This window comes from Lissotriton vulgaris, chromosome 4_1 (genome assembly GCF_964263255.1).
Source record: "Lissotriton vulgaris chromosome 4_1, aLisVul1.2, whole genome shotgun sequence".
Classification (NCBI taxonomy): domain Eukaryota; kingdom Metazoa; phylum Chordata; class Amphibia; order Caudata; family Salamandridae; genus Lissotriton; species Lissotriton vulgaris.
Window position 1 is genome coordinate 2,088,329,541 of NC_141691.1, and position 72,089 is coordinate 2,088,401,629.

Consider the following 72,089-nt stretch of genomic DNA (forward strand, 5'->3'; position numbering starts at 1 on the left):
CCCAATGTGCACGTGGTGGTTTTGCAGTGTCTGTGAGGGAGAACTTTGGCAAATAGGGCCTTTTAGTTTTCATGGAACCAACCTCGGCCAATAACTACACTGTCCAAGGTAACAGCACCCAGTAAAGTATGAAAGGCATTTTAAAACTTTACACTTGAGTATACACAAATTGTTTTGCTGCTCTGGAAATAGCGAGCACAAACCGCAACAATGAGATAAAATAGGCTTCTGTGTGGGTGTCCTGTTTGATTTTCAAGTGCCCTAATCACCTTTTTATGGATATTGATGACACAGGTTGCCTTCCTTTGGCCTGCTTAAGTAACACCTCATTGATTGCTCGCTAATGTGCCTTGCCAAAAATCCTTTGTTTTGCTAATGCCCTGCTCCCTTCTACCTGGGCTGGGATGTAGAGCCAAATTTTAGGATGAGCGGGGTGTTGATTCTCCCAGCATTACGCAGAGCGGAGATGCAAGGACGCTAAGATGGGGTGAGACAACACAACAAAGCCTTGTTAGCCAATAAATGGTCTTTGAAACACCTGTGAAGTACTCGGGTTCGGCTGTGTGTGTAACCAGGAATCTGTCCCAGCCGGATTGACACACACGGGGGTAAGCGGGGGTCGTGGGTCTGAAGCTCTCTGAGCCCAGTGGCGTTGCGCTCCCTTAACCTGCCCCCTGCTGAATTCAAAAGAAAGGTTGGGGCAGCAACATCACTCTTGCTAAAAATAGCACTTCACAGGCAGCGGACCGTCACAGATCACAGAGCATGTGCCATCCATAAATAATGCTTATGGAAGGACTTCATAACAGCTTACCTAAACGTCTCACTTTGGTTCTCCAGAACAAGTAGCGCGGAATGGAGTTACCTCAACACAGTCATCATTGATTTACAATATGTGAAACAAGAGCACAAATAGAGAGTAGAGGTATGCAAGTGGGACCTCATTATATTAAAATAAATATGAAGAAGGTTCAACACTATCCGCACAAACTGAAAACAGCAGTGTTATGTAAAAGGCTACCTGTCTGGTGAAAAGTATGGTTTCGGATATTGCCTAAAAACGACGCAGTATGGATGCTTCAGATGGGCTCCGGACAATATTATAATGAATTGACTGAAAACGTAATACCAATTACAAAACTGCACCAGAACTCACACTAATCAATTAAAAAACGACTATTTTTAATTTAGAAAAATTAGAAGGTGTCACGGACATAAATTGTATCCAAGTTTTACATTGTAGCAGAGGTGTCGGGCGGCGGCAGTAGGAAAGGGTAACAACATGGATCTAGGGAACACAGTACAAAAAACCCTATTGTGCAACTTTGCCCACAGAAATACAGATGTGAGGCTCCGTGAATTCTGAACCTGGGTCTTAAAGGTTATGGTTCCGTTACGATTTTGGTAACAATGAACCGTAAACAGTGAGCTCAGCAAGCATGAGTGTTTTCGTCATGTTACACCGATGGATTCACTGTGTATTTGATGATTTCGTTCTGAACCCTTGGGTTCCATTTTGTGCATGGCAGCCATTTTATGGTTGCCCTCACATAGGCCTATGACTGTGGCTGAACAAGTCTCTAGGACACGTGCACCTTAGCTTGAGTTTGTGCTGACTCCTGTTTGACCTGAGTGAACTGACCCTGTTGCCTGAAGCTGACCTTACCAAACCAGTTCTTACCCTTTAGCTGATAAAGATTAAGGATCAGAGCACAGGACATCGTAAAGATTTACTGCACACAAACATGCCTTATCCTACCTCTATCTGTTTCTGTTCCTTCTTTATGGTCTATTTATGATGTGGGTTGTGGTCCTTTTTATTATGGGTTTGTTCGGCCTTGTCTAAAGAAGAATGTTGGGTTTGTTTAATAATTTATTATGGGCTGGACAACTGAAATGTGGGTTTGTCATCATGCAATGATTTGGTCGTGTATACATGGGATTGGTCAACTGTAAATAAGGAATGTTTGCCTGAAGCACAATTTTTGGCATAAAAAGGGACGACCTGCTTTGTAAAGTTGAGCAGTCTCCTGAGAACATGCACCATGTTGTACTTCTAGGACCTCTGTTACTGGCTGCAGCTAATAAATGTGATCTTTGACGCCACCAAGAAGTATCCTGTGTCTCTGTATTCTAAGATAGGTGAACCCGAAGACTTTGGGCGTGCCCCTGGCGCCGCTGGGTTTAACTCCCGGTTCTTCAGTTGGCGCCCAATGTGGGGCGACTTCAGCGGTACCGGTCCAAGCCTGAAGATCGTGAGGAGCTTCATGTGAAAATTCTGGAGGAAGTCCTACCACTTCATCGACCCCTGTATGTCGTCGTGGTCCGAAAGTCTTTGCTGCGAGGTTCCCTGCTTTCCAACGGCTACGAAGGACTGCTGCCCTGACTGTCGCCCTGTCTTGGAGCCCTTTGATGATTTGTAGAGCGAGACGATAGACGGGTCTTCTGGTGGCGTCATCGATACTTCAGTTAAGTATGAGTGGAGCGTCTCTCAGTCCTTCGTTTTTGGGTGTCCCTTGGGATCTTTGATTTGGGACTTGCAAGCTCCAAAGCCGAGGGACTTGTGTATTCACGAGGCTATCGTGTTTGGTATTCTCTTGAAGTTTGAAGCTAGACTAGTGAGCGAAGATGCCTTGTCTTTGCAGACTTGGAAAGATATTTTGTTGTGGTTGTAATAGGGAGTCCCGATTGGAGGACTCGTGTCCGGTGCCTCCGATTGGAACTCCGACCTATGAGCTCTATTTGAAACATGGAATGGGCCCCATCACGTATAATGACGTGTGGATTCGCTACACTAGGAAGAAAATGGCCCCAATATGGTAGTTATGACACGGAGATTTTAGATAATTTAGAAGTTAAACTCTTCAAGAAGAAAGCCCGGCCGGCGATGTTCGACTCTTTCCGCCTCTGGCGAAAGGAAGCCAAACAGAAAAAAATTAAATTGGCGAAGAGAAATAAAAGAGAGAAGGGTATTTCGATAATGCAAGCTGCTATACAGTTTAGAGATAACGGAGAAGAACAAGCAAGTGAGCAGTTGCAAAGGCAACGTAAACTGGCGATTGATAAATGTTATCCAGCTCTGCCACCTCCTCAGCAGGATGCAGCGAAGGACCTTGAGAAAGATTCTTTGATGTCACATCTATTGAGTTCGCCACCCCCTTATGTGCAGAGTGCTACAGCACCTCCGCAAAATTTAGCTGCGCAACCTCCGGTTGCTTTGCCTCCTGTTATTGTCCCACCGCCAGCTCCTCCACAGTTGGCTCCTACTCCTTTGGTGCAGCCTTCTCCAGGCCCACCGATTTTTCTACCTGCTTCGTCTCCAACTCCTATGCCTGTATTGTCTCATTCTTCTGCTACTACTCCTATGCATACTTTGTCTCATCCTGTTTTTCCTCCTGTTCTTTCGTCACCTCCTCTTTCTGTTCGACAGAGAATGACCGATACTGTTACTGGTCTCTTTTCTCCTCTTTTTGGGTCATTGGGTATGACCCCTGTTGTAGAGCGTAAACAATTGCATAGCCAATTGCCTGGTCCTGATGAGCGGTCAGTATAGGATCATTTAGCGCGTAAATGGGTTACTTATCCTTTGAGGTATAATTTTGAGTCTGTTATGGATGTCTTCCGTCAATGGGAAGCACCGACACAGAGATATGTTTTCGGGACGATGTGTACTTTCCTTCGTGAAGAATGGGAAGATGGTGATTTGGGACAGGCTCCGCCTGAGTTGTTCCGTGTGCAGTCTGAGTTTGCGAAGGGAACTATAGTGGGTGTTGACGTTAAAAGAGCAGTTGTGACGTTGTTGTCGTTTAGGAGTGAGTCTCCTTCTCAGCCGTTGTTTGAGCCTGATCCTTCTGTTAGGAGAAAAGTGCGACAATATCCAATGAGAGAGGTTCCTCCGGTGTGGAAGGAAGCAGTTCAGGCTGACGCTGGGTTGGGTATTCAAGCTGCGCCGGCTCATTTTCAGCGTGTTTGGTACATGTTCCATGGAAGCGAGTTGAAGTTTTGGCCCTTAAGCAGACTTTGCCTGATCCACGTAAAAATCCTGCAGGGTACTATAAGGAATTATCACAGACTGCAGACTCATGTACTATGAATTTAGCCGATATAGACATGTTGTTTGGAAATGTAGTTCCACAGCCTTTATGGGGATTGATTTGTCATACGGATCATGCACAAGAATTAGGTGATACATGGGCCAATGTTGGTGCCTCAGATGGCAGACAGGTTGGTGGTGCCAAACCTGAGCCTTTAGTGGCAGAACTGCCTGGTAGGATTATTAATTATATGAAAACGTTAATGCCTGCTATGCGAGTAAACTGGGATAAATTGTCTGCATGTAAGCAGAAGAAAGATGAAAGTGTGTCTGATTTCTTCACTAGGTTTGAAGAAACGTTTATCGACCATAGTGGTCAGGACATGAGTACGGAAGGTGGTCAACGGTTGTTCGTAGACAAGTTTGTGCATAATTTGCTTCCCGAGTTGTGTATGAAGTTGAAGGATTCTGAGAGTTCATGGGCTGTTTCTTCGTCGGCACAGATATTGGCTACTGCCCAGTACTATGAGAATAGAGATAAGGATGAGAAAGATAGAGCCAACAAGAAGACTAAAGAATTAAAAACAAAGGTTGTTTTACAGCAAGCATATCCGCCTTGTAATAATCAGCGTGATTATCAGCAACCTCAGCAGTATCAGAGAAACTCGCAAAGGTACGAGTCTTCTCAACAGCGTTTTTCTGTAGGCCCTAATCAGTGTGCGTATTGTAAAGAAGAGGGTCACTTCAAGAATAGATGTCCGGTTCTGTTACAGCGCACGAATGGTGCTTCTGGTGTGAGAGGTTGAGGTGTTCAGCAAGCTCCGCGAGGTAGGGGACGTGGTATGTCTCAGAATGCGCGTCCCTTGCCTCCACAGAATTTTATGAATAGTTTTGATCAGCAGAATGGTGTGTTTGGTAGGACGGCTCAGTACTATGCGGACGATTATTACGTCGAAGGTGAGAATATGGATGGTAATGATTGCTAGGACAGCAATAGACAAAGAGAGGGAGTTGTTTCAGTTCCAGTAGATCAGAGTGGACCTTATGTTGAAGTGATTGCATCAGTTGTGTCAGAGCCTTTTCTGTTGGATACTGGTGCTGCGAAGAGTTCTATTATGCACTCCAAACTCCCTGGCACACCTTTGTCTGGCTTAACGAATGTTTCAGTAGGTTTTTCTGGCGCCCCGGTTAGTAATCCGATTTCTAGTCCTTTGTCTCTTTCTGTTGGACCTTGTGATTTTGAAGCACCCCTTATTTTGACGACAGGTTGTGGTGAGAACTTGTTGGGATTAGATTTGTTGAAAAGATTGTATTCAACGCTATATTGTTCTCCTTCAGGAGTACAGCTGACATTGGGAAAGAGAGTGATCTCTCCAATGTATTTGTCTAAAGATCGACTTCCAGCTGAATTGTCTTCTCTCCCTGATTCTCTTTGGGCTACTGGTCCTAATGATGTGGGTCTTTTGGAGATCCCGCAATATGTTGTGACGCTGAAAGCGAATGTTAGATTGCCTCGTACTCCCCAATATCGGATTTCCAGCAATGGTGAAAGAGCACTTTTGGCGATCATCTATGATCTGATTGAGAAAGGTTTGATTGAAGAAACCAGGGGTAATGTGTCCAATAGTCCGGTTTTGCCTGTTCTGAAACATACTGATTCTTCACAGCCGCCTGTATATAGGGTTGTGATTGATCTTTGCAAGGTGAATAAGATTGTAGTTCTGCAATTCCCTGTTGTACCGGATATCACTGCTTTACTGACTTTGATTCCAGCTTATGCTACTTGGTTTTCGGTGATTGACTTGAAGAATGCTTTCTTCAGCATCCCGATTGCCGAGGAGAGTAGGGATATTTTTGGCTTCTCTTTAGGAGGCCAAAGTTTCCGGTTTAAGTGCGCTGCTCAAGGCTATTGTGAGAGTCCATCCATCTATAGTCATGCTTTGAAAACACAGCTTGATACGATTGTCTTACCTGATGGTGCCGCCCTTATTCAGTATGTCGACGATTTGTTAGTTGCTGCTGACAATGAAGAGATTTGTAAAGAGGCTACTTTGCCGTTGTTGCATCATTTGTCTGATTTCCTTCATAAGGTGTCTCTTTCGAAGTTGCAATATTGTCAACAAGAAGTAACCTACTTAGGTCACCTCTTATCGATGGAGGGAAGAAGATTGACCCCAGAAAGAATTCAAGCTATTGCGAAAATGAGTGTGCCTACGACACAGAGAGAAGTACGTGCTTTCCTGGGTATTACGTCGTATTGTAGACAATGGATTCCGAATTTTTCACTTCTTGCGAAATTTTTGATAGCTCTTACTATTAAGGATACTCCGAATCCTATTCCTTGGACTGACGAATGTCAGAAGAGTTTTTTAGATTTGCGTGATGCGTTGTGTTCGGCTCCTGTGTTGGGTACTCCCGACTACAGTAAGCCTTTTACACTCTATATCCACGAGATAGAGGGATGTGCATTGTCAGTTTTGACCAACAGTTTGGCGATAAGCAACGTCCATGTGCGTATTTTTCATCGACTTTAGATCCGGTAGCTAGAGCGTTGCCGAGTTGTTTGAGAGCTAAAGCGGCAGCGGCTGTCTCTATTCGAAAGTCTGCTGGTTTAGTAATGGACAATACGTTGATTGTAATGGTTCCACATGCAGTGGATACCTTATTGAATTGAACAAAGACACAGCACTTAACTAGTGCTCGGTTGTCAGGTTACGAATTGACACTTTTAGCGAGTCATGTGCATATAAAGAGATGCAACACGTTGAATCCAGCTATGTTGTTGCCGATTTCAGTTGAGAGAGATGTTTCTGAACAGCATGATTGCTTCCTTAGGACAGAGGAAGAAACGAAAGGGAGGATAGACCTTAGGGACACTCCTCTTGCAGAATGTGATGGTACTTTATGGGTTGATGGCTCGTGCTTCAAGCTTCCGAATGGTGATACGACTGCGGCAAATGCTGTTACGACTTTGCATACGTTTGTTGAAGCTGCACGTATCCCACATAATTCAGCGCAAGCAGCAGAGTTGATTGCATTGACAAGAGCGTGTGTGTTGTTGAAAGGGAAACGAGTGACTCTGTATGCGTTTGGTGTGGCTCATAGTTTTGGACGATTGTGGAAAGAGCGTGGGTTCCTGACTTCGCATGGGACTAAGATTCAGCATGGTGAGTTGGTGAATGAGCTCCTTGAGTCACTTACTTTGCCGTTGCAAGTTGCGATTGTGAAATGCAGTGCGCATAAGAAAGTTACTGATGATGTTGGTCGTGGGAATGCGTTTGCAGATGAAGTCGTGAAAGAAACTGCGAGAGATGTGATGAGTCGAATTTATGTTGCGGGTCCGGCGAGATGGGTTCCGGATAGAAGTATGTGTGAAGATACGATAGAGAGTGTGAAGTCAATTCAAGCTGAAGCTACAGAGAAAGAGTTGAGTGAATGGAGAGAAAGTAAGGGTAAATTGGATTCGAATGGTTGTTGGGTTGAGTTGTCAGAGCATCAACGATGGTTATTACCTGATGTGTATGTGCTTCCAGTGGTTACGAGGGTGCATGGAATGGCTCATATCAGTGTGAAAGGGATTTGTAAGTTGTTGGCTCCAGTATGGCAAAATGCTGGAATTCCTAAGTGTGCAGAGAATTTGGATAAGAACGGTATGGTTTGTCTGATGTACAATCCTGGAAAGGGAACTCCAACTCCAGCTGGTCATTTTGCGCCTCCGACGTGTCCGTTTGAGGCTTTGCAGCTTGACTTCATACACATGGAGAGGTGCAACAACTTAAAGTATGTGCTCGTGGTTGTTTGTGCCTTTTCGAGATGGGTAGAAGCATATCCCCTGAAAGATAACACTGCCTTGTCCACAGCTAAAACCCTTGTTAAGGAATTTTTCCCTATGTTCGGTTTGCCGAGAATGGTGTGGAGTGACAATGGGAGTAAATTTGTGGGTCAAGTGATGAAGAGAGTGTGTGATGGTTTGGGAATTGGACAGAAGTTTCACGCTGCAAATCACCCCCAATCAGCTGGTCTGGTAGAATGCTACAATGGCACCCTTAAGTTAAAACTGGCCACGATTCAGGTGAGCTCTGGTCTACAATGGCCCGATGCTTTGCCATTAGCACTTTTGTCAACTAGGATGACTGTACATTCACGAGTGGGACTTAGTCCTTATGAGATTATTTTTGGTCGCCCGGCAAACATATGGGGAGTGCCGAGGCCGACCAAATTCAGTGAAATAGAGTATCCTGTAATGCTTGATTATCTGTACGAATTGACAGCTAAATTGCGTGTTTAACACCAACAGGTTCATGATACATTGCCTCAGGCTTCTGAAGATTCAGGACACGGCATTGAACCTGGTTCCTGGGTTCTGGTTAAGAATTTTCACCGGACAAAGAACGATCAGCCCCGCTGGACCGGACCCTACTTGGTGTTGCTATCGACGCTATCTGCAGTGCGAGTGCGCGGTAAAAAGAACTCGATCCACGACGTACATTGTAAGAGAGCCCCTTTGCCTCTGCCGTACGACCAGTGGGTCCAGAATGGTATTCCAGACTCTGAAAGTGAAACTGTGCCTCAGTTTCTGCCTTTTAGCGATGCACGCTTAATTGGGTCAAATTCTGAGCGTGAAAGCGTCGATCTTCTGCAAGGAGCTGTTCCTCCGTCAGTTCGTTTGGACACTTCTGAACCTGAACTTTTGTTTCATGATCAGACATTGCCTGATAAAGGCTGTTATAATTTGCGACCAAGAGTCGTGGGACTAATAAAGTAAAATTCTTTCCTTTGCTATTTTTTAAATTTAATTCTCTCCTCCGCGAAACTGTTTTGACAGATTTTTGTTTTTTCGAACCGCCATCCGGGTTCAGCTGTAGGGTCGTGGTATAAAGACTTAGAGCGTACTGCCGTGTAGACACAAGGTCGACAGTTCTGGTTTGTTCTAGGGCGTTCCCTAGGACCTTCAGAGGTACACTGAGCGAATCGAACCAACTGCCTCGAACAGCACGGTTAGAGGATGGAGTTTTTCGAGATGGAGAGATCTGTTGAAAGAATGAGCTTTAAGAGCAAAATGTGTAAAATTATGAGCAGAAAATGTTTCTTAATATTGTGTCTTTTTATGCTACTTAGTTTAATGATGTTTTTGATGGGATATATAATATTCTCTTTTCAAGTGACGTTTGCACCCACTATACAACCCATACCTTCTTCCACTGTTTCCTCACATTCTTTTCACCCTCTTCCTGAACATGAGTCCATTAGGAGATTGGAATTCGTTAATAACTCCTTTGTTCAGCTTCTGCACCAACACCAGCTAGTAGGGAACACAACTAATTGTTGGGTGTGCGGCCTTATGCCCCATACTACTGCTAAAGTTATTCCTTACCTGGTCCTGCCATTCAGCTACAATGGTTCTGTGTGGGCATACAAAACGATGTTCATCTATGCTCGTGAAGTCTACCCCCTACGTTCTGTGAAAGATAATCCACAAGAATAGTGCTCTAGTTAAGGGAATAGTATATATGATTAGAGGAATAGATTCCTATGAGACTATCCCGAGAGATGAGATGCTAGCTTATATTGGATGGAACGTTACTGGATATGGAGTTAGTCTGAGTGAGAACCGGCGAGCGAAAAGATACTCTCTGATTTGGATTGTACCCCATCAGGGTCATTACTGTCTGCAAGGTAATGGCAAGAATCCGAGAGCTCAGTTAGGGAAGAGTGTTTGCACTGAGACGTATGTTTTTGCGTCCCAGACTTCCCCATCGTTTCTAGCAGCTAAGGGTACCTATTTTGTCTGTTACGATAGAGCGTATACATGGTTGCCCCCTGATTTCTCAGGCACATGTTTTGTCTCGTTCCTGTTGCCTCCTATGTATACAGCTGCGGCAGATTACCACAAAACGAGAGTTGTTAGAGGTGTCTTCAGTAAGGAAGATACTGCAGGACAAGAATTGGGAGATTTTCTGAAGGGTTTTCTGCTGTTTTGGGGACCTATGGTTAACAGCAGGAACATACGGCAATTGACGAGAGTGGTTGAGTCCACCATAGTTGAAACTGCCGGTGCCCTTAGTAACTTGACTGCTGAGCTCCAGTCGGATCGCCTTATGACTCTTCAGAACAGAGTTGCGTTAGATGTCATACTTGCAGATAGAGAAGGGGTTTGTAAACTGATCCAATCGAGTTGCTGCATTTTCATTCCAGACAATGCTCCGACAGTATACCAGGCCATTTCTAAACTACATAAGATCTCTGAGTCTGTACATATGGGTGAAGGAGATTGGTCGTTGATGGGATGGTTTTGGGAATTGTTATCCACTTGGGGATGGAAGATTCTGATGATCATTGGGATGGTTCTAGCGATTCTTTTCCTGTTCTGTCTTTGTATACTGTGTGCTCCTGCTATATGTGGCCATTGTGCTACTACGTGTGTGAGGAGACCTGTATCGAGAGAGGTACTAAGTACTAGGATCATGCTCCAGCAACATCTTGATGACCTAATGAATATTGACATCGATTCAGATATAGACTGAGTGATTGCCTATGTAAGGGCAAAAGGAGGGTCTGAGGTTCCGTGAATTCTGAACCTGGGTCATAAAGGTTAAGGTTCCGTTACGATTTTGGTAACAACGAACCGTAAACAGTGAGCTCAGCAAGCATGAGTGTTTTCGTCATGTTACAACGATGGATTCACTGTGTATTTGACGATTTCGTTCTGAACCCTTGGGTTCCATTTTGTGCATGTCAGTCATTTTGTGGACATGTGCACCTTAGCTTGAGTTTGTGCTGACTCCTGTTTGACCTGAGTGAACTGACCCTGTTGCCTGAAGCTGACCTTACCAAACCAGTTCTTGCCCTTTAGCTGATCAAGATTAAGGATCAGAGCACAGGACATCGTAAAGTTTTACTGCACACAAACATGCCTTATCCTACTTCTATCTGTTTCTGTTCTGTTTATGGTCTATTTATGATATGGGTTGTGGTCCTTTTTATTATGGGTTTGTCCGGCCTTGTCTAAAGAAGAATGTTGGGTTTGTTTAATAATTTATTATGGGCTGGACAACTGAAATGTGGGTTTGTCATCATGCAATGCTTTGGTCGTGTATACATGGGATTGGTCAACTGTAAATAAGGAATGTTTGCCTGAAGCACAATTTTTGGCATAAAAAGGGACGACCTGCTTTGTAAAGTTGAGCAGTCTCCTGAGAACATACACCGTGTTGTACTTCTAGGACCTCTGTTAAAGTCTGCAGCTAATAAATTTGAACTTTGACGCCACCAAGAAGTATCCCGTGTCTCTGTATTCTAAGACAGGTGAACCCGAAGACTTTGGGCGTGCCCCTGGCGCCGCTGGGTTTAAATCCCGGTTCTTCAGATGCTGAATTCAAAAGAAGGGCTGGGGCAGCAACAAAAGGAACAGGGGCGTGGCAACTCTGGGCTAAAGCACGGCAGTCCGGCAACATTTACTAGTATTTTGCTGTTTTTACAAATAAATACAGACAACAGAAAAAAAATCTGTCTGTATTTATATGTAAAAATCTGTTTAAACGGAAAACCGGGAGCCCTAATTATAAATACCAATAAATATTATTTATTACAAATTAATTACCTATTGATAATTAATTAACAACCAAATAATTTTTAATAACAACAATGTAATAAGTAATAAAAAAAATGGACAATTAATAATTAATTAACAATACAATTAATTATCAATGCACAAAAATCATCTCTATAATTACTTAATTACAAATAAATTACTTCCCACCCTATTCCTCTATAAACCCACAACCCACTGCAAATAATATATTAATACAATTAACATAATTATCAATTAATAAAAAATAATTACCAATTATTAATTAATTAACAATACATTATAAATACCAATAAATAAAAATAAATATTTACTTAATTATAATTGAATTACTTTCCACCCTATTCCCCTATAAACCTACAACTCGCTACGGAATTAAATTACGCAAAAATTAAATAACATAAAATTAATTACTTTAAAAAACAAGGATTGGCATAGTCAATAGGTCTCGCTTTTGGGACCTTATAGTATTTAGTTAAGCAGCACAATATACTTGAGGCAACAACATTAACTGTTGCATGGCTAAACACTTATAGGGTCTCAAAGGCGGGACCTATTGGCCATGCCAATGCTTGTTGTTCTTGCTTTACATATTTTTTCTGTATGTACAAATCAAACGTTCCCTTTCACAAACTTCAAGTCAGTAAAAAAAAAAATGGAGGTTGCATTGTAATAGAAAAGTAACTAAGCACTAAATATAGCAGGGCCATACATAGTTCAATGCACGCAGCCATACACGTCTCTGTAAAATTGCACTGTATTCACCCTTTCCATGCTGTCCAAGATTCTCACTTAATGAGCTCTTCCACCCTACAGATACTGTAGAATGTACTGCTTAGCTCCGAAATCACACCCACACACTTAACCTCTCTTCATAGCAGTCCAAGATCCTCAAACCCTAGATCAAAACTGGCGTGGGTCTGTTTCCTGCAGCCTCTCACATGTCTCAAATGCACCCCATCCAAGCCCTGCCTAATTGGGCAAAGAGTTTAAAGGCTACTCTATGGGAACTACTTACACAGCCTAAGTGAGGTCCTCCATTTTTATCCTAACCGAGGCCATCATAGGATATGTGGGTGCCAGGGCAGGGTCGACCAACATCCTGAGGAGCATCCTGCCTCAAACACGGACATCTCTTCCCTCCGAAAAAGTCAGATAACCCAGGGAAATGAACGGGAGAGTAAATATTTGCTTCAGGTCTAACTCATATCAATCACTTCAGCTGGTGGGCTGCATAGGTTAAAGTATCAACACAGACACACACTATATGACCTTCGCAACATTAACATACCAATCCCACTAAAGGGGTTCCCGGATCAAAAAACACTCATTTGCCCTGCTAGTGATTTAAGGTGCAACAAGGATGTGATAGGCCAATGAACAGTTAGGGGAGGTCGACTGGGATGTGGTGAAGTTGCCACCTAGATTCAATGCACTTTAGCAGTTTAGATACCTAAACCTGGTACACTACACTCCAGAGACAATTGGTAAGATGAGAGATGGTCCAGGACTGAAGTGTCCCAGGTCTGCAAAGGTTTGGGCACTGTGATGCAGCATTGTGTTGGAGTGCCTGATCATAAAGAAATACTGGTGCAGTGTGCATACAATACAGAGGGAGTGTAGTCCAGAAGCCAGCTGAAATGTCTTTTAAGTTCACACTCTTGGGCCTGACGGATGATGAGGCAGGGTGAAGAACATCAAGAACCATGGGGAGGAAGGGCCTCATTCTTTCTTTATGTGAAAAAGAGATAGATGACCTCACTTGTTCCAGGGAACAGTGTACTTTAGACAAATTAAGCCTATAGGGAAATCCCTGGAAACCAACTGTGTGTGTCTTCACATCATCCTTTCATTCATTGTATCCAACCTCAATCCCAAGTATATTCACAGACTAAAATGTGGCGCTTACAGTGTTTTATTGGTATAAAGTCTGTTTTTGTCTCGACATTTAAAATTTCGGAAATATTCCCGAAAAGATACACATGAACAATAAATTAAAAACTTTAGCACAATTTATACATTCCACTTCATGTGGTTATTAAAATAATACATAAACAGTTAAAAGAAAAAACATGAAACATAATCATAAAACAACACTACAATCACCCCACTTAAAAAGCAGTTCTAATATTCTAATTGGATATTAAACTGATCCAAAAGCCCTACGTATTTTACAAGGGACGCTTAGTCGGTTTATGCATTATTTTCAAATCTCTGCGAAATGCAGAAATTCAGCAAACACGTGGAATTGCTTGTTCGCGTTGCTTTTTTCCTGTTTGGAATTGCTGCTTGCGTGCTCGGGGGGAAATATCTTGTGAACACGCATTTTGAGAATGCGAACAACCAAAAAATTACGCGAAGTCGCGGAATGCAGAATTTTGGGCAATTTTGCGTTCTCCGCAGAACGCAAAATTACCCAAATTCTGCGAGCGGAACAGAATTTACTGCCCATGCCTAGTCTTGTGTACAAGCGCAGGCAGCCCATTGTCATGCAGGATTTTTTAAATCTGGAGAAGAAAAGTTTGGAATGTGAACAACATACTGCAAATTACTGTGATTAAGTGTAAGATGCGGTCCGGTAGTAGTCCAATTACCTCCTTTAGTAACAATTTGTAATTACTTGTGCTCTGTCATCTGGCATATTTAAGCACAATCATTTATATTATAGAGATTATTTCATTTGACACATGTAAAGGTTGAAAATTAGTTTGGAAATTACAATGTCAGTACTTGTAAATGTCATTTTAAAGCCGTACTACTATCCCCAGTTTCCAATGTAATTTCTCTCGAGTAGTTTTAAACAGAAAAAGGTTTTCACGGACAAGTTATGATGAAAAAAACTTCAAAATTACCAAAGCTAACAGGGTAGCTTAATAATAGAGCACTTTGAGACACAAGTAGTTTTAATGAGGAAATATGAGCTCTCTCTACTGTGATTCCACGTGATTACGCAGTGCTAGTAACTGGAGAGAGTGTAGTAGCCAAGAAAGAAAAAGAAAAAGCAAGCTGACAAGGCTGGGGGCGGGGGGGGGCAATGTTCAACGAACTCATAGCTTGCAATAAAGACCAAATTTCTAGAGTGTGGGGTAGAGGAAGTTTACACGTCTGCCTATACAATGGACGCACTCACATCTACTGGCCTCCTCAAAATCAGATGCCTTTTCCCTTCCAGCGCTCAAACCCGTACAGGCTTATACGGGACTTCAAGTATCACACAATGCTATTTTAGTCACTTTTAAGGCGGCAGCAACAGTAATTCCTATCTGTCGCCTTCCTGCCTGATTTGACCGTCAAAGAGTCTTATTTTGTCACTAATGTCTACAGATAAAGCATCGGGCAGAGAGGTTTGGGAGACATCCGATACCCGTATTAAAACAGAAAGTCCATATTTAATTAAGGACTCAATAATGTAATAATGATTCTCTGCAGGAACATTATGCTTAACTAAATCTGCTTGGAAGGCTGCAGCACGATGTGTGTCATCTGCCAGTGCGATGAAGGGGAATGGGGGTCAAACCTGTAAGGTCGGAAGAGTCCGACTGGGGAAGGAGAGGCTATTAAACCAAGACCCCTGCACAGAATCCAACGCGGTCCCAGGGTCTCTCGTGTGCCTGGAACTGTCTTTAGAAGGGAGAGAGGAGCTTAAGGGCAGGTTTTGCAAAGCAATCAATGTTCTCACCCACTGGGTAGGAGCACACACAATGCTCACCCCATGGTGGTCTCAGAGTACCACATCCTCCCTTCCCTGAGACTGGGGAGGGTTTGACACCTTTAAGTGCAGATGGTTGAGGACCGTGCACTATGTGCTGTGGTGAGCGGTGCATGCAGACGAACAACATTCTGGGAGGCAGAGGTGCCCTGTGCCCTAGGCATGGGAGCACACAGTCCCGAGAGACAGCGGGGGCACCGGAAACTTGAGCGGTAAAAAGACGGCACCAACTAGGACGCGGCTGAAAGCTGCACCATGCTGAGCAAGAAAAGGAGAAGTAGAGAACTCTCATCAACATCTTTTTTTAATCATATATTATTAATAGGAGGACTAAAGTCTTGATGTTTGCACCCACTCAAAACAACCCCTCAAAACTCCCCCTCTCGTAATTCAATTCGAAAATTTAAACACAAGTAAATAGTAACTGGCAAAAGTAAAGATATAGATGTTTTTTTTCTATTTCTTTACTTTTGCTATAATCGCGGCACTTGCGCTTTACTTTTAATGTTAAAAGTAAAGTGTGGGTGCCGCGATTATAGCAAAAGTAAAGAAATATATGTTTTTTCCATTTCTTTATTTTTGCTATAATTGCGGCACCGGCGCTTTACTTTTAATGTTAAAAGTAAAGTGCCGGTGCCGCCATTATAGCAAAAGTAAAGAAATAGAAAAAAAAACACCTATTTCTTTACTTTTGCTATAATCGCGGCACCCGCACTTGTGCCGCAATTAAGCAAAAGTAAAGAAATAGATGTTTTTTTCTATTTGTTTACTTTGGCTATAATCGCGGCACTAGCGCTTTACTTTTAATGTTAAAAGTAAATCGCCGGTGCTGCGAATATAGCAAAAGTAAAGAAATAGAAAAAAACATCTATTTCTTTCATTTTGCTATAATCGTGGCACAAGCTTTTTGCGTGAAAGTGAAAGTAAACAAGGGATGCGCGCGCAGCTGTTAGAGGCGGAGTGTGGCGCGTGCATTATTGCGCGTGACCGCAAGCAGGTGGCCGCTTTAGTAGCACTTCCAAAAGTGGCTTACTAAATGTCTTGCCAGGGCGGCACTTGCGCTGGCTCAGGTGAGACCTAAAAACCATACATTACAAAAATAATATACAATTTTAACACATATACTAACAGACAAAACACACAAAAAAATCGATTTATTAAAAATTTGGTGTATTTTAATGCCTATATTATGTACTTCGATATTTTGACAGTCGATATTACTTACCTGCATTTCGATATTTTTAACCACTAGATTATGTCCATTCGATATTATGTCCATTCTATATTTTGAAGTCGATATTCTGCCCATTCTATATTTTGATTCAATAATATGTCTCGTTACCGTTTGGCTTATTTGTTATTACAAGTGATTAGAACTGTGTCTACATTGCATAACAAGGGGCCTCATTATGATGGCGGAGTACCACACCCTACACCATCGTATTTTGGTTGTCCGCCTGCCAGATTACAATGTCAGACAGAAATGTGGTGGTCGGAAAGACCAACCGCCACTGCTCCGACAGGGGGTCAGTTTCCAACCGCCTGTGTCAGCCACATTGCCCAGTGGCTTATGTTAATGATATCCCTTTCTGCCAGTCATTTTGCGGCAGTCAACCTGCCACATATTGGCAGGAACAAAGAGATTTGGGGGGCCAAAATGAGGCGGATGAAATTCTACTCAAGCAGCAAACACAATCCATGTCAGGTATGAAGTCACAAGCAAAACTAAAATTACCCTTTGCTTAACACCATCTGGTAGCTTGGTACAAAAGAGGTCTGGTTTAACTTAGAGGTAATGTGTAAAGTATTCAGGTAGCACTTCAAAAAGTGAAAAAGTGAAAACACAGCACACAAAGAATACCACGCCACTTTAGACAATTATAGTAACATTTTATAAATAATGTAAAACCAAAACTGCAATAATCCAATCAGAATCAGCGATAATCAACTAAAAGATTTAGAGAATGATTAAAATTGCACGCAGACTTTTGTCTGCCCGCCACCCTATGTGTACGCAACTGCCCAACACGCTGTTAGTGGTCCCGATAGGAGCATTGCAATGCGACCGCCACCACCGAAGTCGCAATACCTATATTTTGCATTGCGGTGGGTGCTGCTGGCAGGCCTCAATGCAAAAATGGGATACAAGACCTATCCCTGCATTACGTGGCAGGCACCATGCGGTAACTGCTACATGGTGCAAGGTGAGGTAGGGTGGCACCATAGATGCTCCCCATAACCCACAGCTTAGGGAAAGGGTGTGCCTGCTATGGGCCCCCAAAGTCCCCTTCCGTCTGCCTTTTTATGGCGGGTTACCCACCATGAAAAGGCAGGCAGAAAGGGACATCATAATCCCTATGGCAGTGCCTGGCAGGCACCACCACAAATGTAGGGATTGGATATCCCTCCGACACACCACTGGCTCAAGGTGCCTGTCAAATGTGTGGCAGTCAGTCTTTCCGACTGCCAACCATCCTCCCACCATATTAATATGGCGGGCGAATTACATGGTTCCGATGGGAGTGAGACTGCCACCGACAAGCTGTTGGTGGCGGTCCCACTATGATCAACATCAGCCCCTTAGTTACAAATCGACCCTAGAAGCACAATGCACCAACTGTGTTTATCTGGTCGAGCCGGCCTGGGACAAAGTCACAAATTCAGGCCAACAGTGATATAGCATGGAACCAGTTGAGGGACCCAGTTACATACAGAGACCCTGTTGAGTACGCTGGACAGTGCCTTAAGTCTTTGGTGTGAGGTCTGCTCTGAGTTGCTTTGCTAGGCTTTGTGTCATCGGGCTTCGGTTCTGAGAAGCTGCAAGGGCTGTGATGCAAATTCCTGCCTTGAGCTGCCTAGGTTCTGATTGTCTTAGATCTGATGAAGCTTGCAGCAAGGCGCAGAGGCTTTGCATTACTTGGCATTGGTTACGATAAAGTTTTTTGCTGTTCTGCGAGGTTTGCAGGGCTCAGTGACTATTTGCACCGGATTAGTCGAGTGCCTGGGGTGGCACCACTTGAGAGGTTGATGCAGAGTTCAAGGTGGTTGTAGACTTTTATGCACCTGATACTCTGATCAGGAGGCCAACCAACTAGTCCTAGGTGTCACTCCAGTGGACCTGGGTTCAAAATGCAGGTCCCGTTCTTCTCACTGAGACAGCAGGATAGCAAAGTAGCACAGCAGTCCTTTTGAGTCTTCCACAGGTACAGAGGTGTATTGAAGAGTTGGGTCTGATGGTCCAATATTGACACTTGGGGTCAGTTTTGCAGTCAGAGATATTTGTAGAGTTTTCTACCCTCATAGGTGTTTGAAGTTTTCCAGCTTGTCTGGGATCACAAAAGACTAGTGTCAAAACCCTTTGTGAGTGTGTTGGGCACAGGCTCTGTGATGTGTTAGTGTGGTAGGTGACAGCTCCTCACCCTCATTCTCACAGAGATGGCCCATCCTGACACAACTATGTGACCTTGGATACATACTACAGGCTCCACATGGTTGAAAAGATAATGCCACTTTTGAAAAGTTGAAGTAGACATATACTATTTTTTGGTAACCTTTATTTGTATATTTTTCGATTAAATCAATTTGTTGTGTGTGGGTCTACTGGAAATCTTCTTTGAATATCACAGTCCTGAAAATGGTCTCATGTACACAAGACATTGGAGGCACAAATGGCGATGCTACATCCACCACTTTGATAACATTGTTGTTGGATCACCGTCCTAATTACCATTGAATATGTAAAGGACTGATAATATGAACATTCAGAGAGGGTTTTAGATACATTGATCTATGGTTCTGTGTATTTAATCATGACCAGATATTTGCTTAATCAATGTATCCTGTGTTTTTAGGTCTGTGTGATGATGAACCTTTATTTCTTTGAAAATTAGACAAAAAAAGCAATACTATATGCTTGTCAGCCTTTGAATAAACATATATTAACATAATTTGATTTCATTAGTTTGTTTTTGATTTATTCATATTGCTCCATTTTAAGGGACATACGATTTAGATGTTTTTTTTTTATTCATATCCAAAAGGACACCCTTGTCAGCATATCACCTTCACTTAACTTTCTAAAAGTGGCATTTTTAGAATTGTGACTTAAAATCTAAGTTTACTAAAAGGGTTTTAAATTACAATCCTTTAGAAACCTCTGGGCAGTGTAGGAGCAACTCTAAGGGTGGCTCATATAAATCAAGAATGATTTAACCCCAACATTTTTAATTTTCTAGGATGAAATGGCAGTTTAAAACTACGCACACAGGCCACAATGAAAGGCCTGAGCCATGTAAACGTAATCAAGCTCAGACTCCTTTTTTAGGGAACCGCGGGGGGAACCGCGGCCGTCCTCGAGTGAGGTTCCAACCACAAAACAGAGGGGGTTACAAACCCCAACACCATTATCAGCAGGATCCCCAGAACCAATACCAACAGGAGGAACCTCAATTCATCCGAGAGACGAGAAGCAGACAATATTGGAAAGCAGGAATGTAATTCCAATATTTAATCTATCCACCTCTAGTCTGAAAGAATCTAGTATTAGCCTTCTCTCTAAAGGACTTTCATTCGTACCCCACTGTGGAACTAATGTTTTCGAACTTTACAGCGATATAATATCTTTCTTCCGTAAAGTTAGGCTTAAAAAATACTTTCAAATAGTGCCTACTGATTCACAAATATTAGATCCTGTTACTCTCAGATTACCATCTACTTTTAGCCCTTCTCTTGATCAGGTCGGTCCAGAGGTAGCAGCCTTTGAGTTAGTGGTTTTAAAGAAGCTAGAGAGAACTATTCGGTTTATCCCAAAGCCACTATATAACATTGACAAATCTGAATATGAAGCACTACATGAGCTTGCCTCCAACACTTCTATCACGATTAAAAACTGTGACAAGGGAGGAGGAATAGCTGTCTTAGACTCCTTGGCCTATGAGATGAACATGTTAAAAATGCTAGAAGATCAAGCTTTTTACCAACCTGAGAGACATAACCCAATAAATAAAGTGGTTAAAGATATATATGCAATTACTTCGGCAGCTTTAGAAAAAGGTGAGATTAACAAAAAAGAGTTTGATTTTCTAAACAGCAATGCAGGCAAAACTGCCTGTATTTACGGCCTACCAAAAATCCATAAGGATGAGAAAAACCCTCCTTATAGGCCGATTGTATCCACCATAGGTACAACAACTGAGGCCCTCTCTAAATATGTTGACTCCCTTCTTTCCCCTTTTATACCAAATGTCCCATCCTATATAAAAGACACTAGTGCCATGATAAATAAAGTGGAAAATATCACCTTTGACCCTTCAAGAGACATATTAGTAACCTTAGACGTTGAGTCTCTTTATAGTAACATCCCTTTAAATGAAGCAATAAAAGCAGTCGAATGGTTCATTGATCTTTATGATGTGCCATGCCCTAAAACTTTCCTGCTACAATGCCTCCAAATGGTACTCACAGAAAACATTTTTGAATTTGGACAGAAACTTTTTCGTCAAATTAAGGGCGTCAGCATGGGGGCTTCAGTGGCACCTTCGGTGGCGAACATCTATATGGCCGCCTTCGAAGCCCGCCACATTCACAATGAAATAGCTCCCTTCTATGAGTCTGTCTCCCATTGGTCCAGATACATTGATGACATTTTTTTTGTCTGGACCGATGGGAGGCAGACTTTGGAAGACTTTCTGGCGTGGCTCAATGCATGCAATTGCAATTTAAAATTTACTTCACATACCAGTTCCAACAAATTGGAATTCCTAGATATTTGGATTTTTCACGAAGAAGGTAAACTAAAGGTAGATCTTTATGTGAAACCAACAGCGAGAAACACGCTTCTCCATTTTCGTAGTTTCCATCCCAGGAACCAAAGACAGAGTATCCCGTTTTCTCAATTCTTACGGGTTAGAAGGAATTGCACAAATCTGCATGATTTTGATACACAAGAAGTCGAGATGAAGAAGAAATTTTTGGAAAGAGGCTACCCACACAGATTAGTGAGGGAATCGTACAAGAGAGCACGTTTCTATGATAGAGACGCTCTTTTAAGATGCAAACCTAAGGAAGATACCAACAAATTGGTTTGTATCACACGGCATTCGACGGTTGATGCAAAAGTAAAACAAGTGATCAACTCGTCCTGGCACATATTAAATAGCAACGGCAAAGAAAAATTAGATAAACCTCTTTTCGCGCACAGGCGCAACAAAAATATAAAAGATCACATTGTGCGTTCAAGAATGAAGGGTCCATCAGACCCTAAGACTTTCTTGCAAAAAACCCTGACTGGAGATCATCCACTTATAGGCACGTTCCCCTGCTCGAGTTGTAAATCTTGCGACAGTATTCACAAAGGAGCAACATTTACTCACAATGGCTATACCGCCACCGCCAAAGGTATGTTCAATTGTAAAACCACAAATGCTGTGTACCTCTTAAAATGCCCATGCCAGCTTGGGTACGTTGGTGAGACATCACGAGCCATTCAGACTAGATTGACTGAACATTGCTCAGCAATCAGAACAAAGAGAGTATCAGCTCCTCTGGTGAAACATTTTTTAGATCAAGGACATGGCCCAAATGATTTTACATGGCGCATACTGGAAAGAATTAATATGCCTGAAGAAAAAGGAGGCGAGGCGATTCGAAAGAAACGCGAAGTCTTTTGGATTTTTTCTTTAAATACCTTCCGTGAAGGGTTAAACAGTGAAATACCGTGGGAGAATGCAATTGTTTGAAAAAACAATTGCATATTTGGCATTTTCTATACAAAACAAACCCGTTTTCCTGAGAAAAAAAGAAAAAATAGTTTACTTAACTATTTTGCTTATTTTGTTTTGCTATCTGAACTGTTATCCTTATGGTCTTTCCTCGCGCTTTACTACCTTTTCATCCGGTACTGGCCTCTAATTGGCCGTACCGGCTACAAAAAGACGCGCGAACTCTCCGTGTTCAATTGCATCTTTGAAATCCGTTTGAAACTGATGACCGCCTCCACGCGTTAGGACCAAACAAACATCGGTATGTAAAAACGTTCGGCAAATAGAGATCGCTGGGTTAGAATGAATCTTCATTAGTCTAGTTTCTAGTTTCTAAAAAAACTATTTTTACTCATATTGGGTTATAGGTAGAATACAAAGATCCGTTCCCGCCGCACGTGTCAATATCGAGACTACGCCTCGGCAACATAAGCGACAACAACTTTGCTTGCGAGGTATGCCGATATTTGGTTCATAACTGTTTATAGATATGAGAAAGGTTCCATTCAACGTCAATGGATAATGTAGTTAAACTCTGTTTATTTTTAGTTTAGTGCTGGCTTGTTCGCATGATTGTGAGCCTAACAACTCGCCGCGTCAACTTAAACAGTTCTATCGACTATAGAAGTCCCCGTTTATTGCTGTCTTCAGAATAGGAATCAAATAACTAGGTAAGAAAGCATCGATGTCTGTTCACAATAAGACACAGTTTCTCTGTATCTAGAATACTAATTAGCACTCAACATAATCTTGTTACAGGAGCAACCGAAAGGCTATTTTACAATTCGTTACAACTCGTCGTTTTCCGTGGAGGCGGTGCAATTTTGTTTTTAAATATCAGGTAAATTAGATGCGATTTCGAGCCCATGACCATGAGTTAAAAGACAGTCATATAGCGTGTTACCCTGATAGTATTTCTTTTTTTATATACCATTTAAAGGTTCATCGAAATATCAAGCATTGAGCTAAAGCACTTAACCAAGGAATGGATTAAACATATAAGATATAAAACAAAGTTGATATTAGGTAGGTCATTAATTAATTTACCATGCACAGTGGTGCATTTGTTCAAATAATTATATAAATACAATTTAAAATGGATTTCACTTTTGTGTCTCCTTCACCAATCAATGCAGAGCTCCACCATCTATGTTGCGTGTTTGTATCAATTAATGATTTAAATAGAATAACAACTTATCGGCTCCTAGAGCTGCCCGCTGCTATAGGTAAGCAGAACTTATGATCTTTAAAATCAGATTTTGTGCATCGTGTCAGCGCATAGAGCATAAATAAATAATAATCTTAGAAGAAACCTCCCCATTGTCTGAATGATTATAAACCTGCCCCCTCAAATACAAATAATAGCCTTTAAAGAGACTAAAGGGCAAATAAGACGCTGTCATTAGGTTATAATGTTCAGATAGCCCTATCATAGTATTTTATCACAATCTGTCTTATCAAAATTGTCCCTTATTTGTCTATCAACTGTCTAACCTATCTATCTTGAACAACTTTTTCTGGTTGCTCAGATTTACCTTTCTGTCTTTTCAGACTATTATTTTTTACTATTTTCTGATAAAAGGGGTATGAAGCGGTTTATGTTTAACGAAAAGCATCTGCAAGTTTCTGTTATAAAATGTTTCCAATAGCTTCATCTATAAAGAGATTTAATTTTTATTGTATCATTGTATCCTTATACTGTGAAGGTTTTCTGCAAACAGCAAGAATTCGTCAATAATTGTATTTTTTGTATACATGAGAGAATGACCACCATGTATTGCACGGTGACGGTTCTTTACAATGATGAATTTAGACCAGCCACAGGATTAAATAGAATTATGTATGATATATATCATTCACTGTGTTTGTTCATTGTGTTTATCTTGGGTCAAGCATTGTCTCTTGCAAGTATGAGTTTTCAAGCTACATTAGAGGCTGGTATCAACTTTTGCCGTTATCTTTTGAGCGCAAATATTGCCTTTAACAACAGGACAAAAACCCTTTATTAAGCAGTTTCCTATGTTTTAACTGAAAATATATCTGTTATAATAGACTGATAAATGTGAATCTTTTAGATTAGGAAGGACTGTTATATATTTGTTTAAATGTTATACTAAAACATATTTTTTCATTTTTAGAGAGTTGTCTTCTGTCTTGATAAAGGCGCTGGCCGCCGAAACGCGTTGACATACAACCTGACACATGAGATACAACTTGACACATTATCCTTCCGTGTTACGTAGAAGAAAACATTTTATTGTGTTTTTTACTGTGACTTATTTCTCTGATTGTAATTTTATTTGTTGTTGAAATTTATGCATTTTTATCTTGTCTTGTTTAATAAAAAAAGTTTTTTAGTATATACAAAAATAGTATAATTTTCATTGGAAACTGCCTCTCCCTTGTTTTTGTCCTGTGACCACTGTGTAGGCAACTTCAAAACTTCCGCCTAGGTTGTTATTTCCCTTCTGAGCCATGTTTGACAATCAGCCTAAGTGGGTGGCACAATAAGTGTTGCACGCCCACTAGTATCATTTCATTTTTCTGCCTTGGGTACATATAGTACCAATACTCTGAAGCACAGAAAATAATCCAAGTTCAAGGTTCTGCGCACTCACACACTATGTGAGTTAGAGAGGAGTTGTGGGGAGTCAGAAATAATGTACAAATCAACAGAACAGCAAAATTAGTTTTGTGTGAACAAAGTGGTAGTTGAGGAGGTTAAACAAATAGTTTCAGATACCACATTAAATTCCACCAATATCTAAACATTATAGTTGGCACAAAGTACATAGTATGTACATACACTTTGAAATCATCCAGAAGCTAAAGTTGCGAACACGCGGTTATTTGACTAGTATCTGCTTCTTCAGGGCTAAAAAAGATATGCACAGAGATACCACTTGGTTATTGCTAGCAAGATTATAACTTCACATTCATTTGGACATTCAAAAATAGTCGTCTCATGACTCTAGAACTTAAATGTAACCTTCCTAAACATGGATCATTATGTTACATAGACATAAAGTGCCCGTTCTAGGGACAATACTCAGCGGCCCACAAAAATACGATATAGAAAGGAGAAAACATCGGATGGTAATGCATCAGAGAGCACGAAGAGTGAGCAAGGAGTCAAACTCAAGTCAAGGGAAAATAAGAAGGAGAAGAAAACAGAAGAAGGATAAAGTGAAATGGAGAAAAAGTTTAATAAACATAATAAAGAAAACACGTGTGCTGAATGCCTTGACTAAAGTAATAAAGATAGTGACTTGAAGGATTGTGTTACAAGATCCTGTGTCCTAGTGTAAGAAAAATAATAAGACGCTCAAAATAGCAATTTCTAGGGAAGATCATAAATTAAAATTTCTACTTCAAAACACAAATATCTTGTTCTCTCGAGTCTTGTCAGGTGTTGTGATTCAAACTTGCAAGGTAGTATCTTAAGTTTAATAACATGAATTCACTTTACACCTCAATGCTCATCAAAATAACCATTTCAACTCCAATCACTCCATAATATCAATCACTTACCAAACCTAGGTGATATCATAATGAAGAGTTCATGGTGAAGCATAATCATGTCTTATTCACAATGTCAACTTCTGGTGGAAACACCACTAGTATACCAAACGCACCACGAAATATAAAGTATGTCAATATAGAAACATTGAACTGTAACTAAATTGAGTCATCATTAATCAATCAAAATTACACTTTTTGAAAGAATGTTAATTCTATTTATGTGTTCATTTGCATTTTCAATAGTCACATAAAACCATTCATAAACAGAGTATTTACTTGTACCAAAACAAAATCATTGCGATGCTGCTGTTACACAGAGTTAAATAAACATAACTGTCAGTCAATTATATATACATTATAACATTGTCACAACTTAACACCTTTGCTGCTAGGGAGTTTTCCCCTGCTGTGCTGCAAAGTGGTATTTATTATTGTTGATGACAAGGTCAACTAGTCATAAGCACAGCTCAACCGTGCCTCATGACGAGCTGGCCTTGTCATGAGCATGGAAGGGGTTAAAGAAGGCCCAATGCATTTCGGGAAAATCCCTTCTTCAGGGGAACTGTGGAAATAATGAAAATAATGCACTTTATCAACGCTATGCATAAATAGCTGAATTCATGTAAGCATAATGTTACTGAATATATCAAATTAACTAAATGCGTCAAATTCACTGAATGGCAGTTCATGAAACATAAGGAAAGCATTGTTAATAAGTCGTAATACCTGCCTGATGAACTTATTTCTAGGTCAAGTCAAAACATGATTGCGAAGAAACGAAAAAAGAATGATGCATTTAAAGAGACCACCACCAAAGGTGTACAGATGTTTGATGAATGCTTATTCCTGAAACATGTTTTATTATGAGTGATATACTGATGCCACCACTGTGGAAATTAGAAACCCAGAAAAACCTAAGACAACACACCTTCTAAACATAGTGGCACTCACATCCAAGTAAAGTTGTGTAGAAGTTGGTAAATGTAGAACTTTGTTGGATATCTGGGACACTGCGTCTATATTATTCCGAAATAAAATCAAATGCCAATGTCGGCCATCAGTAAAGCGAAGTTCCAATTAATAGTTATTGTGAGGACCTAATCTCCCACTCGTTAACTTACAGCAATGGACGTGGCTCTAAACAAGACTCCCAGCTGGATATGTAGATCCGCAACTACGTGTTATTTTCTCACTCAAACGTCAACCTGAAATGTCAAGCAGCACTCACTTAATAATTTAAGCATAAGCTGGAAAACCAACCTAATGGCGATCGTATGGGCAATGAATTAAACTAAATCAAAACTCACCAAAAAAGACTAGCCGCATCCCTCTAAGGACAAATGTTACGATCCTGCTCGAAATAGTGTTGAAGCTAGTAATTGAACGTGATCTGTAATGAGTAAAATGAGCGCTGTGAGCATATAAACACACGCGCTGTGTTTTCAACAAAACATGCTTCTCATGGCAACAAGCTATGAATCTTAATTAGTGACTCACCAAGGAGCTGAAGAGTGGGTCCACTTGGGACACAATATATGCTTGCTTGGGAACATGCTCTGGAATAAAAACCCAAAGTCGCTGTAAGTGTGTATATACCGTAATGCATGATAACTGTTTTAACCCCCCGTAATTCAAGTTTAATCTTAATTGAATCCTGAACTCATCGGAGGGTGGAAACATACGTCCTCGTCAACCAAAACCAATCTGCCGGAGTCGCGATAACGAGCAGCGGCGAACGCCCGTATTAAATTGACACGCGCCTCCTTAGTACTCATAGAGAGCGGACTGGTTTAGTCCGCCATATTAGAGAAGTGAAGGGATTTCGCTTGGTGCTTATAAACGTTGGTGCTTGTAAGATTATGATGTCTGTGCGGAACGCTATCAAAAAAGCATAGAAACGGTATGCTTAGAGTGTAGCTGTTTTGTCATAGACTACCTGTAGAAATAAGTGATACACAAACAAGAAACCAGACTAAATAAGCCCGCCTTATTGTGATGGTGTCCAGCTTAGGGGTGCCGAGACTAGCGCTTAAGCCTGAGAATATCTAAATAATTGTAAGGTACGGATTGTCTAAAGTACGATCCTGGATGGACAGTCTGAAAGTGGTCTGAAAGAAAGGGGGAATTACTGAATGGAAAGTCCAAGAAGTAATGTGCCTATCATGTGAATGACCAGCATACGAAATAATAGTGAATTTAAAGAAAGGAACCCAGTGTCACGAAGAAGTCATGTGAAAAATAAAGTGAAAATTAAAAGAACATAGTCGAAATGCAGTCGACAAGAAATAGTGGGAGACTGAATATGAGAGATAAGGATATGGTTATGTTTTGGGTGCTCTGTGCAGAAGTTGACCTAAGAATAAACCCATTTACAATTGATGTTAAAGCGACTGAAAGTACAACACTGTCAACAGTACTGAAGGCGATCATAGAAAACATTGTAATTCAATTCTGTCGTTAAGCCCACCCGGTACTAAAGTTTGCAGATGTTTGATCCACCAGGCTTCTCTGTGTGCTAATAGTGTAGTGTGATTGTACTCAGATTTAACTGTAACTGTTTCAAAGACAGTGAATCGCAGCTGCGCATTGGTATGCTGATGTTCTAACCAATGTGATGCAAAATACGATTTGGTGGACTTTGTACAAAATGTGCTTTTGTGTTCAGTTATTCGTACTTTTATTTTTCATGAAGTTTTGCCAACGTATAATGATCCACATGGACATTTTATTGCATAAATTACATTAGAGCTATTGCAATCCCCGTTGTATTTCAAAGAGATTGCTTTCCCTGAATGTGGATGGTATATCGTGTTGCCAATCATTACAGTGTTGCAATGCACACAGTTGTAGCATTTGCGCATTCCTTGATATTGTTGTTCAACTGCGGCTTTGGAAGATAAAATTTCCTTGATGTTTTTGCTGTGTGTGTACACGAACAATGGTTCCTCTTCATATAGACCCTTGAAATCAGGTTCTTGTTTAACCTCTTAAGTGCTGCGTCGGGGCGTTGGCCGACGGCAGCACTACCTCCCCAGTGCTGCGCAGGACCATTGGACGTCCATTCAGCACTAGTTCCAATGGACAGCGCAGCACTGGGGAGGGATATTTGCGCCGCATTTAAGGTGATAAGTAATTCCCATCTTGATTTTATTATGCTTTTGATCACATGAGACCTAGATGAATATTTAGGGACAAAAACGTGTTGGTTAGATTTTTCCTTTGGCTTGGAGATCAACAAAATCTCACGATCTTTAGATTCAGTCTTACTGAATGCTTCAGACAGGATTTCAGGTGGATAGCCCCGCTCATTAAATTTTGCTTGCTGTTTCACTAGTGCCTCTTGTAAGTTGATTCTGTTGGAGGTAATTCGTTTAACCCTCAGCATCTGAGAATAGGGTAAATTTTTAATCAATGAAGGTGGATGAAAACTTGTGTACAATAACAAGTTGTGTCTGTCTGTTGCTTTTGTGTATACCGGCTTCTCCAGTTTGTTGTCTTGTTGGCTGATCAATACATCCAAACAATGAATACTATGTTGATTGATCTCATGTGTGAATTTTATTCTCTCATGTTTGTTGTTCAGATCACTGATTGCTTGTTCCAACATGTTTTTGGAATTTTTCCGCACAAGAAAAATGTCATCAATGAATCTTGTATAGAACACTAAGTTGTTAGACCACATCTCTTGACTGTAAATATGATTGTCTTCAAATTGCGCCATAAACATATTGGCGTAGGCCGGAGCTCCTGAAAAACCAATGGAGGTTCCACTCACCTGTAGGTAAAAGTTTTCCTGCAAATGTCAGTTAGCTGTGCTGGAGACAAAAAATCAACAATTCTAATAAGAATATCTTATTGACTGTTAATTCTGGCAGTTGTAGTAGAGCCCATTCGCAGGCTTCTACTCCTTCTTTCAGTGGAATGGACGTGTATAATGAGCTGACATCAATAGTACGCATCAGCCAATTGGGATTGTCGTCATTTTGTACTTGTTGCAATAGATTCAGGAAATGGGTGGTGTCCTTAACATAGCTTCGCCAAGATTGAACACATTTTTGAAGAAAATGATCAATAAGCTGCCCTGCTGGCGCGAAAATTGAATCACAGCCAGACACTTTCGGGCGAAAAGGTGGATTGTTCAAATTTGTATGCACCTTTGGGAGCATATACAGCCTGGGTAGCCTCCAGCTCTTTAATAGTTTTAGAAAGTTCTTCAACAAGAAGTGAAATTAAATCTAGTAAGTATTTATTTAATACCGCTTGCCATTTCTCCATAAATCTTTTGTTGTATTGAAATTTGTATAATAGAGGCTTAATAGGTAGACGTAATCCTCGTGGTATTCTTTGTACCTTGTGGTACTGTATTAGTGTTGAGGCATGCAGTCGGTGGCTCAACGCCCTCCTTGTTATAAATTCCAGTTGTATAAGTTGTTGTGAAATTGAACTGCCTTGTGCATTGAAAGAAGGTGCATCTTCAATTAACAAATAAATCCCTTGAAATTGTGTGTCAGTGTAAGTTCTAGTGTCTGCACGATTATCAGTTAAATTTGAGATACTGTCAAAAGACATTTTTGTGGCTTTGATACAGTGTGGGGGTGCTGCGGGTAAATAGAGGTGGTGAAAAGATCAGAACAAATGAGATAATTGCCTGCGCACACCCTTCCTAAATGCTAAGTACTCCGTGTATAAGACTGTTTCAACAAAGTATGTGTGCTGTTTGGTTGGAAGGCAGCCAGCCTAATTGAAAGAACAACTTCTGGTGGAAACACCACCAGTATATCAAACGCACACAACGAAATATAAAGTATGTCAATATAGAAACATTGAACTGTAACTAGTTTGAGTCACCGTTAATCAATCAAAATTACCCTTTTTGAAAGAATGTTAATTCTATTTATGTGTTCATTTGCATTTTCAATAGTCACATAAAACCATTCATAAACAGAGTATATACTTGTACCAAAACAAAATCATTGCGATGCTGCTGTTACACAGAGTTAAATAAACATAACTGTCAGTCAATTATATACACATTATAACATTGTCACAACTTAAAGAAGGCCCAATGCATTTCGGGAAAATCCCTTCTTCAGGGGCACTGTGGAAATAATGAAAGTAATACACTTTATCAACGCTATGCATAAATAGCAGAATTCATGTAAGCATAATGTTACTGAATACATCAAATTAACTGAATACGTCAAATTCACTGAATGGCAGTTCATGAAACATAATGAAAGCGTTGTTATTAAGTCATAATAATTGCCTGATGAACTTATTTTTAGGTCAAGTCAAAACATGAGTGCCAAGACACGAAAAAAGAATGATGCATTTAAAGAGACCACCACCAAAGGTGTACAGATCTTGGATGAATGCTTATTCCTGAAACATGTTTTATTATGAGTGAGGAACTGATGCCAACACTGTGGAAGTTAGAACCCCAGAAACACCTAAGACAACACGCCTTCTAAACATAGTGGAACTCACTTCCGAGTAAAGTTGTGTAGAAGTTGGTAAATGTAGAACTTTGTTGGATATCTGGGACACTGCGTCTTTATTATTCTGAAATAAAATCAAATGCCAATGTCGGCCGTCAGTAAAGCGAATTTCCAATTAATAGTTAATGTGAGGACTTAATCTCCCACTCGTTAACTTACAGCAATAGACGTGGATCTAAATAAGACTCCCAGCTGGATATGTAGATCCGCAACTACGTGTTATTTTCTCACTCAAACGTCAACCTGAAATGTCAAGCTGCACTTACTTAAAAATGTAAGCATAAGCTGGAAAAACCAACCTAATGGCGAACGTATGGGCAATGAATTAAAATAAATCAAAACTCACCAAAAATGACTAGCCGCATCCCGCAAATTTTACGATCCTGCTCGAAATAGTGTTGAAGCTAGTAATTGAACGTGATCTGTAATGAGTAAAATGAGCGCTGTGAGCATATAAACACACGCACTGTGTTTTCAACAAAACATGCTTCTCATGGCAACAAGCTATGAATCTTAATTAGTGACTCACCGAGGAGTTGAAGAATGGGTCCACTTGGGACACAATATATACTTGCTTGGGAACGTGCTCTGGAATAAAAACCCAAAAGCATAAAAAAATCAAGATGGGAATTACTTAAACAAGAACCTGATTTCAAAGGTCTATATGATGAGGAACCATTGTTCGTGTACACACACAGCAAAAACATCAAGGAAATATTATCTTCCAAAGCCGCTGTTGAACAACAATATCAAGGAATGCGCAAATGCTACAACTGTGTGCATTGCAACAATGTAATGATTGGCAACACGATACACCATCCACATCCACACATCCACATCCACTGTAACGCTATATACTTGGGAGCTCCTGAAGCTACCTTGAACTCACTGCAGAAAGTCCAAAATGCCGCAGCCCGCCTACTCACGGGCACACCTGGAAGATCCTCCGCCAGGCCAGCCCTCAACTCTCTCCACTGGCTCCCAGTCAGAGAAAGGGTCCTGTTCAAAGCCCTCTGTCTGGCCCACAAAACACTCAACAACAACGGTCCCCCTCTTCTGAGAGAACTTTTAATCCCATACAAAGCAGAGAGGGATCTCCGGTCCAATGCTGAAAATCTCATTGCAGTCCCTAGAGTGAGAAAAGCTAAGACCGGTGGCCGTCGCTTCTTGGTTCACACGGCGAAAAGATGGAACCAGCTACCCCGAAAACTTAGGACAGAACCGAACCATCTCCAGTTCAGAAAGACCTTAAAGACCTTCCTTTTCCCGCAAATATAACCCCATTAGTCGGCTAAAACCCCTGGAGAAGCAGATCAGCGCTGGGATGCTCTTCGGAGTTACTACGCGCTTTACAAAACCATTAAATTAAAATTAAATTAAAATTAAACATTCAGGGAAAGCAATCTCTTTGAAATACAACGGGCATTGCGTTAGCTCTAAGTATGGGCGGAAAATCCGTTCCGCTCGCGGATTTTGCGGATTTTCGGTAAATTCGCAATCCGCGAGATTCGCGAATTTCCCGCAAAATCCGCAAATCCGCGAGCAGCGGATTTTATGGCTTGCTCGCACTGTTCGCGTGAGTTCGCGGTTTCCCAGTTCAACTTCGCGCCCCGCGAATAAGCGCTAAATTGCAGAAATACGATCTTAGCAAAACTGAAACTACTTACCAGGTTCAAAAGTTCAAGCTCATCATTAGTAGCCATTTCCTGTAGTGCTTCCTGAGGGGCCCCTCCAGAGTTCAGTTGCCTACTTGCAACTATTATGTGACCCTGCTCTGACCCTCAGAATAGTTACACAAAGGTCCTGAATTACAGCTAAGGCAGACAAGCAGGAGCCAGGCTGGAAGTTCAAATCCAGTGACACATTAATCAGCCCCTAATTCATTATTGTCAGTTGGGGCAGGGCAGGTGTTGTAACTAATTTTGCATTAATGAAAGCACTTAGCAAGTGCAAAAGATCACTAATCAGGAAGCACTAAGGAAGCAGGTGCCAGCTAAAAAAATATTCTGTGACACATTAATCAGCCCCAAATTAATTCAGGTCACTTGAGGCAGGGAAGGTGTGCTTTGCTTTGCCACAATTATGTACACTGGACAACCAGAGGGTGCTGTGATGAAACAGAGGGTGGCATGGGTAGGCAAGAGGGTGGCATGAGTAGTCAGAGAGTGGCAGTGGTGACAGAGAGTGGCAGTGATGAAGAAGAGTGTTCCAAACAGGCTGGACACGTAGAAACAACAAGTTCGCAAAACTTGCGCCCCGACAGGTAAGTTCGCGTTTGCAAAATTGTACAAAACCCTCGCAAACTGGCAGAAACCCGGCGAACCCAAAAAAAAAATCTGCAAATTCGCGAGAATTCGCGGATTTTGCGGATTGCGAGTTCGCAAATCCGCAAAATTCGCGAACGCGAGATTCGCAAAATTCGCTCATGCTTAGTTAGCTCTAATGTAATTTATGCAATAAAATGTCCATGTGGATCATTATACGTTGGCAAAACTTCAAGAAAAATAAAAGTACGAATAACTGAACACAAAAGCACATTTCGTACAAAGTCCACTAAATCGTATTTTGCATCACATTGGTTAGAGCATCAGCATACCAATGCGCAGCTGCGATTCACTATCTTGGAAACAGTTACAGTTAAATCTGACTATAATCACACTACACTATTAGCATAAAGAGAAGCCTGGTGGATCAAACATCTGCAAACTTTAGTACTGGGTAGGCTTAACGACAGAATTGAATTACAATGTTTTCTATGATCGCCTTCAGTACTGTTGACAGTGTTGTACTTTCAGTCGCTTTAACATCAATTGTAAATGGGTTTATTCTTAGGTCAACTTCTGCACAGAGCACCCAAAACATAACCATATCTTTATCTCTCATATTCAGTCTCCCACTATTTCTTGTCAACTGCATTTCGACTATGTTCTTTTAATTTTCACTTTATTTTTCACATGACTTCTTCGTGACACTGGGTTCCTTTCTTTAAATTCACTATTATTTCGTATGCTGGTCATTCACATGATAGGCACATTCCTTTTTGGACTTTCCATTCAGTAATTTACTGGTTTCTTTCAGACCACTTTCAGACTGTCCATCCAGGATCGTACTTTAGACAATCCGTACCTTAGAATTATTTAGATATTCTCAGGCTTAAGCGCTAGTCTTGGAACCCCTAAGCTGGACACCAAAACAATAAGGCGGGCTTATTTAGTCCGGTTTCTTGTTTGTGTATCACTTATTTGTACAGGCAGTCTATGACAAAACATATGGCGGACTAAATCAGTCCTAAGGAGGCGCGTGTCCATTTAATACGGGTGTTCGCGGCTGCTCGTTATTGCGATTGGTTTTGGTTGACGAGGACGTATGTTTCCACCCTCCGGTGAGGCCTGGACAGATGCACCCCATCATTCAAATAATAATGATCCCCCCGAATACACCCATGAGGAATGCTTTGGAGATGAGCGGAGCGAAACAGTTTCTCAATCTTGTTGTTGACCCTCTTTACCGAGTGATTCAATGCTGACACAGACAAACCCCCCCGCCATATTCTTCTGGTAATCATATGGGACCAGGCGATCATACACCCAGGGAGCCTCTTGGCCAACCAACTGACTGCTGACAATATGTGCTCAACTAACACCCGTCTTCCCAGTCTCACCAAGTCATTGCCTCCCACATGCACTATGACTACAGATGGTGGTGACCTGTGCCGCCCTAAGAGTTCCTCCACAAAATTTTGCAATTGGTCAACACAAAGGCCTCCCTTCCCATAGAAGGTCACCCTGAACCCATATTCCTCAGATGCGTGAATCACGTCACCTGCCTTGAATATGTCCCCGGCACGTCTCACGTATGAGTGGCCCACGACCCAGACCACTTGATCTCCAGTCGGTGATTCCTTCCCGCTGGTCAGCTGGTGTTGGGTAGATCCCAATTTCCGCTCCGCGTTACAGGCTCGCGAAACTGTAATCCAAACAAAAGACAACAAGCGTGAGTACATTTCATCAGTCTTTTACAACATGTGCAGATGCACATACCTCTTGAAACAATTCGAGGACCAACGGCCTAACTGTTTCACCTCCTCTGCATGCAGACCCCGAGCCGTAGCCTCTGTAGCGGCCCCTATTCTGAATGGGTGGGTCCCAAAATCACACGGGTCCAAGCCCGCCGCTGCAATCGTAATTGCCAGCACCCTCCGAAATTGAAATCTTGTCAACGGGGTGCCGTCCTTGTGTCTAAACAGGGTCTCCCCCCATGTTGTCAACCTCTGCTCCATGTAGGCCTCTAAATACCGTACCGGACAACCGGGGTTCCCCCAGGCGCGCTGCAGCACCACACTACTTCCCAACGCCTCCTGGTCTGTTTTTGACCTGGCTATCGAGATCAGCAGAGAATCGCCCCTTACTTGGACCTGATCCCTGCACATCCTTCTTATTCTTTGCCACTAGCTCACTTACCCGCATGGCCCCATAGAATGCCAATGCGAAAGCCGCTCGAAACAGTATTACTTCACTGGGCGAGGAGCATGTCTCATCTAGCTTCGCTAGTAATGTGGACAATCTGTCTAACCCAATTGGGTGCCTTCTATCTGGTCTGCGACCCTCCAGGCGCTGCCAGCCGCGGAGAGCCTTCCTGACTAAATAGGAGTTCGTGGGGTCCCGTATCCCGTGGAGCTGTGCCATAAATGATATGGCAGCCCTATACCTGTTGGCGGTTGCCGCCAACCGGCCTTCCTTATGAAGTGCCACCAGAAATTGGAGCAAGGACTCTTCCCGCCCCCAGCTATGCTCCCCTACCGGCCCCAAAAAGGCGCAGTATGAACGGAACGCTCCTTCATAAGCTTTCCTCGTCCTTGGCGATAAACTGGCTGCCTCGAGGTCTTGTAGTCCGGGGCACCGATCTGCCATAGTGCTTCGGGGAAAGGTGCCGCCACCAATTCCGCTGTGGGTAAATAACCCCTGAAAGCCTGCATGTTTGAACGAGAGAGTGCATCAGCTGCATTATTCAGTACACCCGGCACATGCCTTGCCCTGAATTGTACATTCAATCTCAAGCATCGCAATACAATTTCTTTCAACAGTCTTAAGATCCATTTGCAGCGTGCAGCCTGGTGATTAACGCACTCGACCACTGTCATGTTATCTGACCAAAACACCACTGAGCGGTCCTTAAAGTCTTCTGGCCATGCCATCAGAGCAACCCAAATGGGGAATAGCTCCAAGAATCCTATGTTACCTGTTAGGCCGCTTGCGTGCCACCACGCCGGCCATGTTTGTGCCGACCACCGGTTTCCAAAGATTGCACCAAATCCCGCGCTCCCCGCCGAGTCAGTCGACAATCCTAGTTCGTCCGACGATGCCGGGGGTTTGTTCCACACCACTCGACCGTTGAAATCCGCCAGAAATGCCATCCAAATGAGCATGTCCTGGCAAACCTCTGCCGACAGTCTAGTGCGGTGGAGTCCTTCTTTAAGGCCCACCATAGCCTGTGCTATGGAACGCGAGAAAGGGCGAGCCATCGGCATCACTCTTAAGGCAAAATTAAGCTGACCCACTGTCTGTTGCAACTGGTGTACGGTCACCTTTTCTTTTCGGAGACATTGTACCAAGGAAGCCCTAAACTTGGCCACCTTCTCCACCGGCAGACGGAAACACCCCTCCTCCGAGTCTATTTCAATACCCAGAAACTCGAGTGAGGTAGATGGCCCCACCGTCTTACCTGCCGCCAATGGGACCCCAAAACCCCGCATAAGCGTGCAGAAGTCCTGCAACGCCTGCGCGCAGTCCTGAGAGCCCGCTGGGCCCAGGAAGAGGAAATCATCCAAATAATGCATCACCTGTCTATGCACTGTGGCCTCGGTGAACACCCATTCCAAAAAGGAGCTAAACATTTCAAAATAGGCACATGAAATCGAACAACCCATGGGCATGCATTTATCCATGTAGAATTCCCCCTGAAACTTGAATCGCAGCAGGCGCTGGTCTTGAGGGTGTACCGGGAGTAACCTGAATGCAGATTCAATGTCTGATTTAGCCAACAATGCACCGGGGCCCAGGCGATTTAACAGTACGACTGCGTCATCGAACGATGCATACCTCACTGAACATACCTCGGGGTCAATAGCTTCATTTACCGAGGCCCCCCTAGGGGCCGATAGATTGTGGATAAGTCTATACTCCCCCGGGTCTTTCTTCGGAACCACTCCTAAAGGAGAACACACAAATTCCGCAACTGGTGGGCCGCCAAATGGACCTGCCACTCGCCCCAAGCTAACTTCTTTCGCTATCTTTCTGGCGGCCACCGCAGGGTTGTGCTGAATAGACAGCTGGTTTTTACAGGAAGGGCTGCCCCGAAAATTGCCCGCCGGGATCCTGAAGCCATATAAAAAGCCATCCCTCAAAGTCCCGGCGGACGCATGATCAAGGTATCGGTTCAGCCAAGGGGTCAAAGCCAAGATATCAACGGGCGAAGATGTTTGCTTCAGAGGCACCGCATCAATCCTGCTTGGATCCCCCCTTTCCTCCCGCGCCATTGTCTTTAGATCGGCAACTGGTTTCTGGGTGTGAGGAATTCCCACAGCCCGAGCATGCGTGCCGGAACCTACACGTTCCCTGAGGCCTGGTACAGTTTCCTTTGTTAAATCCCCAACAAACCCCTCGCTTGCCTCCATTCCCGCCCAACCTGGGCTGGGAATCCCCCCGGCGCTTGCCCGAAAGGGCTGTGACGGCTTCTGATGGAATGCCCCAGAGCCACTCGTGCTTGGTACCGAAGTACCTGCCGGTCCCGGCAAGAGCTGAGCATGCCATGACACTGTATTCAAACAATCCCATGTCAAGGCCTGATTAAATTCTTTGGCTTTCCTAAAGGCAACATCGTAACCCTTCCATTCATTTCCCCCATACATCGCATGGAAATTCATGATCCTGTTCTGATAACATGCTAAGTCAGTCAACACTTCTGGTTTACGCTCCCCGATAATTGCCGTGAAAATAGAAAAGTCCCTGACCCAGTTCACCATGGTCTCATCGACCCTGAATTCCGCCATCTTGGCCCGCCATATGCTGGGGTGCCATAGATCTTTCTGGGTCTTTGCGTATTCTAACTCACGATGGTCAGTCAAAAGTGAAAACATGTTAATATACTTGTCTCCCCACACCATTTCTTTTGTAACCATGGGAATATGTTGCGACAAACTTTCCCGCCTTGAGGGTACTGGGCCCTCCCCCACCAATGGCAACGCTCTCTTACCAGCTTCGGCCGAACTCCCAGCTGTGTCCGTTGTCTTCACCCGACCATCAGCCGTGACCCCCATTGCAATCTGCGGAAAAATAGAAGGTACATTCGCTGTCCCGGCATCCCTTGACTGCCGCAACTGCTCAATAATAATGTGGCTTCTTCAGCCGGGTCTCCCGCAGCCGCTGACCCCCATGCTCCCTTCTTTAGCCATGGTAATACCGCTGCTAACGGAAGTGCTAACTCTGGGGGCATCTGGTCATCCCCCAGTGGCGTGATCACCACGGGAATTGGCAAACCCCCATCCGGTCCTGGTACCCGGCTGGCCGCCGGCGCGACGGGAATGTCCGCGCCGGGACTCAGTGGAGTTACTACAGGGACTGGGACCTCACTAGGACCTGCCCTCCCCTTCTTTTTCTTACCCTTAACCCCCGGGGCGACGTTTGGCAAGGCCGGTCCTATGACTCCTTTAGGCCACCCCGAGGGAGCATTCTGGGCCTCCATCTGTTTCCTGACGGCCGCTAAGCCATGACCGAGCTGGTCAACTTTACCCAACTTTCGGTCCATCACCGCCACTTGGTTCACCAATGTGCGCAGCATTCTTTCCATCACGGAGCTCTTTCCAGATTTCTTGCCCGGCATGACTTCGATCACTCCGTCCGGCTTGACTCGCAAAGGTGACTTGATCTTCCACATGCCTGATACTGAAAGAGAAAGACAAAGATTACAAGTTCTCAAAAAAGTGCAGCTTGTTTCCCAGAGGGCTCACGAGCGACGAGTGGTGCAGCCTTCAGAGTGTGGTAAATGAAATATTACCCTATCGGAATTTCTATACTTAAACAAAAAGGGCATGCATATAATGAGAGGCAGAGTCCGTGGTGTCCGATTTAAAAGGGCTTTATTTCAGTAACTCGAGTTAAGGGAGAATCGGGTTCCGTCACCACTAAGGTTCAGGAAGTGTCGTCATCTGAACTTTATTCACAGAGTACAATATTTATACTTTAAACATACATTACATTGCATAGAGAAGGCGGAGCAAGCGAAGGAGAGAGATAAGAGGACATGGGCGTGCAAAAGGCGTGTAGGAAGGCGTACACGTGGGCGTTCACTTGAGGAGTCATAGGTGTGTCATAGGTGGGTGGATACATGGAGGGGGTCTGCATGGTCAGCAGGAACCTTTACCCTACTTGTGTGCGCAACTTGGTCATGACGTGCAATTGACGTGTAACTGGGGGAAACTGGGGGGAGCTGACTTTCGTTCTAGTAGAGAAGCCTTGAGTGTCAGGACGACCTGCACGACTAGTAATATCTGATATCTTGAGTTTGGAGGATGTATTATCTGAAGTAAAGGTCGCTCGAGCAAAGGTTGCTCATCACTAAGAGCCAGTGTGTGCATATATTTCTTCGTAAATTGTGTGGGGGCCATGGGCCTTCTATGGATGCGAGCTCTGTAAATCACTTAAACGGAGACAGAAAGGCTAGGCCCTATCTTCTGCAGGCGGGTTATGTTTACCTTCTTCACTAAGCAGGAATGTGTTTCTGTGGAGCAAGCAGATAATGTGTGCAAAATACTGTCTTGGCAGGCCGGGCTGGGCCCCTCTCGGCTGAGCAGAAAGTATGCGAGAGGTCAGGGATACATAGCTGAGCTGCAGCTTTCAGAGTGTCTGGAGGCATAGAGCCTGAATTCGGGTCCTGGCTCGGCTGAGCCACAAAACGGGTTCATCTCGACTTTTAAACGTGCACCATGTAAATACATTGGCAACATAGGCCTCAGTGCAGAATTAACGTTTCTTTCATGGAAAGCTTGGTAACTGACATTCTAACATGGGACGGAAATGTAGAGGCATTATTATTACAGGCATGAGAGGGAAAATGCATGAGTGACATGAACATACACTAAACATGGGATACATGCAGGGGACACATTGGCCATGTAAAATTTCTATTTCCTCATTCCCTCCTTGTCCCCTACTGTGCCCTTCAGGACACATCTATATTCATGAGATCGTATATCTGATCATACAGCATCATTTGTTCGTCTTTTTTCTTTTGTATACGTGGATGGGGAATACATGCAGTGGCACACAGGCCGCAAATCGCCGGGCCACATTGCAGACAGAGACAGCAACCGAATATAATAAGCAGTATCATTCTTTCCATCCCCATGCTGATATTACACTCCAGAGCCAACCGGACCAGGTCCATGTGCCTGGGTTTTGATGTATCTCGTGACCTATCTTGTGGAGTCTTGTTATTGCTGCATACACAGATGGCGCGTTATTTGGAATAGACACACAACGACTGGAGCCGATCACTCTACAAGCCCGGCCCATTCTGCCAGGATGACGTCAAGAACAAGACGATTCTGAAGAACAACAAGTCGCATGGCAGACTGCTCCTCGGTCAAGTTCGCCAGGGCAGAGGCAGTCTCATTCACTACTGCTTCGAGAGTTCTTGTTAACCTGCGTATTAGTTTACTGTTTTGGACGGGACCTATGAAGAAAAAGAATCCTTTATTGAAATCTGTATATTGCTCCCAAGCTGTCTCAGTCTGATCAATCACTGGGGAATCGGTCTCCCTCCTGTGTCTAACATGCACTAGTCGTGAATCTCGATGATAATGGGATGGGGCTAGAAAGACAGGTGGCAGCAGGAACGCTATATAACATGTCCCACCCCAGTTTAAGGGCAGACGTACATAGGCTGTCTGACCGCAAATGAAATAGGAATGGCGGGAAGCTTTGAAAGTAGACTTTCCTTTATCATTGAACTCGACTACAGTATTACATTCGCTGTGTCCCAAATGTACCGATCCATTTTTTCTAACGTACAATTCACCTTTTACTGGTAGGACTGATATAAACAGTGGACCTGTATTTTGCTCAGACTGAACATTCAGAATCATAAAGTTAAGGGAAGCATTCCCTTGTTCGTACACTTCATTTTCTAGATCGGTCCCTTTCCTTTGGGGAAGACCGTCTTCGTCTGGAAAACATGCCTCATTCATTACTTCATTCAAATCTCCCCATATCCAATCGCCCTGGGAAACTGTGGACTTTCTGTCTAGTGATGACATTAAAGCAAACCATGCTCCACACGAACCATTGTGCGAGAACGGAAAAGGAAAAAGGGGCAGAACTCCCTTCGTTTTCTGATAGGGTGGGAGTCGGCCACATACCCAGCATTTGTTACATTGCTGGTCTGATGAGAATGGTGCAGCATTCGAATAAAGGTATTGTTGTGCAGGGCTAGTCGATATGACAGTTCATGGGGTGGCAGATCACTGAATGTGTGCTCTGTGGTGTCATTAAAGGAAGAGTGTATATGTGAGGCAATAGGAGGAAAGAAAACATGTAGTGCCAAGCTGATACATATTATGGTGATACTCAGAAGAAACATAAAAATCAGAGTTACTATACATCTACTGCGTAATATCTTGCAGTATTTCTCTCTCATCTTGCTCTTTTTGCTATTCTGGTCTATGATCTTATACATGTCAGGAACCTGTCTAACCGATTCACCACCTAGTGGACTTAAACAATTAAACGCTGTCTGACTTACTAGATCGTAACTTAGACCTATATTCCTGTTGCGGAGTCTTTTCTAGCAAAGGGGGCTTAGAGTCAGTACTATCGGGACAGTCTTTAGTTTTGATCAAAGTTCCGGAATCTCCAAAGAATTTCTTGCAGTGTTGGGCATGAAGCCATCCCCTGCATCCCTCGACCTTGACGGCAGTCCTCGTGGTGAGCAAAACTAATTTTGGTGCTTTCCAGCGCGGCTCAAGGGGGCTTGATCGATCAAAGTTCCGAATATAGACATGATCCCCCGGGACGATAGTGTGCTCCTTGACTTGGGTGTTGTCAGGGAAGGCGGCGGCAACCTGTGAACGACAAGAGAGTAGTGCAGACATCAAGGAAGCCAGGTAATCTGTCAGCATGTTACTGTCAACATCAGTTATTTTCTTAGGCATAGGCGTACCCCACATATTCGGTGGTCTACCAAAAACCACTTCGTACGGAGATAGGCCTGTTCTGGAATGAGCTACCATACGCATGTAAAAGAGGGCAACCGGCAAGGCTACCATCCAATCCACGCCTTTTTCTGCACAGACTTTCGCTAATTTCGTCTTAAGTGTCTGATTGTGGCGCTCAACAAGTCCAGCTGCTTCTGGGTGTCGTACACAATGAAACTTCCATTGATATCCTAACAGAAGGGACACTTGTTTCATTAATTCAGAGGAAAATGGCTGACCGTTGTCTGAGTACACGACACGTGGCAATCCGTATCTGGGAAAAAACTCACGTACCAATTGCCTGGCGGTGGTCACAGCAGTATAATCTGGGACTGGGTACGCTTCTGTCCATCTAGATAGTGCATTTACAACTACTAGGACATACTTGTAACCTCTACATCTGTCCATCTGGATATAATCCATCTGGAGAACTTCAAAAGGATGGTCAGGAGGATGAAATCCACCTTGTTCCACTGGAATGCCTTTACCTGGATTGAACTGGCAACAGATCATACAGGTACGTACTTTTTGTTTCGCTGCTGCACGTAGGTGCTTGTTAAACCAGATATTCTGTAGACTGTCTAGCATTGCCTTTTCTCCTAAGTGTGCTGGACTATGTGCTGTGTTTATGATGACTTGTACTTGGAGAAGTGTGGCTCACTGGTTAGAGGAGGCAGACCTGGAAGCAGAGATCAGCCCGGGACCAGGGTTCAATTCCCGGCTGGGCGGGGTCTTGAGTCCTAAAATGTCCATGTACTAGACAATTCTCGCTCCGGTGCCTACTCGATTCACGGGTTCACACTCTGCGACTCTGGGCAATAGCTTGCTTAATCTCCACAATGGCTCCTCGCGGCGGGATGCCTGGCTTTCACCTTGCAGATACCCTGCTGGGGTTATCTCACAGGGGAATACCAGGACGGGTTCCCTAAGCAAGCGCTTAGAAACCGCTCGGTGATTTGCGCTATATAAATTCCTGTACATTTACATTTACATTTACATAGAGTCTGGGAGAAACCATGTAGCTTTGCCTTTCGTCATCCAACCTTGGTCAGTCTGGACCCCTCCTTGTTCAGTCCATTTCTTTATTTCGTCTGGAGTGGCATGTGTCTGTATGTCGAGTACATCTTGTGAAGGATCCCTGACTGTCATGCTGTTTGTCAATAATGGTCCCTCTGTCTTTGTCGTGTCTGTTGGTGTCTGGGCTGTAAGTTTAGCTGTTTGGTCTGCCAGGTCGTTACCCTGGGAAATGGTGTCTGTAACTATGGTGTGTGCTTTGCATTTCAGGATGGCTATGGCTGCAGGTAAATGTATTGCTTCTAACAGAGCCTGAATGAGCGGACCGTGCTGAATTTTGGCCCCATGAGAGGTCAGGAAACCTCTCTCCCTCCATAACACTCCGAAGTCATGAACAACCCCGAATGCATACTGTGAGTCTGTATATATGTTCACTTTCAAGTTCTTGGCTCTTATGCAGGCTTGTGTCAGAGCGATGAGCTCTGCTGCTTGTGCTGACAGCGTGTCTATTCTTTGTGTCTCTATGACTTCAGTATCAGTGGTCACGGCATATGCGGCCACTAACTCTCCTGTGCTTGTTCTCATGCATGAACCATCTACATAAAGTGTCAGGTCAGGGTCTGGCAGTGCCATGTCTGTCAGGTCTTGTCTTGGTTTTGTCACTGTATTAATTACTTCCACACAGTCATGTGGTGCAGTGTCTACTGTGCTTGAGGGCAAGAGTGTAGCAGGGTTGAGAATGTTGCATCGTCTAATCTCTATGTGTGGCTGAAATAACGTCAGTTCATATCCTGTCAGTCTCGCTACAGTCAAGTGCTGTGTCTGTGTCCTATTCAAGAGAACCTCCACCGCGTGTGGTACCTGTACTGTCAGGGGGTGTCTTAACACTATGGAGTCACTCTGTCTTATAGCTAGGGCTGTTGCTGCAACTGATTTCAGGCACGCAGGCAGAGCCTGGGCCACTGGATCCAGTGTACTAGAAAAGTAAGCACAAGGCTTGTGTTTTCCTGCTTGATCTTGTGTAAGAACAGATAATGCTGTTCCATATCGTTCAGTGACAAAAAGCGTAAAAGGTTTGCTGTAACAAGGAGTCGCTAAAACTGGTGCTTGACATAAGGCTCTTTTCAATTCTTCAAATGCCAGGGTATGTTCTTGTGTCCAAGGGAGGACAGTCGAAGACGCTGCCTCCTGTGATGTCAACTGTATCAGTGGTTTGGCTAGATAGGCATACTGGGGAATCCATTGTCTGCAGTATGAAGTGAGGCCAATGAAGGCCCGTACTTCCTTTTGTGTCTTGGGCTGTGAAAGATTAGCAATTAACTGAATACGTTCTTGTGTCAGCTGTCTACCCCTCTTGGACAGCAAGTGTCCAAGGTACACCACTTGCTGTGCACAGAATTGCAACTTCGAAGGGGACACTTTGTGCCCCTTTTCTGCCAAGAAGTGTAAAACTGTCAGTGATGCATGTTCGCAGTCTGGTTCTGATCGTGCTGTGATTAGGATGTCGTCTACATACTGGAGCAGTGCAGTGTTGGTAGGCATCTGAATACTGTCCAGCTGTCTTTTTAATGCTTGGCTGTAAATGCTAGGACTCTCTGTAAAACCTTGGGGAGCTCTCGTAAATTTAAAACTGCGTCCATTTAAACTGAATCCGAAGAGGTACTGGCTATCTGGATGAATTGGGACACTGAAAAAGGCATTCTTCAGGTCAATTACAGTAAAGAATGTTGCCTCAGAATCAATAGCAGTCAGTAATGAAGAAATATCTGGGACCACTGGGTATTGAGGAACTACACACTTGATCAGTTCTCGAAGGTCAACAACTAGTCTGTAAACTGGTGGTGCATTAGGGTCTGTTAGTTTAAGAATAGGGATGACAGGTGAATTACATACATTCGAATAATTCTCTACTACCACCCCTTGTGCAATAAGTTCGTCAACAATTTTCAGTAAGGCTACTACGGCATCAGGTGGTAACTTGTATTGTCGGATTCGTGGAAGTACTACTCCTGTTTTGAGTGTGACACGGTGTGGTGTAATGTGCATGTAACCTACGTCAGTCGGACCTTGTGCCCATAGGTGCTGTGGTACATTCCGGAGTCTGTGGTCAAAATCTTTCAACACATAATGTCCCTTAAAATCACGTAAGAACAATCGTACTCCTTCCGGAGAACAACATATAACTGCTCCTAGTTCTTTCAATGTCTTTATACCAAGCAAATTTTCTGGACATGACTTAGTAAGTAACAAGTCTGTGGTACGTGACAATGGACCGACCCCTAGGGAAACTGGTTTCGACACTTCATTAACAATAGGCTTTCCTGAAAATCCCAGGGAAACATTCTGTGAGCCTGAGAGGGGTGCCCCTGGAACCTTGACATGGCTGATGGTAGTTCTGCTCGCCCCTGTGTCAATCAGAAATTTTCTGTCTTTTCCCAATACACGACTATGTACATAGGGACCCTCTTGATCTACAGGAACCTCAATAAGGGGCAAGCCAACTTCCCTCTCTAGGCTGTTTCATGAGAACTGTTGGTATTCTGGATAGTCAGACTGTGTGTACTGGTACATTTGTTGTGTGGCATGTTGTGTGGCAGGTGGTGGTGGGGGTGGAAAATTCGCTACTGTCTGTTGCGTGTTCTGTGGGGTGCTATTCTGTCTAGGAGGATGTGGTCGCTCTTTTGTCTTGCCTGTAGCTATATTGTGTTTCAGGACGGCACAATCTTTTACAAAGTGACCTGGCTGTTTGCAATAATTACAGTTCCCATTAACAAGTGTCTTGCCCTTTTTGTTCGCATTAGCTGGTACCGTTTGGGCAACCAGCACTTTCATTTTCGTATCTTTCATGCGTCTCTTTTCATGATCCTGTTCCTCTCTAATTCTGTTCTGGTGATATTGTAACATTTGCAACATTTGGGACGGGCTATTTGCTTGCCAAGTACTCTCAACCTTCAGTACTCTATTCTTGATCGGGGGTAAGGAATTCTCTACTAATTTGCTCACGAAAAGATGTGGATATGACTCGCTACTGGGCTTAAGACCATTATTAATAGAAAAACATTTCTCAAATCTAGAATAAAAATCACTTGTGTCCTCGTCTTGTTTCTGTTTACAGGCTGAAATAGCATCCCAATCTTCCTTTTTAGTAATCAATAGTCTCGGCAAAACTTGTATCAAGAGTTCAGGTAGTGCTTTAGCTTTGTCCCCAAGACCAACACCAGGGTGTTGTCCTTTATCCTCTGCTTCCAATTCTGCCCAACTTAACTTTTTCTCTCCCACCTCCCAGTCCTTTTCCTTAAGCTTTTCATAAATACCAGCAGGCAACAGTACTTTCAATAATTTTATAATGTCAGCGTACGTGTAATCCCCTATGCGGAGAATGTCTTTTAATTCTCGGTGAAACCCCCCCGGGTCTTTTTTCATGGCAGGGCAACATCTTTTTCATTTCCAGTATTTCTAGTTTTGTCAAGGGTGTGTAAACATAAACACGTTGAAGCTCATCCGCTGTATTTTTGACGGGATGTACCTCTCGTAGGGGGTTCTGTCTGTCTATGTGTAAGTTCTTTCTGTCGTGTTGTGGGGTGGGAATCATACATGTGGTCAGAGAAGTCAAGTACTTATGTCGTTGGTCCAGAATGACATTAATTAATTCAGTACCTAGGTCTGTCCATCTTTCTAGAAGTATATAGTCCAGTAATTTATACAAGGGACCGGGATCAGAATATTGATTCTCGTACAACGTTATCAAATGTTGGACCATGTAAATACCAGCCAAACGCTGTTCGTTCGGTGGAAGGCTCAAGAAAGTTTGGGCCACTATATCACTGCTATATATGTTAGAATTAGACACCCATTGGACGGCTGACCGGACTAATTCCTGTTCGTGTGGGGTGTGGGGTCTCTCGATCTCTACTCATCGTTTCAGTGCTTTTTCAGTAGCTTGGAACAAATTTTCAAGGGAATATCTTTCTTTTATAGAATGCCCTTGTTTACGGTAGTCGAGACATTTGGGCCTGTCAAACTGTCGTGCTTTACCTACGTAATTTATTTTGTCCTTTTCCTCCGTTTCTGGCTCAACATCTTCCGATGATGACTCATACTTCCCGTCAGACTCTTCCTTGTGTATTTCTAAAATCTCCTTTCGTATTTTCCTGTACATACTTTCTGTCTGTCCCTGTTTGTCATGCCGACCGGCAGCTATGTTGTCACTCCAATCCGTCAGTCCTTTCTTTACCTCTTTATCTGGTTGGTCTTGTTCCCTGATCAGACAGTTAATCATAAAACGTAAAATCATGTTTTTAACCTCCACCTTTCTTTGTTCCATGGCTTCTTCTATACTCTCGGGTCCCTCCCCCGTTCTAATGAAATGGTATATTTTATCTAGGTGTTCCTTCATGCCTGGTAATGTGATCAAATAGTCGGCCACATGTCTTAATCTTAGTAAAAACATGAGCATTGCACCCTCTCCTGGTACTGGATCGTATATACAGCGTGGGATCGTTACACCTACATACTTTAATGGCGTTGATGTCATTTGTGGTGTTCGTGGTGGCCCTAACCCTAGCGGTGCTCGTGTCGTTGTCGGTGTTCGTGGCGTTGTCGGTGGCCCCCCTCCCACTGCCCCTTGTCCTACGTCGTCTTTCACGACCTGCGGAAGCTGCAACTGTAGAAGCTGACCCTGTGGTGGGGGCGGAGGGAATTCTGCGTTTACATAGTCCGGTGCGGGCTCTTCTAGATAGACGGAAATAAAAGCTTCAGAGGCTGTCGGCTTCTGCCTACGTACTCTAAAGGGTACAGGTGGTGGCGTATGCAACCTACTTTTCTTTTCTGCGGGGGTCACTTTAGCTAGTTCTTCTGAGAGGACGGGATAAATACCAGCAACGAGGGCATTTCTTTCTCTATCAGCTTGTTCTGCCTTGACCCGTTCCCCCTCCTCCCGCAGTTCTTTTTCTTTGGCTTTTTCCGCTGCTTGTTTACTTCTCTCTGCCTGATGGAATTCTTTCTCTGCTCTCCTATGCGCTTCTTTACGCCATAATTCAATGGCATCTTTCTGAGACGGTCTTACTTTCCTTTTCCACAGCGCTTCCTCTACTTTCATAATGCATTCAGAATACCATGTTCCTGAGGCAGGCCATCTATACTTCTCCTCTAGATCCTTCGTGTAATCTACCCATAAGTCTAAAAACAATATGGCATCTAGGCCATGTTTATTGTACATAAAATGTCCGGGTGTGTCTCTAGGCGGGACGGGAACTGACTCTTCGAGTATCCCTTTCCTGGTCCCTATCTGACGTAATTTCGAAAACAGTGGCATATTGGAACGAACTTAACGGAAACGCAATATACACAAAAATAGACTGAAACAACCATTCACACTACAACACTAAAACATCAAAAACAGATACATTCTAACTGATGCATGAGGAAAAACACGAACTTGAAAACTGTTAATCTTTATGCACTGGAATACAGTACAGCCATACCAGTCTCATAAAGAGACACGTCTTTACCGTGCCCACCGGAATGGACCCGTCTTTACCGTGCCTGTGTGACCAGACACGTCTTTACCGAGCTTAAATAAATGAACCCGTCTTAAAATGTTATTCTTTATGCATTCCCAATAACGGTACTCACCGGGAAGCAGAACTTGAAGGCCTCGGAAACTCGATACTGCGTGAACTCGATACTGCGGTACTGCGTTGCTGCGCATGCGCCTCGGAACAGGTGGGCCTCTGGATACCTCGGACCTTACTCTCTCACGGCTTGGGCTCTGGTTGGGATGATCCGCAATCCTCACCGCCTCGTGTGGATGCCTGGTCGCAGTCTGTCTCCTCCGTGGGCCTGAGGGAGTAAGCAGGAAGTCCCGCTGTCGTGTACACTTTGAAGTCCGTCACGGCTGTAGAAGGGGGCAAGGGCTGGACCTACATCACCGGCGCGTGGGGAAGGGGACTGGTCCCTAATCGGGCGCCAGATTATGTGGTAAATAAAATATTACCCTGTCGGAATTTCTATACTTAAACAAAAAGGGCATGCATATAATGAGAGGCAGAGTCCGTGGTGTCCGATTCAAAAGGGCTTTATTTCAGTAACTCAAGTTAAGGGAGAATCGGGTTCCATCACCACTAAGGTTCAGGAAGGGTCGTCATCTGAACTTTATTCACAGAGTACAATATTTATACTTTAAACATCCATTACATTGCATAGAGAAGGCGGAGCAAGCAAAGGAGAGAGATAAGAGCACATGGGCGTGCAAAAGGCGTGTAAGAAGGCGTACACGTGGGCGTTCACTTGAGTCATAGGTGTGTCATAGGTGGGTGGATACATGGAGGGTGTCTGCATGGTCAGCAGGAACCTTTACCCTACTTGTGTGCGCAACTTGGTCATGACGTGCAATTGACGTGTAACTGGGGGAAACTGGGGGGAGCTGACTTTCGTTCTAGTAGAGAAGCCTTGAGTGTCAGGACGACCTGCACGACTAGTATTATCTGATATCTTTAGTTTAGAGGATGTATTATCTGAAGTAAAGGTCGCTCGAGCAAAGGTTGTTCATCACTAAGAGCCAGTGTGTGCATATATTTCTTCGTAAATTGCGTGGGGGCCATGGGCCTTCTATGGATGCGAGCTCTGTAAATCACTTAAACGGAGACAGAAAGGCTAGGCCCTATCTTCTGCAGGCGGGTTATGTTTACCTTCTTCACTAAGCAGGAATGTGTTTCTGTGGAGCAAGCAGATAATGTGTGCAAAATACTGTCTTGGCAGGCCGGGCTGGGCCCCTCTCGGCTGAGCAGAAAGTATGCGAGAGGTCAGGGATACATAGCTGAGCTGCAGCTTTCAGAGTGTCTGGAGGCATAGAGCCTAAATTCGGGTCCTGGCTCGGCTGAGTCACAAAACAGGTTCATCTCGACTTTTAAACGTGCACCATGTAAATACATTGGCAACATAGGCCTCAGTGCAGAATTAACGTTTCTTTCATGGAAAGCTTGGTAACTGACATTCTAACATGGGACGGAAATGTAGAGGCATTATTATTACAGGCATGAGAGGGAAAATGCATGAGTGACATGAACATACACTAAACGTGGGGTACATGCAGGGGACACATTGGCCATGTAAAATTTCTATTTCCTCAAGAGCACAGGAACAAGAGGTAGCTTCGTTGGATTCCCGCGCTATTTATCCATCTGCGGGAGGGCGGGGGCCCGCCTCAGGTACGCCCATCCGTGCACGGACTTCCGGGCGGGTGTATAGGCCAACCTCTTCTGGGCGGGAGGGGCGTACTCCGGCTACGACGCTTCGGGCATACCAGCCGGGACACGCCCCCCGCCCAAAATGGTTTCCCGGGGGATCGGGGCACCCATCTATACGTTCATTGGGACCGAGTGGTCTCCCCTTTCCATTAGGTTGGTTTTCCAGCTTATGCTTAAATTATTAAGTAAGTGCTGATTGATATTTCAGGTTGACGTTTGAGTGAGAAAATAACACGTAGTTGCGGATCTACATATCCAGCTGGGAGTCTTATTTAGAGCCACGTCCATTGCTGTAAGTTAACGAGTGGGAGATTAGGTCCTCACATTAACTATTAATTGGAAATTCTCTTTACTGCCGGCTTACATTGGCATTTGATTTTATTTCGGAATATTATAGACGCAGTGTCCCAGATATCCAACAAAGTTCTACATTTACCAACTTCTACACAACTTTACTTGGAAGTGAGTTCCACTATGTTTAGAAGGTGTGTTGTCTTAGGTTTTTCTGGGTTTCTAATTTCCACAGTTGTGGCATCAGTATATCACTCATAATAAAACATGTTTCAGGAATAAGCATTCATCCAACATCTGTACACCTTTGGTGGTGGTCTCTTTAAATGCATCATTATTTTTTCGTTTCTTCGCAATCATGTTTTGACTTGACCTAGAAATAAGTTCATCAGGCAGTTATTACGACTTATTAACAACGCTTTCATTAAGTTTCATGAACTGCCATTCAGTGAATTTGACACATTCAGTTAATTTGATGTATTCAGTAACAATATGCTTACATGAATTCAGCTATTTATGCATAGCGTTGATAAAGTGTTTTTTTTTCATTATTTCCACAGTACCCCTGAAGAAGGGATTTTCCCGAAATGCATTGGGCCTTCTTCAAGTTGTGACAATGTTATAATGTGTGTATATAATTGACTGACAGTTATGTTTATTTAACTCTGTGTAACAGCAGCATCGCAATGATTTTGTTTTGGTACAAGTAAATACTCTGTTTATGAATGGTTTTATGTGACTATTGAAAATGCAAATGAACACATAAATAGAATTAACATTCTTTCAAAAAGTGTAATTTTGATTGATTAACGGTGACTCAAACTAGTTACAGTTCAATGTTTCTATATTTACATACTTTATATTTTGTTGTGCATTTGGTATACTAGTGGTGTTTCCACCAGAAGTTGTTCTTTCAATTAGGCTGGCTGCCTTCCAACCAAACAGCACACATACTTTGTTGAAACAGTCTTACACACGGAGTACTTCACCTTTAGGAAGGGAGTGCGCAGGCAATTACCTCATTTATTCACAATGTCATCACAATGTGACTGTAAATGAACCAGAAGACATAATCAAAATTGACAAAAATATTCCAAAATCAAAAATAATTGAAATCACCTGTGTCAACATACCGTAGCAGCACTGCAATACATATTAAACCTGGCATTGTTAGAGCTATCAGGTTCTTACTGCACAGTTTGAAAACAATTCAAAATATAACACAAACCTTACATCGGTTTCTAATCTGTTAGTCCCTCATACTGTTGTAAAACTGCACAGACAAGAGGTGTGTTTTATTTTAACACACATGCAAGGCGGTAGTCAATTAAAGTTCAATGCAAGGTAGCAAACAGAGCAAGCAAACTTGCTATCATGCTTTCACATGCCCTGTGGAAAACATATATGGACAGTGAGAAGAGAACTGAAAACGTGCGCAAAAAAAGTGCATTTCTATTATAGATGGGGAAAATATATATAACGTCACTTTTAAAGCCACACGATTTAGTCATTTGCTGGCAAGTGTCCCATACATGCATTTTTATGAGAAGGGTCTGAGCCAAATTAACTGATATTTCATTGAGAATTTTAGTGATTGGATAGGGACACAGCTATTGAGGCAACAATTTTTTAAAACCATTGAGGTGGAATTTCCTGGTGACTAACCATACCTTGTCCCCTACATCTAGCTTGGGTTCAGAGTGACTGTGTTTATCCACAACACTTTCCTTGGCTTTAGCTAGCTCGAAGAGTGCCTTTTCCATAATGTCTGGAGATTGACAAGGAATAATGTACTGCCTGTACCTCGGCAGTGCTTGGTGCTTCCCATGGAACCATTATTGGGTGACAGCACCACAAACAATACAAGCATTGGCATAGCCAATAGGTGTCGCCTTTGGTACCTTATAAGTATTTAGCCATGCAGAACACTATCCTGGGTCCAACAACATCTACTATTACTTTACATGCCACTGGTGAACGGCCATGCTGTGGCTAGGAGCAGTGCAGCCTGTGGGTCCTGAGCGTGACAACAATGCCATTAATTTGTCCCTAAACATTAAGTTCTATGAAAGCACTGGTCATGTTTCATAATTATTTTAAATCGAAGCCTCTGGTGAAAGGAAGTAAAATGGAAAAAGAGGATTAGGTAAGAAGAAAAACAAAAGGAGAAGAAAGAAGGAAGTTGAATTAAAAGTAAGCACAATAAAAGAATTAAAAAACAAAACGCCAGAAGGAGGCACTGGAAGAGAGATGCAGAAGAAAGAGAAGGAAATGAAACAACAAGGAAAGAAAATTCAAAATGGAAGATAAACAGAAAAGAAGAGTAAAAAGATAAACAAACAAATGAATAAAAAAAATCAGACTAATAAGAGGGAAAGGAAAGACTAGAACCGTTACAGGAAGGAAATAAAACATACTGACAGAAAGGGGAAACAAGTTAAACAAAACAAAGGAAGCAACAAAGAGAAACGGGAAATAAACTGAAGGAGGACAAACTGAATATAAGCTGTGAACAAAAGATTCATAAAATAAAAGAATGAAAAAGGAAACTAATAGAAATGTGACGAAAAGAAGCTAAGGAGAAAGAGAAGGAATGATAAAGGAAAAAAGAATAAAAACAGAAAAGAAGACAAGAAATCAACAAATATCATTTAAAAAAGGAGTAAAATCAAAATCTGCGGAAAAAAAGATTAAGAGGTTCAAATACACAAAAAATAAAGAAATGCATAAAGTGAAAATGAAAGATAAAATAGCATACACAGAAACATAACATACTAAAACAAAATAATTTCACAGGCACATGTTACTAAATACTAAGCATTAAGCATCTCGTAAGAGTTTACTGAGCACCATATGGGACAGTTTATAGTTTCAGAGAGGCAGGGTGGTAAAGTCTTAGAACACAACAACAGAGTTACAAAATAAGCAGACATCATGTACAAAACCCACCTTAAAAAAAATGTGATGCTTTTTATGAGACACCGCAAGGGTGGTGTGGGGTGAGGACTGGACTGAAGCGAATGGTTAGGCTGTCTAATGCAGGAATAAGATGGGTGCAGGTGTGCTGAGGTGCATTGACTGGGCTGTGCCTGGTCTCTAGAGGGAACAGTGTTACTGTTAGGACAGAGATGCAATGACTGAGCAGTACTGACTGCATAATATGGCAGTCCCAGTGATGGAAAGGGGTGTGGCTCGGATGGACTTGGGTGCATTGAGGGAGTTGGATAGCAAGGGGTGCAGCAGATGCAGTGGCACAACTGTGTCTGGATCACAGTGCTGGCCTGGGCCTTGGCAGTCATCACTGAGGTGTACTGCAGAGCTGCGCAGACCAAGTGCTGAGGTGGAAGAGGTTCAGACGATGGGGCACTGGCTGACTGAGGGCTTGGGGAGCTGCAGGTCGGGGCTGGAGTGCCCTGGCTTGGTTATCTGGAGGCTGCAGTAGTAAAACAGCAAGAGGAGTCACCTAGTAAGGTTCACCGGCAGCACTGCTTGTAGGCCCCTGAACTGTGATGTGTAATATAGTACGCATCTGTACTATGAGTGCCCTTTTGCTGTAATCGCAAGGTCACAAGCTAAAATGCTAGCAAGGCCAACTCATCCTTTCATCATTAAAAGGAGGTAATCCGAGAAACATTAAATTACGTTTTCAATTGTGTAATGATGAAACCTGTATTTATTTACAGCACTTTGTGGTGGGGAAGCTATATAAAAATCAGGTATTGTGTATTGTATGTTTACTACATACATCATTTGTGGTGGGACTGCTTTAAGCGTGATGTGCTTGCTTGAAGCAGGAGGCCGCACGCTTCCTGTCTGTGGTGAGTGTCATTAGCCCTGCCCCTTACATTTGAACCATTTAGTGAAAGGAAGCGGGGTGCACAACAATACAGCAAAAAAAATACTTTGAAAGCTGCCAGTAGACTGGCACGGCGACACCGAAAGCTAATGCGGTAAGATTGAGGAAACGTGTTTTTTTGTCGGAACCGAAGTCCTTTGAATAAAATAGGCACAGATTTGAGACATCAAGCATGCCCCATTTTCAAGTCGCGTAGCTGACACTATGATGTTTATTTTTTCTTACAAACACATTTGGAAAAATGGAAAAGCTAGATAGCTCCTTTTAATTATAGAATCATTATTACTGTGAGTTTCAGCACTCAACGTTGGCACTGTTCACTGTTCAACGTGTGTGTACGGGTTGATGTCGCATTTCCGACTTAGCTCTGATGTTTCATCGGATCTATCCGGCTTTAAGTTAAGAGGTGGAGAACAGCGAGCCAGATCCACTGCATTTAAAACACTTCCTTATCTAACAGAAATCAACCATAAACCACTGGCGTCTCTGGGAAGATTTGACATGCCTGAGGTCGGGCGCCTTAAAAATCAAGGGGGAATGAGATGGGGTCAGACGGCAGCTACAGCTTGAAAAACAGATGGCACGGCACTGAAAGAAGTGCAAGCAGAGTGCAATAACACAATAGTTAGGCGCCACTGTATTGGACTACACGGAAGTTAGGAAATCACCACCAGCCAACAGAAAAGGAGATACCAACAACACTTCCACAACTAAGCCAACAGGAAGCGGAAAGACAAATGAAATTAAATTTAACCCAAAATACATAATACTGTATGTCTCGCTGAGACAGCGCATGCGCTGCCAAGCCGAGACCTAAAAAGGGGGACATACCCATGGTTGCATGTTCCACATTATTGTAGACTAATTCCACAGCCCACAACTATTCAGACCAATCTCCTCTACAGTGAACAGTAAGCATTGCAAATTTCACTTCATGGTTTGGCTTGTAGTTTCTGCTTGACTTTCTGTTTTGATTCAAAAAAGGGGGTGGTGATGGACAGAGTATCTGAATTAAGCAGAACACTCCTACCCAGTCAACAGATCAGGGCTTGATCCATCACCGTTTTTTAGCTCACTGCACCATCCCAGCTCAGAACCTGGCTACATGCAAATTAGTCTGTCCCTGGCCCAGTGCATCATGGGAACAGGGCAGACCAAACTACCAAGCCAATTCTTTTACTGGAAAGGAAACAAGCTTCCGGGGGCCCGGCTTGCTTGAATCCTGATGGTGCAGTGAGCAAGGGACTCATGTCTGAGCGTACCCTTCCACGCTTATGGTGGACCAAACGATTCAGAAAAGGGGGTGGTGACTTTCTGTTTTAGCGTGGTAAGTAACTCATTCCAAAAGGGGGGTATGAATTGAGACCCCTGATCTGTTATCAAAATGGAAGGCAGACCGTGTAAATGTACCACATGAGTAATAAAAATGAGAGCCAATTCTGAAGCCGAATACAATCTCATTGAAGGAACAAAGTGGGCCATTTTGGACAAATTATCCACAATGATAGGAATGGTTGTGAACTCTGTTTTGGTTTTAGGGCGTTCTTATGCAGGAAAACTGTATGCCATGACTTGAGTGGCAAAGGTATGGGATGAAATGATCCACTTGAGGGTGTATGTGACGTCTCTCCTTGAGCACAGATTGATCAGGAAGATACATACTCCCGTGCATCATTAGACATAGATGGTCACCGAAGTGTCTTTGCAATTGGTATAAGTTTTTGTGATACCCTCAGTGGTTAGTCAAAAAATTGGCATGACATAAATACAGCACATGAACTTATTGTTCTTTGGTGGGTAGGTACTACTTATTGTCCTTAAAGAACAGATCATCATGGAACTGCAACTTGATGGGACTAGTTGCCGTTCATCTTGAGTTTTGACACTCAGACTTTTTCGTAGGGGAAATTCAAAGATTGATGTTAATACCAGGCCTTGAAAACAGTTAGCTGATAGGATTGGTTTAGGTTCTTCTGAGTTACTTGAACCATAATGTTCTCCAAATTCCAAATTTAGATAAGGCATCACCTTTTGCGGTCTTTTTCCTGGACGATAAGTGTTTATAAATGTATAATTAAAAAACAATGTCCATCTTAGCTGATGAGAGGTTAGCACTCAAACTGATCATAAAACTGTACATTTCAGTGATCAGTATGAATATTGGTAGAGCGCAAGTTCACCTGCCCATCTTACCATATTCACCTGGGCCCAAAACAAAAACTATATACACAATTGAACAGGTGAACCTACACTCATATCAAAATGTTTGTTTTACCATTTAGGACCTATACCATTTGACTTACCAATCCTAGTCACCGGTACCTAGAGACCTAAGGGATCAAGGGAGTTAGCAAGAAAACAGGTAGGAAAATACAATTTGCACTCATATAATAACCACAGACTCGGGAAAGGTTTAAATTATTTACCTAATGTAAATTATATAATCTCAGTGTCCATACCACAATAATTTAAACTTGATCAATCAACAAGAATATGATTAAGGTATGATGAAATGAGAAACTTTCATTAAGCATTGAAACACAGGGAGGGTAGAAAAAGGAAAACAGTACAATAACGAACCCACATTAATTATATTTACCTAGAATGGTGTGAAGACCAACCTTAGCCACAGGCTGGATCAAAGGACAGAATCCCAATGTGCAGGTGCCAGCAGGAAAGAATAGGTTCAAACCAGATTCAGGACAGGCAAAGACCAAATTGGATCGACAGGACAACCTCAGGCATAAACCGGCACCCACAGCAAAGGTGCTACGCCTCTGTTGCACCTTCTTTGCAGCCGACAGCCAAACCCCGATTGGGTCTTCGAATCTCGCTTCCCAGTAAACCCCATTTTGGGTTATCGATTCTTCTGACAGAGTGCTCCGCCTACACCTCTGTTCTCGGTCGCCTATCGAGTGTATTGGGTCAGTGGCAGGTCAGCTATTCGGACAAGTTGGACAAATTAATTAGCCAAGCCTACTCTAGTTGTACTATATTCCAGGGCAGTTTACCACCCCCCAATGTTGCAAGTGTAAGGATCCCCAATTTTGATTGGACAAACGGATGAGGAGAGGTCATCACACCATACCAAAATGAAACTTTTCTCCTGAATATTTTAAATTAGCGTTCCCGCCCATCAATTTACTTTCCCATGCATTTTATTCCACCCAACAATTGAATATTATTATAGACAAAACAATGTAAAAAGTTTGTCTTCCACTTGGGGTCATCAGGTTAGGTTCCCAGGCGCATCTCAGTCTACTGTCCTTGGCATTCATTCAATGCCATGACTTGAGTGTTTCTGGATTCTGGTGCGCATGTGCGAATGTAGGTTTTTCAAAATGGAGTTACAGATACATCTCAGGCCCAAACTTGAGCTAGTAGCAAAGTAGAAAAGAAGCAAGTTTTAGAAGAAAGAATAAATGAATGATCTGTATATACTTATCTCTGCTCTATTCCCATTTTTTTATTTTAACTATTGCGTTTAGTGTTTAGGCAGAACAAACAGCTTAGCAAAAGCAGTGGTGCAAGCTTCATGCATGCTTTAACACAAAGCAGCCATCTTAATTCTAGTGCGCAGAAGCAAAAGTTTCCCTCCAAGCAAGATAGTACGTCATGTCATGTGAGTATGACAGACGCATGTGCAGTAGGAAATCCCGCGTAACAGCAGCCATTTTAATGGAAGCGAATTATAGTTAGTAAAAGCACATTTGAAAGCTTCCTCTAGAAGCTAGATATGTCATGTAATGCAATATTAATTAGACAAAACATGTTAATTAGTACGTTATGAGTTATTTGAGAGGGTTGAGTACAAGCAAGGTGCTCTACGTGCAAATCCTTGCTCCATCAATCCCCTCTTTGATGATATTTTATATCATCACCAATTAATAAAACAGATGCCAACTTCCACAACTCTCCCAATTCAATCTCTTCAAACTTTCTGTTTAGTTTCTTTTCATTATTCATGTGAAAGTTTTTCACTTTCTTGTATAAGTTTCCATTTAATTCTTCAAGCTCTATCTCTTCAATATGTATTTTCTTTCCTTTCTTATTTACTGTATATGTCTTCTTGTGCTTACGACATCTACAACAAATCATTATCCCTGATATTAGTAGGCCTATTCCCAGCATTGGCATCAGTATTCTACCTACAAAACTGTTTCCTACATTAGAAAACCAACTACCTATAGAGGAGAGACCATCTGTAAGTCTCTTCCATGCACTATCAACCTCCAGTGATTTGAGTTACTTTTCCAAATGTGTAATATTCCTTACATACCCCTTAATTTCAACACTTTTGTCAAGTATGTAAATGCAACAATGTTGCACTTTCAACATTCTGCAGACTCCACCCTCTTTTGCTAGTAATGTATCAAGAGCAAGTCGATTTTGTAAAACCATTGATCTGATTGCAACCAAATCAGTATTGATCATCAAGAATCCTCTAGCAGTGTCAGTCGATAAACGATCCACAGTTTGCAAATTCTCTGCATTTTCAGAACCTCTCCCTCCGTAAGTATCAATGCACTAAATGTATCACCTACTATTTCCGCAAAACTTTCTCTTTTACTACGTATTAATCCAGTAGATTCTTCATCGCTTCCAGTGATTTTGTTTACATGATATATCTTTGGAAACACTATTCCAAATAACAGCTCCCATAGCAATGATCTGGCAGTTTGTAATATGCTTTGTTTCCGCATATAAAATAAATTCCAGGAAATACTGGTTCAGTTCCATCTTTGAAACTCCAACCCCCAATTACCTTATAATTGTGTTCACACTCACTGGAACCAATGAATATATTGTTATAATAACTGGTTCTTTCTCTATGGAGACAGAGTTTCCCTTTCAATTTAAAATCCTACAAAATAGCAGCGTGAGTCTTGCCATTTGAGGTGAACCCTTCATTTTCAGCCCATTTAGGGATTGTATGGTTCTTGTCTTTTGCTTTTCTCTGGAAATTCGCTCTCCTTTTCTCAACTGTATTTAAAAAATATTTTCTCTTTTTCATGTATTAAGCATGTTAAATTATTCTTGTGTGCTTCGTATAGGAAGTTCAGAAAATATCATGTTAGAGTTAGTATAATAATACTGTAAGGGTCCTTCCTTAAAAAATAAACTAGCTAAAATACTACATGAAATACCATATGTTAGGGGTAAATGGTGGTAAGTTACACCTTCGGCTACCGATGTAGGTAACTTCATACAGACATAGCAATTGTTTATTTCCATAGCTTCTACATAGTGTACTAATAGATTAGCAAATACTTTTAAGTGAGTTCTATTCCTAATTCTAGTATAATTTAACCCTTCCTCATCCAATGCTTCTAATTCTACCTTCTGTTGTTTAATGCTAAGTGTTTTTTTGTGTATCTATTTTTCTAGGTGTATCTATTGTTTCAGGTACATTTGTGTTATTCTTTATGTCTCTACTCATTATATAAGGTAAAGCTACTGTCAGTCCTAACCATACTATGAGTACTATCACTAAACCACATGTGCATATTCTACAGCATGTTTTATGCAGTTTCTTTTCGGTCTTCTATTAACAGTATGATCAGCCATTGCTGACTAGGGAGACTTAACTCCTCTTTGTAACTTTTACACAGTCTTTTAACCTGTGTACTTTCTTTCAAGTTGGTCTCACTTCTTCGTCAGTCTGATCAGCAATTAATTTGTCACCACTTTCGTCACTTATTTCTGGGGCCGCTGTACTTATTATTTAGTCTTTTCAGTCGTGGACTTCTCATTCTTTGTTGCTCTGTGGAATACCCAGCCTGACTTGATATTTGACCTGGTTCTTCATTTATTGTTTTAAGGTGAAATTTCAATCTTTTGACAAAACCAGGCCACGTATCTCCTTATCTGGGTCTTTTAGCTGGCACTGTGTTTTGGTTTTCTTCAATTGTTCTATTAATCTCGTTCAGTTGTGGCAGAATGTGTACATCTTCATCTAATGTATCCCTTCCTATCTGACTTTGTCTAGGACTTGTTTCTTTTTCTTCTGCCTGAACACTAATCTGGCCTTGTTCAGGAGTGTGCTGAATTTGAATTTGACTTTGTTCGCCTTCTTCTCCCTGAACACGTTTTTTTCAACTATCTGGTCCTGCTCAGGTAACTCGATATCTTATTCTTCTTCTTCTTTCTTAGCCTCTGTCCTAGTACCTATCTGTCCCTCCTCTGACTCAGGAGCTTTGTTAGGGGAGGTGAATGTCTGAGTATATCGATCTCTCCTTTTCTGATGCTCCTCAGAATTACTATTGGCTTTGATTTTTGTAATCTGATTACGTTCATCTATTCCTGACTCATCCTCACTATCACCAAGTCTATCTAAATATGTTTTGCTTCTGGTTCATATGATCTTTGCAGGTATGTCAACTACTGGAATCCAAACATCCTGACTGGTGCTCGGTCATTCATCAGCTACTTCAGGATCGATTTCTTGGGACCCTTCAGCTGTGCAACCTTCAGCTTCAGTTTCATCAGGTTCAATCACTCTTTTTGTGTGAATGGCATGGAATTACCTCACATTTTACAGCTGTGGTGGGGACCAATATTACTTGACATGGCCTTCCCCACCTTAGTGCTAGGCAAGATTCTCGAATATGTTCTTTTATCACTACCCAGTCACCTGGAATCAGATCATGTGCTGGAGTTGATTGTCTGGCGACAGCTTCTTCTCCAACCTGGTGAGAGACAGAACGCACTTGGTCAGCCAGTTCTTTACAGTACTCCAGTACTAAGTCATCAATGTGTGTCCTGGCACCCATGCCTGCCTCATTGCTCTTCCCATGAGGATTTCATGAGGGATCAAGCCTGTTTTCTTATCTGGAATAGTTCTGAGTCCCAACAGAACAAGAGGTAAACCAGGTCATTCTAATTTTGTAGATGCATATATTTTTCCCAATCTGATTTGATTCTGCATATTCAGTTGTTCTACCACTCCAGGAGCCACTGGGCGGTATGCACAGTACAGCTTTTGCTCAATTTTGAATGCTTCACAGAATAGACCAATAATTTCATTATTAAACTGAGACCCTCGGTCTGATTCAATCATTACTGGAAAGCCGAAACGTGGTATCAACTCTCTGAGTAGGAGTCTAGCTACAGTGATGCTATTGTTTCGTTTTGTAGGATATGCTTCTACCCATTTAGAAAATAGGCATACAATGACAAGAACATATTTCATTTCTCGACAGGGTGGTAACTGCATAAAATCAATTTGTAGTCTTATGAATGAGCCTTCTGCTTTCCCAATCTTCACAGGGAAAACTACTGTTCTCCTACCAGGATTCATTTGTTGACAAATCAAACATCTTTGGCAAAGAGCTTCTGCTATGTTCTTGAACTTTGCATTAAACCATGATTGTCTGAATAGTCGCAGCATAGCATCCCGCCCTAGGTGGGAATCTCCATGATACATCCTAGCCATAGGAACAAGCATACAGTCTGGTAACACAGGTCTGCCATCAAGGTAAACAATAAAACCATCTTCTGCCCTTTTCTGACAGCCTATCTTTCTCAATTCCTCCCTTTCCTCAGTTTCTACCTCATTCTGCAAATCTCTCATCACTTGGCAAGTTTTCACACCTTGCAGCAATATAAGTTGGCAGCTGTTTCCGCATGCATCGATTTTCTTATTTATGGCCATCTTAGTTTGGCACAGTGTTGGGCTAATTGGTCAGCATATTGTTTACCTGATGTCACTTTGTCATTTCCAGATTGGTGAGAAGCACACTTGACCACAGCCACTGTTCCTGCTAATCGGATTGCTTTTAGAAAACCATTCACATAATTTCCATTTTTAATAGGAGTACCTGATGATGTCAGAAACTCTCTCTGCATCCAGAGTTGGCCAAAGTCATGCACAACCCCGTAGCCATAATGGCTGTCTGTGTAAATGGTTACTTTCAAATTTTTTCCTAGCCCTTGCCAATGCAATTAATTCAGCTACTTGTGCAGAGTGCAGACTTGACTCCAGGTAAGTAGGATGCTTCATCTGGGCCTGATAATGTACATACAGCATATGCTGCTCTCAAATCTCCTTCCTCATGTCGCATGCATGAGTCATCTACAAATAATTCATGTTCTGAACTTACTAATGGTTCTTCTCTTATGTCTGGACGAGGTTTGGTAGAGTATTCTGTCAGGTCGATACAATTATGTTCGACTGCATTTTTTACTTCTGTTGCCTGTGATTCAGGCAACAGCTTTGCTGGATGCAAAATGTTAGACCTAGCAATAATATAAGCTAAATGTCCAGGTAGGAATCATTAACAACATCAACTTTACATGTATATATGTCACGTAAGTGATCACACAAATCAGTATGGTAACCAAAGGGTTTTTATATCAAAAATATATAGTTTATTTATTTTTGATTTTTAATTTTCAATGTATGAAAAGAATTAAGAACTGGCAACAGACAGACTACCAAGGCATATAAAGTAATCGGTAGTCTACATACACCTTCAGCATATCATGTGGCTACAATATAAGGACCACATACGGATAAGCATTTACACATACAAATTCACAAATTAAATTCTACAGTGAATTATACAGTGTATTGCATGAAAGGTGTTAAGCGTCGACGTTTCGGTCCATGTTGGTCAAGTCGATCCGTAGGACCATCTTCAGGACAGAGACGTTGCACAGAAATCTCTAATGTAAACATAATAACAACAATAAACCCTGAGGTACAAGGAGACCAATATCCAGCTCAACACAAAAAGCCAATAAAGTGATATAAAACACACAACCAAAATCCCAGTGTAATTAAAAAGTAGCAAAACAGAGTGCCAGGCCATTATATAACTACAACCACATGCGACCAGGAGTGCTGGACATAAGGGGACGTTATAGTTCGGTGAAGGTGTAACAATAGCATGCTACATATGAGAAACACCAACGTATTTGGTGTCAAGTTCTCTCCTCGCAGGCACCGTCAGTAGACACCGTCAGTAGGCACCGTCAGTAGGTGTCCTCTTCAAAAAATGTGTCACTCAAAAGAAATTGTGGAGTCACTGAATATCTCCTACCACTTCCCTCCCAATTTGTGGTAGCCACACTATAGCTTGCTTTGCTGCCAGGATCTGGCATAGGTGCATGGGGTAATTGGTTCTGTATTACCTGTGGCGACTGTTTCATTGATACTTCATTCTGCGTCTGTGAATTCAAAGGGTTAGTTTGTATGTTGTTATTATTCAATATGGCTCTACACTCGTTTTTCCAATCCCCCAATTTTCTGCACCCGTGACATGGGAATTTCTTTTTAGCCTCATCTCTGTTATAATTTCCTTTTGTCTTCCAATTATTTCCATCTCCTTGGGCTTCATTATTTTTCAACTGATTCAATTGAAGTTCCTGTTGCTAAGCTAGTTTTACTTATGCCCACGTGACTTTTTCTTCCAAATTCTTAAGCTTGTTGTCTAATTCATCCTCACAATATTTTGCATATTTGAGTATTTCATCAATAGGTTTGGCCGGCCAACATATCTTTTGATCTTTACTCTATTGTGAAATTTCTGGTCTCAATCCAGACACAAACCAATAGATGAAATGCGTCATATCTTTGGTATCAATGTTCTCTAGTCCACTATATTGTTTAAAGATGTTTAAGAGGTGTTCATAATATGCATGTACAGATTCAGCTTTAGTCTGTGTAATTCTATCTATTCTAGTCCAGTCTGTACCATTCTACAGGTCTCTCTCGTAATTTTGGAAAATCATTTGTAAATGACAAAATATCCTGTCAGGACCATGGGATATGTACATAATCTCCACCTGGCACTTCTCTTATTGTATAAGCAAAATGTCCAGGTAGGAATCATTCACAATACAAATTATTCATTCAACAGTGTCATAGCTATGATCACTCAATTAGGGAAGGTAACCGAGGGGTTTCAACAACAAAAATTGAATAGTATCAAAAATATATATTTATTTTTTGATTTTCAATCATAGAGTTTTATATATTATTCACTTTTTATCCAGAAATCAAAAGTCTGGCAACATTAGACCACCAACATCATATATCACAAATCATATGGTGGCACAAAACACCTTTACCACATAGTGTGGACACAATAAAGGGACCACTTGCACATTCTTATATATGCAGCCTAATTCACAAAGTGTTGTTTCAAGTGAATTATACAATATGGTTGTATAAAAGGTGTTAGGCGTCGACGTTTCGGTCCGTGTTGGTCAAAAAGATCCGGAGGACCATCTTCAGGACAGAAAAAGTTGCACAGAGGTATCTAATATAAACATAACAACATGACATCATCAGTGAAACCCTAGGGTACACGGAGATTTTTTGCAGCTCAATACAAATAACAAAGTGACAAAACACTTCACTAAGCTATGACTAGGTGTGGCATGCACCTTCAGACAACCAACTGATGTTGATGGGCGTACTAGTAGTGGTTTTATGAAAAAAGTGTTTCAGTCTTAGGGTTCTAAAAAACCGATGAGCCTCAACTAAAATTGAGAACAGATCATTCCTATTGGTGGGGACAAATGATAGCCCATGACTAAGGACTTCTATCTCCCTGGAATTCAACTGATATGAGGACATATTGAAAATTGGTACAACTTCCATATTCGGGTGGTTGGTGGTGAGCACACCTGTATTGTCAATAGAGTGTGTGGTTACCATTCGTAATAGTTGTTGCGTGTTTGTCTGAATCCCGGGGTGTATTGGATCCTGAACCAGCCTCGTCTCGGATTCCGAGCTCGTCCCCTGTGTGGCATTTGGCCTCTTCCTAAAAAAGGTGTGGAATTGGTTCCTCTATTAGACCTATATAGGGAGGCTGCTCTATTGTGGTTGTCGTCAGAGCTTGAAGAACCAGAATCCGAAAAAGTTGTGTGTTTCGGTGCTGGATTATCCTGATTCCCTGTTTGTTGGAAAAAATCTTTTTTCAGGTATGGATAGGTGCGTTCACGGTTATAGTTCCTCAGATCTTTCTGTAATTTTTCAGTTTTTTTCAGAATGTTAATACGTTGGAACTCAGCTATGGTCACGTCAAGTTTACTTAAAAAAATCGTTTGCGTCAGTAATTGCTGGATCTTCGCGTATTTGTTTTTCCAGATCTGCAATTTCTGCCTTGATTTCATCTATCAGACGTGCAGGTGTCTCTATACTAAGCACCATCCAACTTCCTTAATGTAAGGTTTTTTCGAGTCTGGACTGTCACATACGGCTGTATGTGATAATGAATCAGCAATCTAGATTATGAACCTGAGTGGAGTAGAGGACGTTTTTGTATTTTAGTCTTATTTTATTTTATTATTTAATTTTATCATTTCTTAAAAACTTTTCATTGTTTTGTTATCCCAAGACTAGTAAGCCTTCCAGACCACTCTAAGATGGCCGCCGAGTTCACTGTCGAAGTGACGTCATGGCGCCCAACGTTATTTACGTTGCATGCGGAAGTTGATGGTTTCCGCGAGTGCAACCGGAGAAGACACACGGACTCCTTAGAGCCGGCGTCTCTTGGCAAGCGAAGTAAGTTTGAGGCATGTTAGCACTAGATTTAAAGTATCTCTGGCGTGTGCAGGTTCCTGATTACGGACTTGTCTGTTTTTCAGAGGTTCGGGCGGCCGCCAGAATGTAAGTGACCTTACGTGCACGTTTAGTTATAGAACGAATTTTCCAGGAGTACTTTTCTTAACTGAGCTCCTTCAGGTTCTCTTATAGGTAAATCAATAAGGGAAATTACAGATTCACATCCACTTGCTTGATCATTCACAATTAATGTCTTCTTTCTTGGCTGTACTACAGGTGTAGTTAGAACAGAAATTTTAGGACTAGACTGCTTATCTCCATACAAAGGAACAACAGGACCAATGGTCACTGGTATTGTTAGGGCTTCAGGATTCGTATTTAATTGGGAAATTTCCTGAATTAATTCACTTCTTTGTTTATTTAATTCTTCTCGTTCCCTGTCCTGTAAAACTTTTTCTAATGAAGTGTCATTATTACTTGCGGAGCCAAAGTTGGTTTCAAGAACGGTGCACTAGGATTAACTGTACTTGGTTCCTCATTATAAGGTGGTGGATTTTTCATTACCAAATCCTCCAAATAATCATCTTCTATATTTCGTAATTTTGGAAAATCATTTGTAAATGACAAAATATCCTGTCGGGACCATGGAACATGTACATAATCTCCACCTGGCACTTCTCTTATTGGACGCAACCTATATTATCGCTAATCATTAGATTTCTTGTTTTCTCTGTACTTTTACTCCCATTTGTTCTTCTAAAGCTCGGACAGGATATAATCCTTCCACTAGCATTGATTGTCTCCATCGATTTATTTGCTTGTTTCTTGTCTCTTTAGGAAATCTAAGATAGAATTTACTCCAATTTTTGTCCCTTCTGGGTCTATCTCATTCAAAAGCCTCTTCTAATGCTTCGTACTGGGTTAATCTAGGTCTAGGATCTAATTCATTCATGCGTGTCCTCAAATTATACAAAACTCTACCATTAAAGGTACCATTTTCTGGAAATGCTAAAACATCATCATATTTTGTGTACTCCATCCAGTTTTCTAACCTCACACAAGTGTGATAGCCCCTTTCAACCATCATGTATGATGAAGTCGTATTTGGTGGCAGAATAATAATCCCATCTCTAGTTTTAATTTGTTTATCTTTCTTAAAAACATTTTTGACTTTTTAAATGAACGACATTTTTCTTTTGTCTCCGTACATGATATGATGTCTTCATCTTATACGTTGTTCTTGTGCAAAACCTTAGTACCTCCTGTTAGACCTGGCATCTTTGGTGTGGTTTTCCCCTATCTTCTTTGCCTCTACCCCCTATATTTTTGATGCTGTGCTGGGTTTCGTTTTTGCTGGTTTAGATGCTTTGGGAACTTTGCCACTGCTGACCAGTGCTAAAGTGTAAGTGCTCCCTATGTAAATTGCTATTCTGATTGGAAATACATGTTTGGAATATTTGTATCACCATGAAGTCCCTAGTAAAGTGCACTAGGTGTGCCAGGGCTGGTGATGACAAATGCTACTAGTGGGCCTTCAGCACTGTTTGTGCCACCCACAGGTATAGCTCTAAAATGGTGGCTCAGGCCTGCCAATGCAGTGCCTATGAGCAGTTTAGAAACTGCCATGTCCTCCTGGTCAGTGCCCCCACTGATCAGGCCTAACCCTTCCGTTTTTGTGCACATCAGTCACCCCTATGGAAGGCCCAAAGTACCCCCCTGGGCAAGGTGCAGTGTATGTGAAAGGTAGAGCATGTACTAGTGCAGGTGACATGCTCTGGTAGTGAATTACAGCCATTTTTGTTTTTCACTATTGTAAGGTTATCTTGCTCTATAGATTAACATGGGGGATGCTGGCTACAGTGGCTTCCAGCATGTCTTCCCATAGGAACAAGATAGGACATAAGTATCTATTATCCCTGAACTCAGAATTTTATAACACATCTTTTAGGAAAGGTTGTTTTTAAATCCTGTGTTTGAGAACAGCACTTTTAGAAAGTTGCTGTTCTCTTGTCTGACCCTTCTGTGTGCCTTGGCCTGTTTGTGTATTGACTGTCTGGTTTGAGAGTGACAGGGGCTGGGGATTCCCCAGGAGGCTGGCTGAGTCAGCCCTAGGCTGAATGACTGCATTTGCAACCTGAGTGGTGGAAGGAGTTAGCACCTGGGCCTGAATAGGGCTGTGTCTGCCTGCCACAATGCTGGCTCCACCTCCTGCTGGGCGGCTGACGACCCTGCCCCTCACTCTGAAAGGAAAGAAGAAGCCAGCAAAACAAAGTACTCAGGAACCACCCAGAACTGGTTCAGACCAGGCTCAGGGCCCACATGCACAGAGAGAACAAAGACTTTAGGGGTATAAGTACAGGACCCCGGACAACAGAAAATTAGATCATCCTGGAATCAAGAAGGAACCTCTGCCAAGGAGAAGGCTGAATCTGAAGAATGAAGACTGTCCTGCTGTTGCTCTGCTGGACTGACCTGTTGCTTTGCTGCCAAGGAGAGGGGAAGGACTTTGCTGTTGTGCTGTGTCCCCTGTCCTGAAGGAATCTCCAAGGGCCTGAGAAGAGCTGGCTCACTGTTCTGAAGTCCCAGGAACAAAAGGACTTCACCCCCAACTTCCCTGAACTCTGCTGAGAGAGTGCTTGATCCAGTTGTGGGGCCTCTGGAAGTTGTACCCATGCTTGGAAGCTTGAAACTAAACTTGAGAGACTTTTGCAATTGAAAAGTGTTGCATCGCTCGCTTGCGGAGCGCATCCCCGAGAGTGCGAGAAGTTTCCCGCCACTATGAAGGTCGAGATCGTCGCAGCGCCTTACGCCGCTGCCAGAGCCATCGCATCCTTCGTTTGCGAGACGCACCCGCTCAGTGCGGGAAGCCGAACATCGCTGCGAGTGTCGACGCAGAGCCTGTTGTGGCTGGGGGAGATCGCCGAACCGCTTGCTTGCGGACCGTATCACGTTGCTGCGAGCATCGTCGCAGAACCATTGCATCGAGGAGCTGCGAGAAAGAGGATCACCGCTGGACCGCGCATCGTCGCCCCAGAGATCGTCGCAGCCCCTACGAGATCATTACATCGTGCATTTGCAAGAACAAACTTCCTACGGAACCTACGCACCAGAATCCATACAAGTGGCCTTCCTCCTCATACAGACCGGAATCGTCGCAACACGCCCGCTGCTGCAGCAGGGCTGTCGTATCGCCTCCCCAGGGTCTCAGGAGAAACGCATCGCTTGTTTTCCACCGCACCAGCTTCTGCTTGTGGAACTTTGTCGCAGCTAAAAGGTACTGTGAGTAAACGTGACACACCGGTGAACTTTTCACGCATCTGTGGACTATTTTATCGCAACTTAAAGAACTTTGATCACAACCTTAAGAACTCTTTTGAAACCATATTCTTGAACTGTGTACGTTGGATTTTTGTTGTTTTGGTCTTGTGTAGTTTAGAATAAATACCTTTATTTTCCTAAACTGTTGTGGAATCAGTTTGTGGTGTTTTCACTGTGTTACTGTGAGTGTTGGTACAAATACTTTACGCATTGACTCTGATTAGCCTAGACTGCTCGTGCCAAGCTACCTAGAGGGTGAGCAGGGGTTATCTCAGAGGGTTATCTCCTTGGCCTGACTAGAAGCAAGGGTCCCTATTTGGACAGTGGTACCTACCTCTGCCAACTAGAGAACCCCAGTTCTAACACCTCCTATCTGGTCTATTTTCTATTATTGCTGGATCTAAATGCCACATGTAATTTTATGCCGCTTTTAATTTGCAAAGACCCTTGATTTGTTTACTAATAGACTTCCAATACCAACATGTTTCTCATTTTTCAATGACCAATCGTATATTAGGATTCAAATAACTCTAACCAATAGTTGCGCGGCTTTTGCTGTGAGACGAGGTCTCGTACTCCTGCACTCACCCCTGCTTTACAGTATTACCTCAGCTACACACCCGCTGTCTCAACAAATACTATTGCGGCTCTAGGTGATGTCAGCACACCTCCGCAACTGACTCCCTCGTTTGCAAAGTAATACAAAACTAAATTCGCTTTTCAAGGTAGAATATCATTAATTTACAACATAGAAACATTTGCCACTGTGCCTAAGTGACTAAATTCAAAGAAAAGATGATTTGCACTCACTACGAGTAAATCCCTTCTGCTTACTCTTCAAACACTACGAGTAGATCTCTTCCGTCTACCCTTCACACAAGCATTAGAGAACCTGTTACTCCCTCTGGCTTACCCTTTCTAGGTGATATAAGGCCAAGGTGTTACTAGTGAACCCCTTTGCTGTCAATCAAGCTCAGAAGAACCTGCTACTTCTTCAATGAGACCCTTTCTAGGTGATATCACACCAAAGTTTTGCCAGCAAACTCTTTGCTATCAATTATTCACACATTTATTAAGATAATACCTAAACAGTGCTTCCAGTTGTACCTAACCATGCACTTACTTCCTCAGGAAAGTGACCTCAACTACAGAGTGGCTTCCATTTACCACCCATTATTCTGCCCCTGGGGATTCCAGACAAAACATAAAACATGTACGGACAGGTTTTTATTAATACATACATTAAATACAATCAATAATCAATATAATTTCCACCTCCTCCTCTGAGATCTCCCTCTCTTAATAGGCCCTTTGTGATGTTTGCAAAGACGGTAAAGCGATGTTATCTAGCCACTTGTCCCTAGCCTCCGGGTCATCCCTGACCTCTTCCTTGTATATTTCTTGAAAAAAATCTTGAAAAGTGGTCCCTATATTCCGGTCCGAGGTCCGTTGATGTCTGTCTGTCAACGCGTTTCGACACAATTGTTTAACTAAATTGTTTTCTGAATTGATGGAGAACTTAAAAAGATGTTTAGCAATTGTCCCAAACTAGACATGTGCATTTCTTTGTCTTGCTCTTTATGTGTCCCTACTCTGCGGTAAAATGTGTCATAAGTATTTCCTGGCATTAACTGTTAGTATAAACTATCAAACTTGAAAAATTATATCAATTTAAACACAAGTAAAAGTCTTCTTATTATTCTCCTAAATTTTAGAAATATGCTGATGATGTCCTGATGAAGACACTTTGTGTCGAAACGCGTTGACAGACAGACATCAACTCGAACTATCAGCACTTGGAACCATCACAGTTTTTAACTCTCCCTTTGTTATCAGAGACTACAATATCTGAACACTGTAGTCTCCCCCTTTTTTATCGCCATTTTATATATCTGTTGCTCATGATTTAACATGTTTATCAATTCTTATCAATGTTAATAAATTTTATATGTGACTATAATTATTGGTTATCTTATTTTCTTTTACCTGTGTTTACATATTGTTATGCTAATTTCTTTTTGGCAGCTATTTTTATTGTTGTTGCCTGGATACTGTTATTTTCTATAACTCTGTTAGTTATACAGCCCCTCATATAAGCCTTCATGGCATCCCAAATTATGTTAATGTCTGCCGAGTCCAAATTTGATTCCAAGAAGAACTTTGCCTCAGATAACAAAAAGTTAGTCTCCTCCTCCTCTAAAAGGATCGTACGGTCAAAAGACCAAGAGAAGTCTTTCTTATAGTTAACCAATTGGAGATCAAATATAATAGCCATATGATCTGACATATGTGAGGGAAGGTAGGCCAACCCCTTTAGCGAGTCTTTTAAAGTATAGCTAAAAAGGGCGCAATCAATTTTTGATTTGTATTTATATTTAAGATTTTGAAAGGAAACCCCCAATGTGTTTCGTGCCATTTCCCTCCATATGTCAGCTAGCCCCAAATTTTCCATTATGTCCAGCAGAGCCAACTTTGATTTAGATGGAATAACA